The sequence below is a fragment of the Homalodisca vitripennis genome, chromosome 3, assembly GCF_021130785.1.
Source record: "Homalodisca vitripennis isolate AUS2020 chromosome 3, UT_GWSS_2.1, whole genome shotgun sequence".
Classification (NCBI taxonomy): Eukaryota; Metazoa; Arthropoda; class Insecta; order Hemiptera; family Cicadellidae; genus Homalodisca; species Homalodisca vitripennis.
Window position 1 is genome coordinate 163,323,613 of NC_060209.1, and position 72,089 is coordinate 163,395,701.

At 32.4% G+C, this 72,089-nt stretch overlaps 2 protein-coding genes across 2 annotated transcripts; one reads left to right on the top strand and one right to left on the bottom strand.

The window, feature by feature from the left end:
- Positions 1–7,874: 7,874 nt before the first annotated feature.
- On the bottom strand, positions 7,875–32,138 carry LOC124357728 (histone acetyltransferase Tip60). Its single transcript, XM_046809737.1, has 9 exons — positions 32,080–32,138; positions 31,626–31,694; positions 29,601–29,710; positions 28,795–28,947; positions 24,531–24,734; positions 19,437–19,520; positions 11,283–11,607; positions 9,998–10,160; positions 7,875–9,420 (listed from the first exon to the last, which is right to left on the bottom strand). Exons 1-9 carry the CDS (start codon positions 32,099–32,101, stop codon positions 9,204–9,206), a joined length of 1,347 nt encoding a protein of 448 aa, XP_046665693.1. The 5' UTR covers positions 32,102–32,138; the 3' UTR covers positions 7,875–9,203.
- Positions 32,139–41,183: 9,045 nt separating this feature from the next.
- LOC124358435 lies at positions 41,184–51,606 on the top strand. The gene is made up of 5 exons (XM_046810731.1): positions 41,184–41,328; positions 43,636–43,763; positions 45,878–46,058; positions 46,787–46,871; positions 50,196–51,606. Exons 1-5 carry the CDS (start codon positions 41,184–41,186, stop codon positions 50,290–50,292), a joined length of 636 nt encoding a protein of 211 aa, XP_046666687.1. The 3' UTR covers positions 50,293–51,606.
- Positions 51,607–72,089: the final 20,483 nt, after the last annotated feature.

Below are 72,089 nucleotides of genomic sequence, written 5' to 3' on the forward strand. Positions count from 1 at the left end.
TTGAAGACAACTAATTTTGTTAACACGGTAATCTACAGTAAACATCATCTAACTGCGGTGAACACCTGTATTGGTTTGGCACTGTTTGCAAAGTTTACATACCAAAATTCTATTTCTTTCTAAACAAGTAAATTAACATTAAATCTTTTAGTTTGCAAACATTAATGAATCAATTTTACAATTAATATTATGTATCTAAGAGCATTTCCATCCTTTGTTCTTACAATAAGAAAAACAAACACCAGTTAACTAAGATGCAATGAAACATCTCAATACACTATGAAGCAGGTAATTTTTTTGGAACTAAACTACCTTTAACACCACCACAGCTAGTGCTGTTCTTGATATGGGACCAAAACGAGTATGAAACATTAGTATTATTGCTATGTGTTTGGTGACCACTATTGCTGAATAAATGACAGATTTTTGCTTATAGTAATTTATTATAAATAAGGTTTTATTTTATTAAAAACTTATTATTTGAAAATATTTACTTTTCAGTTGAGAATTCCAGTTGTAAATTTAGAAAATTCTTGATATAGCATCCTTAACGTTGAAAAGCATATTGCAATAAATTTAAAATTACTCAAAAATTTGTGATAATAATCTACACCACAAACCCTTTACTATATCAATACTCCTACCAACTGCCAATGTTTGCCTATGCACCTGTTTTATTTACAGCTGTTTCATTTACAACTGTTATGTACAACTGAACATTTCAAACATAATTATATGTAATTACATATAATTATTTTCATTTACATTTCACAGACAATAATACGTTGTTTTGATTATGTTCCAGGATTTTAAAAAGTTTAGAAATGCTTGTTAAGGTATTTTAGACTTATATCAGCTCCTAATAGAAACAAAATACATTAACTAATTCCATTAATTAATATCTTTTAACACCAAAACTAAATGACTAAAAATGTATACGTCATAAGAAACTATTATTAGATTACTCCAGAAAGATATTTACAATAACCAAACATAAAATTGCTAAAGTAAATCAAACCAACTACAATAACTAGAATATTTGTTCTTCCAATTAAAAAAAAATCAAAACACTGCAATATGTAAAAGCCACTTTTTCTTAAATGTCTATGTTGCACGAATACATGTTGTTGCTATCATGCTTGATGTTTTATGGCAGATGCAAATTACGGGGATCACTCTTTTGTGACATTTAGGCTTTCTTACACAATCCTGACTCCCATTGAGGGCTTGAATGGTACTTGTTTAGCTAGGTGGACAATATTGGTTACAGATACATTTTGTATTCCACTTTTGACTGCGATTCACAGGGTTTACCACCAGCTCTTAGATCTGTACTGAGGCAATCATAGTTTGGTTGGCAGAGAGAAATTCTGGAGTAGAAATATTCACCAATAATAAATCAAAGGCAAAGTCACACTTACATGAATGTAATGCTTTTTTTCCCCATAAAGGTAGAAATTACTTAGAAGAGAAAATTAATTAAAACCAGAGCCAGAGTGGAGTGTGCTCTGTTTTCCAAACCAAGAATGTGGGTTACTAACCTTTGCTGAACTGGCAGCACATGTTGCAATTTTCATTTTCTTTGGTTTGACATAACTATGTTAAAAGTCTTTTCTACAGCCCTAACTATTAAATTCTCTTTCTTCTTTTATTTATGAATTTAATACAATTTATTCAAAAAAGAATTAAAGATACAATCAGAAAGGTAATTATTAAATATCAAAATTCAATGGGATTCTATGGGATTTAACTGAGCATTATCGAAGCCTATTACTCAGGGAGATATCTCAAGATCAAACAGAGCTATAGACTTGAAATTTGAATGAAACCATTAACTATGAATAGGCAAGATCTAGTTAGATTATGAGACATGTCCTGTCATGGGAATTGGTTGATTATTAGCAACACTTAGGGGGATATATTGAGAACAAATTGAGTTATGGGATTGAAGTTTGGATGGAACTTCATTTATACATAGGCAAGATCGATGCCCCTTTGGTGGATTTGGATAGTACTTTAGTACTTCTTGGCTGTAGTTAAATCAAGCCAGCTTTGCAGACAATGGGCAGATTTTCCATATCCCTCTGGAGCTTCCTCTACAGTCAGTGGACCTAGGGTCCAGGTGCTGTACGGCCACGACCGGACGTGGCAGCAGAGTGGTTTAGTGGGTAAGAATCCCACATACCTGGGACGCCAGTACCTTTTGAAGGTTCCCTCTGCTTAACAAAAAAAAAAGAAAAAAAGAGGATGTTGTTGAGATAACTCTCATAGCTTCAAAGCTCAGTGAAGCCTGTTACACATACATGATCTGTACTAGGGTACTGGGGTGGTTTAATATAGGCTTTCAAAGGAGTAAATAAATCTGTGACACTTGCAGCCCATCAAAAGTTGCATCATTACTGATCAATAACTTATTCACCGGAACACTGGAGGTTGGGATGAAATTTCAGTATTAACACTAACCCTGTTACATTGAGTAGAAGAAAGCAGGATGCAATTTATACAGTACAATGTTCAGTACACAATGTTATGTCTTATTGTCTCCAAGGTATCAAATAACATTTTGTCAAAAAAATACATAAAAGATCTATTACATAAAAAATTTAATGTAATTATGGTAGAACAATTTTTATAATTTTACAGAAAGGATTAAATGGCTATTTATATTTACAATGGTTTATATAGGGTAAATCATTATGGTATAAAAGATTTATTATGATTGATGTTAAAATAGATTAAAATAATTATATTAAATAATTTGCCTATCGTATTTATCTTAAATATTTTTTGAAAAGTATAATAAAAATATATATTTAGAAAAAGAACAACAAACAATAGTACTATAAAAATTTTAAATAGTCACATTTTCTAGTAATAAATATGAGATATTTCATTGCAACTTCGTTAAAATAACTAAACTGATCAAACACTATATAGCAACATACATAATCAATTTAAAACTAAACATACAGTGTATACTTAACATAAAATTAATACTACTGGCACAATGTGCACCAATGACACTAAAGTACTAAATTAGTTAATTATGCTAAACATAATTTACTTTGTAATTACCAACGATACATACAATATTTACAAGTAGTATCAATGATTGAACAGAAGCTGGAAATTCTAAGTGTTATTTACAAAATAAATATACAATTCCACTGTTAACTAAAGGCTTTGGAATGGACATGAAATGTAAATATACAACCTAATGATGAGAACTGGAAGTTCACAAATAGATGATTTATGAGGAACGTTCCAAAACACATGATACATAACATCAAAGCAATGGGATACCAAGTTCTGAAGTGGGAGGATTTATTACTAATTTAAAGCTTTAATTACTTTCTAAAATTGTACTGAAATTATAATAATTTACTTCTGTAAATTTAAAATTGGTGAGGTGATTACTGCTTGTTTTCAAGGAATCTCCAGACAAACTAAATTTATCAACAATACTGTAACCTGTGGTTTTGAATTCAAAATATGATCTGTTGTGCTATCCATGCAGTACATAATTTTTGTAATTTATATCAATATAATAAAGGATTTAACTTTAATTCTAAAATTATTAGTTGTCTGCTACAAACAATTTTGTTGTATAAAGGTATATAATGTATATATGTCACTTTGAATCCAATGTGAAAAGAAAATACAACCTATTTCAATAAAAAAAACTACTCTTGAAAACTCAAAATGTTCTATAACAAGTATGGAATTTAATTATTTTCAATTGTAAAAGAAAAACTATAAAATATAAAAAATTATCAGGCCAAGTGTGTACTTATTCCTGTTGAATGAAGTGGAGTGGTCGGCCGCGTCTGGTGGCGTCACAGTATCAGCACTCTGGCCTGTATTATAGCCTGGCCTTTGGTGTGATTCACAATTTCAGTTTTAAGTTTTTTAAGAATTTTAACTATTTGTCCCCATCAGATCGGTAAACTGCCTTTACCTGACCCAGTTTTATTACTTTATGAACAAACCTTGTACATCGTAGCAAAAGTTATTTCAGAAATAGTTCAGATAGTATAAACATATATTTATGCCAAACTATGAAAATTTTTTAAAACAAACTTCCAATTTCAAATTATAATTTGTTATATAACATCAAATGTATAAAGAAAAAATGCAATACATGACCCAACATGTACATTATTAAAACATTGTAATCTGATTTTAGATATATATAGTTTTAAAATACTTAAGAAATATATTTATAAATATTTCATATAAATTATTGGAAATTAATCTTGTTTTAGTGTTATAAATATTGGTTGTTATACTAATTACGAGGACTATTCCAAAAGTGACCGCTATTTGCTTGCAGCGCTGGTATAGTTGAGATAACACTCTCTCTCACACACTGTCGTGCATTTAACCGTGGCAGTTAGAAAGTCATACAAGCACTCTTTCATTTTCTACAGCTTTATTTCCCCCCCCCCCCCTTAGGGCGGCCTACTGACATGCACTTAAGCCTCAAGGGCTTTTTGCGCACCCCGGAAACACACCATGAGGCCCACCAGTCTACAACTTCAGCAGTTCTACAAACCGCCGAAAACAACCTATCAGGTCCTCCTGGGAAAATTCACCACCCCTGTCCAAACTACCAAAGATCTACAGCTTTGCAAAATGTGTTTCGCAGTTTAGCGCATGCAAACTGTGAAGTGCGTGTTGTAGTTAGGTTTTCTACAGCAAAGCAATATTCAGTAGCAGCTATTCATAAGGAACTTTGTGCTGTTTATGGGCCAATCGTTATGAGAAAAAGAAGTTTGTTAAAAAATGGATGAACAAACATCCATGATGAAGAAAAGAGTAGCAGGCTATCAGTGCTATTGATGAACTTGTTCACACGATTAGCAAAACAGTTCCAGAATATTAACGTTTCACAATCTCCAAGCTTTAGAATAGTTTCCAAAAATTTCAAGGACTAGAAAGGTGGCAAGAGAGAGGTTAGGTTTCCATAAGTACTGTGAAAGTCACAAAACACAGCAAATTGTGTCTGCTTTGTAATTGCTTACAAATTACAAAATGTTACATTATATAAATGAGGGCAAGTCATTCCTTCATAGGATCATGACTGATGATGAAACATGGATTAAGTATGTGAATCCTGAAACTAAAGAGCAATCATCAGAACTTTGAGACCTTACGTCTTCCCCTAGAAAACCAACATGTCAAGCAAGACTTTTCTGGCAGAATGCTCATGGGAACAGTGTTTAGGGTTGCAAAAGGGATGTTATTTGTAGAATTTATAGAATATGAACAACCACCAATCCATAACCACAATGGATTACTGACTTCCAGTGTAATTTTTCTGTACAACAATGCTCGGCCTCATTCTTCTCAGCAAACTACAGACTTTCTGCAAGAATTTAAATGGGAAATTTTTGTCTATCCACCCTACAGAAGAGACTTAGGTCTGATGATTATCATCTCTTTATGGACATAAAGTAGTGGCTTGGCACTCAGCATTTTGATGATGAACTCAAAGACACTGCCACTGGTTGGCTAATAGTGTTGGTGGCAGAATTTTTTAAACATTTTTTTCCGCGGAATTCCTAAGTTAGTCAAAAGATAGAGGTGTGTTAAAAAAGTCATTAGCAGTGCTGATGAGAGCCGACATCGCCATTCTTGTTAGTATCATCCCACTGTAGTCTGTGCTAGTGTGATGTGTGATTGTGAACCTTGTAGTTGTGATCTGTGCTCGGGACTTGCATCCTGTGCAGTGACAACGCCTGGACTGGACTCCAAGCAGCTTTTTTGAACCCTTTTCTTTCCCTTCTTTACTTCTTTCTGTTCGTTATTTTTGTACGTATTAGTACCTCCCTCACCTAACAAAGAGGATAGATTCCAATCCTCGAAACGTTGTGTTATACCTTTTATAATCTATAACAATGGCAAATGTCCGAAATCCTGTTATCCTTTCAAACCTTCCACCGTCAATAACAAACTTTAAACAAAGAAGTGCTAAGATCAGACGTGTTTTATGAACTTAGGTATTTAAGCACATCAACTACCAATACAAACGTGAAAAAAGTAGAAGAAATGGTTATGAACTACCGCCATATTACAATCAGCAAAGTCGCTGATCATGTGGGCATATCAACTAGCTCATACCGTTAAAATTTTTTAATGTTTTGGGTATGAAACATGTGACAACACAATTTGTTCCAAAATTGCTGAATTTTGAACAAAAACAGCCACGAATGGAAGTTGTTCAGGAGTCACTAAATGAAGTCAAAGATGATGCAGAATTACTATCACAGAATAAAACAGGTGATAAGACATGGGTTTACGGGGATATTATGTAGAAACAGGCTCAATCATTCCAGTAGAAGCATTCTGGAACGCCAATACCTAAAAAGGCTTGACAAGTGCAGTCAAACGTGCTCACTGTGTTCTTTAATTTTAATGGCATAGTGCATCATGAATTCTTGCCATAAGGTCAAACGATCAATAAGGAGTACTACCTGCAAGTTTAATGCCGCTTGCATGGAGCAATCTGAAAAAATGACGGATTTGTGGAAAAAACAACTCATAGCACTTGCACCATGACAATGAACTTGCTCACACTTCATTGGTTGTTGGTGAAGTTTTGGCCAAAAGCAGTACTGTAACGATGCCCCAGCCTCCATATTCTCAGACACGGCTCCACGTGACCTTTATTTCCAAAAATAAAAAGAATCTTAAAGGGCCTTCGTTTTACAAGCACAGATGACATTAAAAGTGCATTGCTGAAAGAGCTAAAGGCTATCCCAAGATCAAATTTGAGAAGTGTTTCGAAGACTGGAAGAAGCGCTGGCTCAAGTGCATAATATCTAATGGAGGCTATTTTGAAGATGACAACATTAATGTAGACAAATAAATTAAAATTCCTGTTACTTTTTGAACATGCCTCGTATGATAAGGGCTTTAATATTAATAGTAATTATGTAGAAAAATAGATAAAATATTTATTTTTACAAATACGTAACCAAATAGCGATTACTTTTGGAATAGTCCTTGTATTACGTAAGTGTTATAAACAATCAATCCTGGAAACTAGCGTAGAGGAAACTAAAAATTAAAATAAAACCAAACAAACCCCAGTGTTCATGATAACCATGATTCTTTCTCCTTGCAATAACTTGAATTTGATACCACTTGAATAGACAAAAAAATGTTATTGCATCACATATGTGACGTTGACACTTAAACAACGGCCTAGTAGCCACTTCAAGGATTAATCAATGAAGTGTACTTGAGCCATTGAATTTTGAGTTATTTTTATTCAAATAACTGTTAACTATATCTGTAAACTTCAGATTTTTGTGCTTTAGTCAAAAATCAGGGAACTATTAATACCTTAACATTTTCTTTAACTTCTTTGATTGGGATTTTTATGACTAAAATTGAACGTTGCTTCATGAAATGGGTAGGTTACCTCATGTATTTTGACTAGCAAAACAGGAGTGAATATACGTTAGCACTAAAGCTGATACTGACTAAAAGAGTACAAAAATAATATTATATATTATGTGCTTGTTTTTATTATGAGTTGATCATATCATCAGTTTATATCTGGTAATTAGAAATGATCGATCATTATTTTAATTAAATATTATTAACTGTATTGGTACTGTTTGTTATTGTACCAATTATTTACTGAAGGGTGAAACAATAAAAATATATTATCAAAAGTTTTCTCTTGCTTCTGCTCAGTTATATCAGTATTGTGATAAATAATGTATGAAAAAATGTATACATGTTAAATAAATTATAAATGGTAAATAATAATGATCTCAATTCAATATAATAGTCTATATTGATAGTTTTCTTGATAAGACGCCAATCATCAAATAAATAGGTCAAGAATAAAAATTACCAAATGTATGTACTGTTTTGGTTATATTAAATCAATGTGTTGCAATACATGTTGTACCAAAAATGCATACAAATATAGAAGTATTGATTAAACTTAATATAAAAACTATACTGATTATGAGTTCCTGGGTATGATACAAAAAAATATTTTTAATACGTCAATATAAACAAAAATATATTATTATGTATTGTTTTGATTATATAAAATCAATATGTTGCAACACATGTTTTACCAAACAATTCTTACAAAAATACTATTATGCATATTGTTCAAACTCAATACCATAAGCTGTATTGATTCATGATATGATACCAATTACTAACATGTCAATAATAACAAAAAAACTATTTTACCTTGTGATTATTATGTTAAACCATTGTGTTGCGATACATACTGCATCAAACAAATTAATATCCAATATTTAAATAAAACGTTTTAAAACTTAATATATCTAGTCTATGTATTAATAGAAACTTGCTTTATATAATGATCATCATATTGATTCCATCAAACCACTCCATATTGCACATTACTTGCATACATAGTTGGCTGTAACTGGCTACAAGAGGCTCTGCAGTAACTAATATTCACTTTCACTTACAGATTAAGGAGTATATTCGCTAATTTTGTGTGTGATTTTTGTTTTAACTGTCTTGATTAACCTATAGGCTCAGATAATTGTACCTTGGTAATCCTAGAGAGCCTAATGTAATTAGAAAATATCTCTCCCAAATAATTAAAATCAAGATACATAATAAAAAAACTCAATGAAGAATAGAAAATAAAATAATATAAATAAATTACAATACAGCCCATAAAATATGGACTTACTTGACTAAAAATAAATCTAAATGACAATCATTTAAAAACTGCAAAACAGTTAAGAAAATAGAGCTTAATATGCTAGTACACCTACAACATTTTTTTACATATATGGGAATATCCAAAATAATGTATAAAAATAATTTACAAAACAATAGAGGGGGATCACCAGCTAGTGAAATTTAAAAATAGAAAAGAAAGAGTTTTGAACACTTTTCCATTTCTCATATTGACAAAAAAAATTGAATGAATACTACAAAAGTCTTGTAACTTAAATAATAACTACTCATTGACTACATCTACATGGTAATGCACAAAACTCTTCCTTCTTAATTAATTAACTGTGATTTTACAACTAGATTTAAGCTGATTAAAATTGCAGCACATAATTAACTACATAGAATATCACAGTACGGTGAACAGTTGTACACACAAATATTGTACAATTATACGTTTGTACAGCTGTAATATATTGTACCAGATGGACGATGCTAGAGATCCCCACTTCCCGTCACCACCCTGCACGCTTGGACCAGTCTTTAGGCGTCCAGTGTAAACACTTAGGGTCTATCCTGATCTTGCGTTTGGCCATTGCAGCCATGTGCTGAGTCACTGTTTCCCGGTTTATCGTTATTATGTACTGACCCTTGTAATAGTTTATGAGATTCAACTTCTGCAGTGTTGCTATCACATCTTCTTTCTTAATACTTGTCATCTCACAAATTTCACTAAAACAAACACAACACAATGGGTTTACAATAGTGAAAATTCTTATTTCCAGAGAATTTGTATGGAAAATGAAAAAGAATCTGAGATTATTTCAATGCACAAATAATACCCATAGAACAAAATATCTATTTTGTTGAGTTTGGAATATGAGACGCGTTCTCTCACACATGTAGCACATGCATTGCTTCCCAGCATTTCTAGTTAACTGCCAATATGGTTGTAAAAAGTCCTGATGAAGCCTGCTCAGTCTATTATCTATGTATTATCATGGACAATTTATTATGTCTTGGTCCATTACTCATGGCACATTGTTTATTGGATTTCACACTTCATTTATTCATCATAATGAAAATGGAGCAATTTTACAGGAATTGAGAATTACTTTTGGGATGAATTGTATGGTAATAGATTACAAGGTTATTCAAAAAGTGATGGAGAAATGGATCATACGAAATGGACAAATTTGCTTGGATTTAGATACAGCAAATCCCTTTAAGTTATATAACACTTGATGTGTTCTTCCATTCGGTATCAGTATTAACATGTTTGTATGAGTGACTGTTGTAATGAACTTACTTGATCGTGATCTGCGGTTTCTCGTTGTCTCCTGTGGGCTTGGTGGTTATCAGTATGTCTAAGATGGTTTGTGCCCAATAGCTTCTGTACGACAACAGTCCGAGATCTGACAGTGGTTTTTCGGGGGATCCAGTTTTACCTTCAAACTTTGACAGCTCATAGCCTTAAAAAAGAAAAGAAAAATTAATTCCAATAATTTAAAGATCACGTTCAATAACTGATTTTAGCACTTTGCACTCATGAGGCTACAAAGTGTGGACTATACCGCTCTCTTCTTAGCTCAGGTGAAATTAAAGGTAGTTGTCCTCTTAGCTAAACAGGCCACATCTAGAGGCCTGGTGGATTCTGTCCCCCATTAGGTGAATGCGTGACTATTTACGTCACTTCAACTTGTATTGAAATGGCAGTATTTGTTTAAGGCCCTTTAAATGACTGGGATTTAAATGCAATTTCCAAATGTTTACAAAGTGTATTACCTTTGAGCTTTTATAAACTTTGTAACAATGGATCTTTTGTGACAAATACTGTTATGTAGTTTTCCATGAATTGTTCAATAATATGTTGATCAACATGCATACTACGTGTGCCCAGCTTTCAAAAAAGACTTGTTTACTTTTATAACTTTTAATCAGCAATAAAATTGTTTTGAGAGCAGGTAAAAAATTCATTTAAAAAAAGCAAAAACCACTGTTACTTCTGGTTCTTAAACCCTCATACACACTTCCTCTCTACCAGAGTGGATTAGCAATAAATCCACAAACATTGGATTTAACATTGTTCTGAATGGATCTTATCCTGTTCATAAACATTACACTGAACTAATAGCTCTTCCATGACACTTCATTACCTCATTGCAAAGCAACCAAAACCAAGATTTCCCATTTATTGAACATTTCTAAAATAATATCCTATCATTATCATCAACATTTTCATAATTATTACACTAAGTTTTTAAATTGAGTACGCCGATAAGCATTCAGTCCCAATTACTTTTGTGGAAACATTGGTTTATCATGAACTATACAAAAAGTGTACAGTCAGTACCTTGATTTAGTAGGATCGCTGGTCTGGAAAACAAATAACAATATACTTTTTCAAACAAACCATAAGAGCTAAATATTACCTAAGTAGGCTTACCATGGACCACAAATTCTTTCTTACACCTGTTTATCTAGTACTTTTGTATATATTATGAATATTGGTTTTTTTATATAATTAATTGTACCTCATAACTAACTTAACTGATATATTGTCTATCTCATCTCACTAATGATAAAGTACTCACTAAATTCTATGAGAAGTTTTCCATATCCTTTCCGCTGGTAGGGAGGCATAGTGAGAATGCAGGCAACATTATAATCATCATTAGACTCCTTCTCCTTGGAAAAATAACCGACGATGTGGAAGCCTCTGTCATCGAGATCTGTCATCACGTAAAACAGGAACGGGTCTGTGTCATAGTACAATGTCTTGTGGTCGAGAAAAAGTTTTGCCAACAAACACAAGTTCTGTGCATACACTTTGTTTTTTCTTCCGTCAATCTCAAAAAATGATATGGTCCCGTTCCTGTATATCTCATTACCTGGCGGATGTCTTAAGTTGCACTTGACCTAAAAATAACATTTATGTATAAACATATTTAACAATATAATATCAGAGACTACTGTAATATGTACATAAAACAGTGTTCCTAAACACAACTAAATCTTTTTTTAAACCACATGACTGTATTCTCCAATTACAAAAAACTTATTCTCCTTTCAATAAAAGATATATATATATATATATATATATATATATATATATAGTGGAATCTCAATATCGAAACTCAAGATAAAATACAAAACTTCGGTATATTGAGAATTTTGATATAATGAGGATCGATATATCATGGTTGTTTGGGGCAGATTTCTGTAATTAATGGTTTACAATTGTTATTCTATTATTCATTATATTAAAGTAAAATCAACAGACTTCGATATAAAGGGATCCACAACAAGTACGGTAACAATCTAGGCTTGATTATGAATACTTTATCGGGACATGTGTAGTAAGAAATTATAACAAGTATTTTATATAAATTTAAATTTATAAATTATAATAAACCATGCAGTATAAATGGGAACATAAAGTAATAACTGAAAAATTTATATGAATACAATGTTTGCCATCGTACTTTTACATGTTATATTGTCACAGTTGAAAAGCTAATGTGCAAGGTTCACTGAACTAACTTAAACTAACTTCAATCACTGTAACATCCAAATCAAACTGAGGGTGGAGTGGTGATTCACCACTGGCGACAACAGATAACAAGGAGTGCCCGGTGTTCAACATGAAAAATAGGGTACTGTACTTCAGTTTGTTGGACTAACAATGAAACTTCGATAGACGTTTACAGTATACAAAATTAGGGGTGAAAACTCAATATATTTAGGAAATTTACATTAAATCTTGAAATATTACATTAAAACGAATGACAAAATATCGGTTTATTGAGGTTCTATATACCATGGCTCCACTTTATACAGGGTGAGTCTGACCACCCGTGCAGTATTTACAGCTGTCTTAATAACTGACTTCCAAACTTTTTCTATCTCTTTTCTCCATAATTTGGCCTCTCCAAATCCGTTAAAATTATTTTAAATTTTGAAAAATGCCCCTAAAGGGCCCAATTTGAGGGGTAGGGGTGCTTTTTGGGAAATTTTCAAATGTAAACATGGGTCGTGTGATACATCAATTTAAATTACGTGTATTACCTACTATCAGTTTGTGATTACTAAAACATGATAAGTCTAATCTTAATGAAACTATACATAATACTTAACCGAGAATGTGTATTGTTTAAGGGTTGTGACATTACTGACAAGCATTACTTAAATTCACTGTCATATCATAAATTTACTTCAAATATTTTAAGTTTTAAATATATTTTTTAAACAATATAGGTACTACATACAGTAAAAAGTATTTTGAAACAGTACAGAAAACATATAAAAATTCACAAAATATTCTTTTATAAGTACGAGTAAAATTATTTAGAGTATTGGTCATGGCTGTAATATACTTTTGAAAACACATAAATGGTTGCAAATGTTGACTATAGCTAGCTGCAGTTCACCTTCCGCTTAGTGCAGCTTCTGAAATCTGATACTGTTACATGGCTTCCTGGAATCTACATGGCTTCCTGGAATCTAGAAGCCACCAATTTTTGTTGGACCTCCAGATGGACGTGGGCTCTAGATTCCAGGAGTTTAGTCTGTGATAGTGTCAGATCAGATCAGATGCTGCATTTAGCAGAAGGTGAATGTAGGTATAGTTAACATTCACATTGAATAGGAACCCTTCCCACCATAGCTATGTTACATAAATGGTTGTTTTTAAAACTTGTGCCATTACAGTTTATGTGCCAGATTGAGAATTATCTTAAAATGAATGTTACAAATTAATGAAAAGTTTACTATGTTCAAGAATTTCATTTTGGCAATGACACTTGTACAGTATAATGTACCTTATCAAATTTGTGTGTGTGATTTTTTTAGTTCTTAATCTCCTGAGTGTTTTTAGGAGAGTTCTGATGTTTGCAATGAAAACATATTTCTCTCTAATACAGTCACGTATAGCCTATGGTGTTGCTGTCTATGGAACTACTACTAAAACAAACCTAGATAAAATTTTAATATTGCAAAGAAAGCAATTCGTATTATGCTCAAACTTAGTCGGATGACTCTGTGAGGGATGCTTTTGTTGAACATGGCACCGTGATCAATTATCGCTTGCATATTTATCAAACTATATTAGATTTCAGGACAATCCAAGAGTCAACTACAGCAGTAAACACAAATCATCATCATTACAACACTCAAAATTGTTTGCTGGTTATAACAAACGAACCTAATTTGGAATTTTATTAGAAATCAACCTATATTGGATAATTGGATAGTACTTTTTATTAAAATTACTAAATATTATCAAAAAAGAAGATATGTAAATATTTGTTTAAATAATCTAAACAAATATCTCACAAGTCACCCTTTTTATAACACATGAAGTTTTATATACACAGTTAAATTAGCAACAAGAGACAGAGAAAATCATCATTTAGTACAGAAACAACACATGTGCATTCACTTGTGTCGTTTCTGCACGGAACGAAATATTCTGATCCAAATTTAACAGGAAAAGCATCATAGCACATGTGTCATTTCTGCACGGAATTGTGCCCCTACTCAAATAGAACAAGAAAATATAAAAAAGTGAAATTTAAAAAAAATGTCACGTGTTGTTTTTGAAATGACCGATTCAGTTACAAATTGCTGTTTGGAACATAATTGAATTGCCCAATGCTTTTCTGTGGCACACCAGAAATAACCTTAGTTGGCCCTATAAATATTTGTCACTAAATGTTTTATTAAAGATTAAAATTATATAGTTTGATGTGTATGTTTTTGTTTTTGAACAATTTTCTTTAAACATTCTAAGTATTTGAATTTTTTTTCGACGATAATCTATAAGGTTGATCGCACTTAGATTCATAAATTTCAATATTAGTTGCAATAATATGCACTATTTACCCAGTGTTATATTCTAGATTCCCTCAAAATTTATAACAGCACAAAATATAAATAAGCGTTTTATTACACAAATTTAAATTGCTTACAGGAACAATAATTTAGAGGTCATAAAATCTTCGCCAATGTCTTCATTTTCATACAAGTATTGGTGGGTATAGTGTTGGTGTGTGTGTCTCGAAGTTAGGGGTAGTGTTGAGGGGGAGTGTCCTACCCCCCCATGTCTACGCCGCCCCGACCATCGCGACGTAGTGTAGCGGTCATCCATCTGTTTTTCCATTCAATACCGCTCCCAGTATGGTTATACCAACACGCTGCCCCACATTCCAATAGTAAACTCAAAGATAGATTGGCTGCAGATGATTCCAAAGAGAATCGTCAGGATGCGAGAAGTGAAGATCGTCCCAGGAAACTCTCCGGACGCTTTTCTTTTAGGACGCGGGAGTTAGACTGGAGAACCTCGGGCGGGAGTTTTTTTCCCGAAGTTAGCTTTCAAGTAGAAGAAAGCGTGAAAATCTCCCTTAGACTCTCTGGGCGCCTGTCCTGTTGGAGTTCACAAAGGTGGATGTGGAGGACTCCTCTGCTGACTCAGGAGTTCAAAGAAGGAGCTCTTTCGAAGCCTTTTCGGAACCTTTCGGAAGTTGAAACCTCTTGTTGTCTACTCTGCTGGGCTCTTCAAGAAAGTCCTGGTGGTTGGAACTTTGGTTGATTTCCTCTTTTCTTCCTGAAGACGAAGCTGTCTCTAGCAAGAGTGGACGACTGCTGCGGAGTTTTCTCTCCTTCTTCGTTAGAACTCTCTTTCAACTGGGTGGATAAACTCCTCTTAGTGTACCTCCTGAACTTGCTTTTGACCCCTCTTTAGACCTTTCAACTAGATTGAACCGCGATTTGTTTAAAGTACAAGAGCTCTTAAAACACGTGCAGCAAGCTCAAGCCTTTAAAATAAAAGACACCTAGTTACCACGGAAATAATTAATAATACAGAATTTTAAATTTATTTGGTATCCATGAAAACAAGCAAATATCATTGTTTAGAATGAATTGATATTTTATTTAAATTTGTTACAGAAAGAAAATTATATTAGTCAATGTTTATGCCTCCCAAAACTATTTAGATCCAATAACTCAATAATATTAGTGGCCATTATGGTATTATGTGCATACATGAATCATTGATCTTTAAAAGATAAACATGGAAACTACTAAAAAAATATTGGGCCACATTGGAAAATTAAAACGTTGAATTTTGGTCTGATTTCATAACAAATTCTGTTTATTTAACACTCCAGTGGTTGCGCCCCACAACGTGACATGAGTGGTCGCGCGGGGTAATTTATTACCCCAAATAAAATTTGACATATAATGATAGTTTTAAAAATTTTTTAGGCAGACCAAGATGATATATTTGTTTCATGTATATCGACAATTGCTGTTAACACCGAATTATAGCATCCAACTTGAGTGATTTTTTCGATATATTGATTTTACTTGCTGTTGTAGTAAGCTGTTCTTAGATAATGTTTATGTATCAAATTGACTGGAGCACACAAGTAACAAGTAATTTTGCTTAAGACTACTATGTTTATACTCATATATATATATATATATATATATATATATATATATATATATATATGTATGTATGTATATATAAAGCTATATATATATATAGCTTTCTAAAACTGCAACATATGACAAACATTTAAATACACATATAGTGAAGTCAAGGTGACCGCATAAACCAATACATGTGCTAATTGAGTTTTTAGCCCGAAATAAAACTGCATAACTTACACAATTTATTAACTTTATTAAACATTGTAAACGAATTTGCACTTTTAACATTATTTAGGGGTTGGTCTCAATAAAAATCTTGACATAGTGTCAAACTACAAACAGTTTTTAGAAAAAAAATTAAAGAGCTGTTTTGGTATGGTTAAAATTTAATATCAATAAATTGAGTATTTTGAAATACAAACAAATAAATGCAATATTAAAAGCTGAAAACTTATTTTACTATCAATAAATCTGTTATGTACATTGTTCATTGAAAACATTGATCGCAAACATTCTTGAGATGATTTTGGCGCACACGACGATGGCACTTGTCACAACTCTTTCTTGTTTTTTTTATCAGATGCTCTTGGGCACATCACACATCTGCCACTAGTTGCTGGTCCTCTCTCTGCCAGTACTGGAGGTCCCTCTGAATCTTCTATTCCCAAAAAGAGTTTACATCTGTCCTTGAGTTGTTTCGGTATCGCGTCAAGATTCATTCGGCGATGAACAGCTGGTTTCATCAACTCCAACGCCAAAGTTGACAAATATTCTCTTCGGACTACATTTTGGTTGTTGTTATTTTCCCGGAAAATGTTTATTGCATTTACACCCCTGACATTCAGCAGATGAAAAAACAAACAGAGTCAATGGCCATCTTCTAGAGTTTCGGCTAGTGTCATATTGGTGGCACATCTTATCAAGTATATCAACTCCAAATTTAGTATTGTTATAATCAGTTATTATCATAGGCTTCCTCTTCTCGTAGGTGTTAGGATCAATTTCACCGATTTGATGCACTGTGGACAAAGCAATGACAGCTTTACTTTTTTTTGGCACATAAGAGACCAAAGTTGCCTTTTCATAGTAGCCAAACAAGCTACTATATACTTCCCTGTCTTTGTCAGCTAAGAAAATTTCTGGAACTTCTCGTTTGTTACCCCTTACGGTACCTATGACAGTAAGTTGTTTTTTTTTTTCAAGAAGGTCAAGAGCCAATGGTAAAGAAATAAACCAGTTGTCGGCTGTTATGTTTCTCTTTGTGCCAGACAATGGTTCAACCAGGCGCATTACTACGTCATAAGGCTTGTTACTTTTTTTCATTGGCCCGACAGGCTGGTCACCTACGTAAACTTCTAGGTTACTTGTATAGAAATTTGAAGAAGATACAAGTGCAAAAATCTTCAAACCATATTTTGCAGCTTTCGATGGAATATATTGGCGGAATGAACAGTTTCCACGAAACGCCACTAATTGTTCATCGATTGTCAGGTAGTCCGATGGTTTGAAAGCATTTTTAGAGTTCTTTACAAACATTTCAAACACTTCCCTAAACGCTGCTAGCTTATCAAGGGACTGGCGCTGTTCTCTAGTGCGCACATCATCGAAACGCAAACAGCGCATCAAAAACCTAAACCTGTGTTCACTCATTGTAACGTATACAGCTTCAACACCCGTACCGTTTTTCATATTGAACATTTCTATTGAGTTTCTCTTACTTGATTTTATAACTCCTGCCATTAAAACTATACCTAAGAAGGCTCTAATTTCACACACATCAGTGGGTTTTGCATCCTGTATTCGTCCAAATTTTGCGATGATTTTCTCAATGTATATATTGGTGTATGTAACTATCTTGTCTATAATTTCTTGATCGAAAATGCATTCAAGGGACTGTATGTGTGTTTTCGCGTTTTTTGCTCTACCTGTAGGACCAGGCCGGTGAAAATGAGGTATTATATTGTGGGATTGAGTGTGATATGTACTAGCCATATGTGGCTCTACGTACCACCTAGTTTCTCTATCTTTACCAATATAAAACTCACGATTGTCCAAAAGGCCTGCTTCCACAACTCCTCCATTTTCCTGCTCCATATCTTCAGCAAACAAGTTATTTCGAACACCGTCATCACCACTGAATTCATGTTCTAAATCACTTCCTTCATTGTCTTCGTCTGATCTTTGAATATTTGTTTCAATATTGTCTTCTTCAGCTTCGTCAGGGTCTTCTATGACCAAAACACTCTCACCATCACTTTCCGTTTCTTCTAACCACAAACGTAACTGTTCTCCGTCACTTTCGGTCATCAGTTACAAGTTAGAATATAAACAAAATACTACTTGAGTTATTCACACTCACTTGAAAAAATCAGTATCGCGAGTGGTCGCGCGGGGTAACTATTTACTCCAGCCCGCGCGGACATCTAGTAAAACATTAATAAAGACAGAACCGCACTACAACAGGAGTTGAAATTACACTGACAGATTGTTGAGGAGTAGGGGGTAAGGTACTGAGCCACCCAAGGTCAACAGTGATGCCAACTGACAAGGGCGATAAAAACAAACTCGCTGGGGTAATAGATTACCCCGCGCGACCACTGGAGTGTTAATCACAAAAACCTGTTTGTTCAAATAAAAATAATTTGTTACATTTTGTAAACAGACATACGTAATTCAGTTTTTCGGCTGCCATTTTGAAACAGTAAGAGATAGGAAAAAAAGTTAAATACAAAAAATGTTTGTTTTAAAAAGACCTTTTATTTGATATAAAATTTATTATATGTTGCTATTTAAGAATTTTGAGTGTTATGATTTTTTTGTATTCTTAAATTTTGAATATTTTTGAAATTTAGAAAATCCAGTGAAAAATGCCCGTACCACATATTTCATTGAAAAATAGGTCAATAGCAAGTTAGAAAAAAAATCAGGAGCTGTTCTGTATTGTAGGTAGGGTAACACGGTACTTTATTTTAAAGTCCTATTTCAAAACATTTTGGTATACCCTGTACATAAGGCTAAAGATAATTAACTTTTTTTTGCACCAAAATGTTCTGTGTAATTAGAGCTTCAAATTGATGTATCACACGACCTATGTTTACATTTGAAAATTCCCCAAAAAGTACCTCTGCCCCTCAAATTTGGCCCTTTAGGGGCATTTTTCAAAATTGAAAATAATTTTAATGGATTCGGAGAGGCCAAATTATGGAGAAAAGATATAGAAAAAGTGTGGAAGTCAGTTATTAAGACAGCTTTAAATACTGCACGGGTGGTCAGACTCACCCTGTATAACTAATTAATAATTCTAAACTTACCAAATGCCTTTCTAAACACTTCCGACTTTTCCGATACTTCAGGCAGAATTCACAAATATAAATACAGGGAAGATTGGTTAGTTCCTGCAACACAAAATAAATGTTAACAAACAATAAACTTTAGTAAGATTTGAATTTCAACTTGTACGACTTTTGACTAATAGTAGATCCTAAAATTATTTGAATGTACATTTTTCAACACGGTGCACATTTTCTTTAGACATAAGAATGATAGCTAAATTTTAATTTTAACTTAACACTTCATGCAGAAAATATACAAGGAATATTAATTTCTTGAGACAGAGATGGAATGTAAATATACCCTTACATATATTACAGATCTTGTACGTGGGAAATTTCTCAGAATTATGTAAGAAAATGTTATAAAATAAAAAATAAGTTAAAGGATTACAAAACATAATAAATAGACCTATTTTTATCTTAACCCTTAGCGAGCCACAAATAAATAACCAAAACTACTCCTAAGAGCCCATACACCTTAACCCTCCGAGCGTCGGTGCCGACTTGTTTTAAGTCGACGGCACCTTTCTCTAAACGTCGCCGTCTTATTTTAAGTCGACGGGCACTTGCCGATCAAATTAATTTGCACCCGCGCTATTATTGGCGTAATATTGTTCTAAATTACATATAACGAAAGCCCGTGAGTTGTTTTTTACATTTAGTGGTCTTTGTATACCTCTTGGTCTGTACCAGATGCTAGTGTACGTGGTTATACCAGCTGTTATTTCGGGCGGGACGCGGCTCGCGTGATTCTTCAGTGTGTTGTTGTTTTGCACACAGATGAGTGATTGAGCATTTTGCGAATAGTATTTTGTGTTGTGAATAGTTTTCTCTTTATTTGTGTGAGTTTAGTGTACTAACTGTAAACAATGGGTGACCCGTGCAGATCAAGTGACATTAGAGAAATCTTATCATTGACCGATGTAAGTGAATTTGATAATTCTGAAGTTGAGGCAGTCCCTACTACATCCATAGACGAAAATAACCTAGACGATGATCAAATATCCCTAGGAGATGTATCGGAAGGTAATTCAGATATAGATAATGACCTATGTGACTATTCATCTGGCTCAGATGACGATTATGAGCCAAATGCATCAGATTTGGATTCTAGTAATGAGGAGAAGCGAAAGGCCTAGGTCCGGCTCTAGCCCAGCTGGGAACGAATCCGACAATGATTATCGTCCTGAGATCCCAGTTCATCCTGCACCTCCTGGGCCAGTGTGGGTTCGAGTATACCCAGGTTCTGAAAACCCAGTCGATCTGCCATCAAAATTTCGTGTGAGGAATCCGGGGATCAAAAACTGTCCTCCAAGAAATAGTTCACCTTTGGCATACTTCTCTTTATTTTTTACCCAAGCAATTCTGGTTTTTGCCTATGTAATGAAAACTAATTTGTATGCTTCAAAAAAATTGGATGAAAAAGAACTGGAGGTAAAATGAAACCAACATCTAGATGCAAGCGATGGGTTGATGTTTCAATAGCTGAGATGAAGCGGTTCATTGCCATAGTTATTAATATGGGAATGATCCGGGGAAACAAAATGTAAAAGATTATTGGGCAACCCTTAGCAACCAATACATTCCCTGGTTTGGACAGACAATGTCTTACAATCGTTTTTGTCTCATTTGTCATTTCTCCATCTGACTTCGGCAAACACTCTAAAAAAGGGAGAACCAGGGTACGACCCCTGGGTCCAAGGTTCGAGAGTTCATGGACTCAATTAATCATGCCTTCAAAACATATTTTGTTCCTATCAAAACCTATCGATAGATGAAAGTATGATAGGTATGAAAAATCGATCGGTATTCATACAGTACATGCCAAAATAAAAGACACGCCAGATTTGGGATTTAAAAATTTGAAATATGTGACAGTGAGACTGGATATATCTTGCACACGGCATTATATAGTGGTAAAGACTTTCTCCAAGACGGCAATGATCCATTTACTCAGAAAGTTATAATGGAATTAATGACACAAACAAGGCTTCTAAACAAATTTTACCACCTCTTCACAGACAATTTTTATACAAAGCTTCCACTCGCTGAATCCTTGTTTGAGAAGGACACTTACCTTACTGGAACTGTGAAATAAGAGGACCAAAGATTTGTCAAAGAGTGTCTTGTCAACTAAATTAGGTGAACAACAGAGTGTTTATTTTAGAAGAGGGCCTGTGTTAGCAGTAGGGTACAAACAAAAAATAACCCGAAAAAACCAGTATACCTTTTGTCAAAAGCTTGTCATGCCCAAGATCTACGAGTTCAAAGCAAAAAAAAAGTCACCATGAGGCTGTAAAGCCATACATGATACAGCAATATAATTTATACATGGGTGGAGTGGACATGAAAGATAATCCAATCTATCACATATCATGCTCGCGGACCACCACTCGCTATTGGAAAAAAATTTTTTATAATCTCCTTGACATGGCAATTTTCGACTCCTTCATCTTATATTCAAAAAAAATACAGACAAGCCTATGCCCGAAGAAAATTTGTGATGGTTCTAATTGATGAACTCACAAGAACAGCACCAGAAGAAGTAGCCCCTCAGCCTGCTCCAACATCAGTAGAACATGCACTGGCACACCTACCAGGGGACAATCAAAGGGTATGTCCTGTTTGTAAAAAACGCAGCTATTGGTGGTGTGAAGCATGCAATTGTGGGGTTCATCCCAAGTGCTTCAGCAAAATGAAGCACTTCAGAAGGTCCCTTACAGGGATAAAAAGGCAGCACCCAGATGGACAAGACGACAATGAATAAAACTGTGAACAGTTTTTTTTGTATATAATGTAAATAATAAGTGTTTTTTTCGTGTGTGTGTGTGTGTGTGTGTGTGTGTTATAGTTTTGTGTTGTAAAAAACTCGTTTCTTCATCTAATCTACAAACTACTTCAAAAAAGGTAAATAACAAAAGCATTTAACTGCATGAAAATAATTTTTTATTGTTGTGCTACTTAGCAAACACCAAATAGGCAAAAATTCAAATTTGTGCATATCCATGTAAGTTTGTATAACATTATGAATATATTCACAGAACCCTATAACCCTGTATATTTATGTGTTCATGACTAAATTTGGTATAATTTGCCTATTATGAAATTGTTCTAGACGGTAATATAACAATAACATGTGGATACTTTTATTATATTATAAAAATATTTTCTAAAATATTTTTTTCCCTTTCATAGGCTGTTGCAAAAAAAAAATTTTTTTTTAATTTTAATTTTTATATAATCATATTCTGTAAGTCTTTACGAGAAAAAATGATGTATAATAATACTCTATATTTAAACCATTTCTTAAGATTTTTTATGAATTATGCAAAAAAAGACTGCAAAACCTATATAAAAAAGGTGGACGTTTAGGGAAATATGATGGACGCTCGGAGGGTTAAAAAAATAAAAAAATTCCCACTTACCAAAACCAATTTTTTTTATAAGTAACAGTTTCTATATAACATAAGAGGTAAAAAAACAACAAAATATTTTTTTTCGCTCTTTATTGTTAATTTACAGCCAAAAAATGGTAAAATCATAATTTCACTAAAAAAATATAATTTTGACATTCTATGCGTTCATATAAAAAATTAACAATAATTGAACACAATTATTGTAATATTTTACAAAAAACAAGCATATAGTAATTATTTAGAGAAAATATAATGAATATTTATATATACAAATTAAATAAAAGCAATGAAACTAAAAAAAAACTTGACAATAAAGCCCTACATCACGATAATAATACATAAACTACACTGTACATTGATTAAAAATATTGATTAATATCAAAATTAAAAAGAGAAATACGCGGATCGAAAATGGAAGGGCGAATAAACATCTAACCTCACGGAAGGCTACAGGCAGACTGAGCGCGCGTCAGTATACGTCGTTGGCTCTGCGGGAGCCTATGATCATCCGGCCGCCGCCCGCTATTTTGTCGCTCGGACAAGAGCCGTGACCTTCAAAATAGACGCGAACGGTTGTCCCTTGTTTAAATAAATCTTGTTTAACAGTTTTTACTAAGTTTGTTACCCAGAAATACTTTTAAATAATATATATAAAGAAAAAAATTGATTTTGCGTCAGTGGACGTCGTTGGCTTTTAGCGCTAGTTTAGGCATGATGTCTAGTAACGTCATTGGCTCGGAAAGGGTTAAGAATAAAATACAATAGGGATATGTATTATATAAAGAAAATATTAATATGAAACTTCTAAAAAATTACGGAACATGAAGATTACAGAATTTGTATCAAGATTTGCATATGTTTCAAATTTGGAAAACAAGTCTGGAGACCTGTGAAATGATTCAGTAAGCCTCCAGGAGGAAGCCTGTCCCTGACTACCTTAAATTTGTGGTTCAAAAGTGTTCAAACTGGCTGTGAAAGTTGACTGAATCTGGTTGAAAGTGATTTGCAATCTAGTCGGCTTTCATCAACATGAACCACCAAAGACATTAAACGTGTGCGGTTAGCAATTACTTAAGAGTGTGCGAGTTGAACCAAGATTTGGTCATACCAAAAACCATGACAGCACTAATTCTGCCTAAGGATATGGCTTGCCCCAAAATTGCTTACTAAGATCAAATTAAAAATCAAACTAGTCCAAATATGGCAGTGTTTCTGAAATTGAAATCCCCACTCAAAGTAATCAGATTTCAAACAGTTGATAAAGTCAAACTGAATTTCATGGTGGAGCTAACGATTATCCCGAAGGCAGACTTTGCAACTTCATTCTTTAAATGGGAGGATCGTTAGAACAAATTCATTATGTCCATTGGAGAATACTTTGAAGGAGATTAAAGTTTGGTTGTGATAGGTAGGCTTGTTTTCAGTAACATCAAAATATCAAATACTTTCTGGACAGCCCTTGTATTATTATAAATTTAAAAATATTAAGAGCTTGAAAAGTGCAAATATTTGACACCACTATGGTGACAAAGGAAATAGCAGTATGACATGCACATGACACCACTTGGAAATATTGTACGTTATATTTGTGAGGGCATAAAGCATGCACCTGGGTTTAAGATTCATAAAACTACAAAATAAATTAAAATATAAATACCTGAGGGTAAGGAGAAAAATACCAAGGTCGTATTCTATGCATTCCTATTTCTATCATCTCTATGTTCTTCATCCTCGTGACTTCATCATCATTGTGTGAGACCATAGACCCTGTGATCCGGGGAGCGTGCGCAGGTGCGGGGGCAGGAGAGGCTGATGGAACTTCAGGTGGAGGACCTGTGTCCGTTACAACTACAGTTTTTGGCTGAAATAACAAACATTCATAAATTGAACAATAATAACTCATCAAACAATAAACATTTATGAATTTAACTAACATAATATACTGTTTATTAGATCAGAGATTGCATGGTAAGCAGACACATGAACTTAAAGGCAATGGAATGTCAAGTGGTCTGCTGTAGCTAATGTAGCAGATTATTAAACCAGTCCCTTGACAAGTTATGCCAGTAATGAGGAATTGTGTAGCCAAATTGAGTTTTCTGTTTCTCCTTGAAATTAAGGTAATATTTCCAGTATTTTTTCTGAAGAGGGTACAGTAACCTTTCTTCTGACTTTGTAGAACAGTGATTGGTCACCACCAGTCTTGAATGAAACTCTTACAATCTTCAAGCCTATTTAGCAATGTAACTTATTTCTGGAGAGATCCTAAACCCGAATCCTAAAATAGCTCTTGGTTTTTCTACATTTCTTTGTTATCATTAATTGTATTCTATAGTTCAAACTTTTTTTTTTGCAAACTGATAGTTGTCGAGCTGTGACCCTTCAAGATACTTTATATCAAGTCCACACCTAAACCAGTTCCCATAGCAAATTATTTTTGTAGAAAGCTAGTAATCAAATTTGTTCAGGGAATTCTGGCTTTTCCGAGTCATACTTATTTTATTTCCAATGGAAACCAAGAATGTTTCTGGTCTAAAATTATTTTTAGATATTTAACATTCTTCAAATAATTTTAACTAATGATTATAACCGTAATTACATTTATTAGCTGAGCTATAGCTCATAGGCGGAGCCTATCACTTGTAGGACTGAACAAATTTCATTTCTGTCTGTCTGGACAATATCTAATAAATGAATGGATCAATAGACTTGAAATTTTGAATGAAGCTTTATTTATATACTAGAAACAATGAATTTGATGATGGTGCATGTCACTCCATGGAATTTGGTTGAGCGTTAACGAATATCTTCATACTGGTCTTATGGGTAACCATGAAGGCAAAGAGAAAAAGTAAAATAAATAAATTTGTAACAAACTGAATCCAATTGTTTTAGATTTCAACGTGTGACTTTTATTAATTTAATGAACAAAATTAATCCGAAATTAAAAATTGGAATGCATTATATTGCAAGATATCTCGATAAAGATTTCATCTCTTGATATAAATTTTGTGTGAAACTTCATTTCTACGGGCACAATAGTGTTTTCTATGATGATGCATGTCCGACTATGGAATCTGACTAGGCATCATAGAAGGATATGACTTATTACACTGACACAGTTTCTCTTTTGCCTGCCGGAGAGGATGTAAACATTTCTTCATTAATCTATCATCATTAGTCTTTCTATCAGTCCACAGGATATCTTGAGAATGAAATGAGCCATAGATTTGAAAGTTTACATGTAACCTCAGCGAAGCTTGTTACAAAAGTGGTTGGCATACTCCTATTTTGTATTACTATCAATGAACATCCTGTGTATATCCCTGTGTCCATATGGCTACAATAGGTTATAACTGCGTATAATATTAAACCCAATCCCAATTTAAGGAACATAAATGTGATTATATCATATGGCAAGATCTCACAAGAAAAATTTCATCTGTGGACTTGAAATTTTGCATGAAACTCCATTTCTACATAGACAAGAATAAGTTTTATGGTGCTACATGTCTAACCATAGAATTTGACTGATCATCATCATAATCTAACACTCAGTAAACTGACACACTTTTTCTTTTGTTAGTTGGGGAATGTATAAATTTCTTTTCCATATAAATGTACGTCATGCTATGTATAAATAATAAAATAAGCTGTCAACTTAAAAATTTTCATTGAACCTTACTTTTACGTGACATATGGTGTGGTGAACCACTACCTTGTCATAGTATATAGCCCAGGTTTAAGCTGAAATGAAAATTCTCATAGCAAAAATGCTACAAGCTCTTCAGACTTTTTAGTAAAAATGTTTTTCTTGTAACACTTAGTAATGGTATTGGTATTCCGCAAAAATTTCAATAATACTTATCAAAAAATAGTCTGCAGTTCTATAATATTTTAGCCTCCAGAACCAATATTTACATCCATAAATATACTGTTGTTAAAATATTTAAATCTTCAATAATTAAACGATTTTTTGTTACGAGATTTTATGAAAAGCAGTGCAGATAGAAAATAAAATTTGTAATTTAATGTAAAAATATATATAAAATAAAGTCTTTTCTCAGTTTAAAGTACAAAATCAAATTAAAGTGGTATGGTTATTTTTATAAAACAAGTAACTTTTAACATCAGTGTATCTTTAAAAAACTAAATAGGCCCTGCCAACATCATTCAAACTGTAGCCTTCTTTGTTTTGTAAACACCAATGTTTAATCCTCATTGAAATTGACCTTTCTATTAGCGCCTTAAAACAGATATCATTAACAAATTGCTTAGATTGGTTATGCTTAACCTTTTACAAATGTCTGACATTTCAATCTGACCATAACATAACCTCAAATCTAAAGTACTAGTTACAGACGCCAAGACAAGACGTTTAGAAATGTCAGCCATGGTGCTGTAGTATCAGTATCAGAACCGCTGTTATAGCAACAAGCATGAGCATTCGTTGGATACTACTCTCGTATCCATAAAAACCGTAAAAAGTACAGGCAGTTAAATCAAACTGTAGCTTGTTTATTTCTCGATCTAGAAATAAATTAAAGTGTTTAAAAACATTAAATTTAGGTTTCATGTTGGTAAAAAATGAAAAATGGTAACTGTTTTGGCGCTTTTCAACCAGACTACAATTTTGAACATTCATAAGCAGGAAAACTTGTAACCCTATTAAGACCAAAGTTTTAAACGAGATATGTACAATAGTACTAACTTAGAGATTGTAATTTAGAATTTTTTAATTACATGGATAAAAGTTGTTGTCGAACCAGCTGTTTGTAAACCATTTTAACTGCTATTCTCAGCCGAATCCGGTTAAAAAAAAAAAAAAAAAAAAAAAAAAAATCAGCATTGGTCACATTATTGAGCTTATATCCATTATTTTTGTTTAAAGGCAATTCATTTTTTAAACATAAATTAAAACTATAGTTTTTTACATCACTTTAACTTAAATAAACAGATTTTGTTCATTTTCTGTGGCTGGTGCCTGCTCGGAATGTGTGAACCTTGAGGCCGTTGAAAACGACGTTGCAACGATCGTGCGTTGTCCACTCACGCCCTCGTGCGTGGTTGGCTCCTGCCTATGTGTGCAGGAGGAAGCCATAGTAAACTATATAATTATTGTTTTAATATATTGGATCATTTACAATCAGCTTTTTCATACAAGCTCTGGGCCTCCAATGGCAGGTTTAACAGCGAATAATTTAACTTTCCAAATTGCAGATTAGTAATTAAGCGCAAAAACCAGTACCTTCTTTAATTGTTACAGACAAAGAACTTGGTTATTGTTTATAAATAATTTGCTTTATACATCTGGACGCAGAAATAAAGAAGCTTAAGCTTAATGTAACTCCCATAATTTTAGCTCTATTAGTTAGTTTGTGGTTAACGTTCAAACTCGGGTATCTATTCTCTTTGATCCGAGAGTAGGCATACGTTTTCCAACCAGACTGTTTATATTTATATATATATATATATGAAATTAAATGTGATGAGAAAATATATGATCTTAGTATCATTAAAAAACAATATTTCGCTGTAAACTGATTTTCAAAATTTTATATACTTTTTACAGTTAGTTGTTCTTTCTCGCTTTCGTCGCAAATTTGAGAGAGCTTTTCTCAACAACGTCGCATTTTCTCGGTTCGTTTCGCAAAATGCGAAAAATTATTAAACCCTGATATAGCCAAGTATAATAAGTCTTTTGAGGATGACATGGCTATTTGCAGGCCAACTGATTAATTAAACTTTTTAACATTATAAATCTATTAGGTATGGGTAAATTCTTAAACAAGATCAGCATACAATCATCAAATAATCAATACGATGTTGTAGGCTTATAAATAACACAGGACTTTTTCTGTATTGAGGAAACAAAATTAATTTTAATGTCTTCATATATTATAAATAAGATGGAAAAATACCTCAACAGGTTCTACAACAGGTGGAGGTACTTTTCGTTTGCGTGCCATCCGCTTGTGTAGTGCCGCAGCAAGCACTGCACTGCCGTTGACCAGTTCAGGACCGACGGGTGACGAAGGGCGAGATGTAGTAGCAGCCGCCGTATTTACAGTAACCTTTAAAATGCAATAGTTGAAAGCATCTCTTTTATTGTGAGAGTATGTTTACAATTCCTATGAGGAATGAAACATTCACAATTATTCTTCACCAAAGAAAACTTTCATGTCTGTGTTAGTTATTCTGTTTAACTGAGAAGTTTGTGAGTTTAAATGGAATATGTTTAACTTACTAAATTTTAAGTGGACCTCTCAACTACACATATTTTTATGAATATTCTTTGAAAATGTTAGTAAATCTAATTAAACTGTACTTGGCATAGCTACATGAAAGTATAGTACTCAAAGAGAACACTTACAATAAACATGGACCATCTTAAAATTCGTTCAAAGTTGATTTTGAGATCCCATATAACAAATTAAAGGATTTTTGACAAAGAATAAGATATATTATATGATCTAACATTATTAAGACGTGGAAGAAACCTTTACTTTTGCAGATACTAAATTTGTTATTTTGAAGAAATTGAATTAAAGATTCGGTAAAGCAAATTAATGTATATTATTTTGTTTAATCCCTTCTAAGATTTTTGAATAAAAAAAAATTATGAGTAAATCCTATTTTAATATACACCAAATAATTGTAACAAACAGATCAATGAAATTTTTGTCATAAAAAAAATTGGAAATACAAGATACAAAAAAGTACTTACCTTTTTAGGGGTGCTAACTCCCGTACTGGACTGACCGTCCTTGCGAGGGTACTGTACCTTCCTTGTGTCTAATCGGTCCTCCTCCACCCACTCATCTAACCTCTTGTTATCTGGAACATGTCAGTCTACAATCAGTCTCTAACAGCTGATGAGTAAGAAACCAAATTTTGGACTAGTTTAGAATACTAATAGACATTTAATAGCAAACGCTGTATATCACTTTGTTTGGTGTCTGTCTACAAATGTCCTACTTTTGAAAAATTATTGACAGCTCAGATATAAAGATTTCACAAACTTTAATGAAATTTAATTTAAATTATTTCTGAAAATCTTTGCTTACAAACTAGATATAAAATTTCCTTCAAATTTTTCTTTAAATCAAAATCTTAAACAAAATTTTAATATACATTAAAGTAGTGAAAAATTAATGATCGTAAAAAGTTAAGTAGTAGAAGTCATTGCATGGAGGATGTCTTAAATATGCAACAAACAAAACAGTATGTGTCAAGCAAGATAACAATGGATTGTATGGTAATATTTTCCATATTTTTTTTTACAAAGGGGGAATGCATTTGCGCACTGAGTGTGGGACTCCCTTGCGGACTACCCACTAAACCCCCTACGGCCATGGAGGGTCCAGGCCAGAACCCTTTTGACATCTTGCCTGATCCGTGTGTCTTATGTCCCATCCAAGACAACACTACTTGTTTTGGAAGCTAGGGGTCAGCCAGGCATCTTTCTTCACGCTTCTGATGAAGGATTGCATGTACATGAGTGGTGACTGCATTCTGTGCATCCTCACTCTGCAGCATCAGCTCCACAATGGTGTCTGCCGAAACATTGCCAACTGTGGTGGTGAGCGTTCGCCTGGCCTCGGTGAAGCGCCTGCAAGCGGAGAAGGTGTGATGAACATAATCATCCTCCTCCGGGCAGTAAGCACACCGAGGCGACCTGACTTTTCCCATCCTGTGGAGGTACTTCCGAAAGTAACCGTGCCCCGTCAGGAACTGACACAGGTAGAAATCTATCTCACCGTGGCCACGATCTATCCAAGGTTGAAGCTCTCGAGTTAGACGGAAAGTCCAGTGACCGTCCGATCCTTCCGTCCACCTCCGCTGCCAAACCTACAGTCTCCACCCTGGCAGCAGCCAAGGCATCCCCTATACCCCCCTCGGCAGCCTCCCGAAAGACGGTCTGTCTCTCGATGGCCAGCAGATCAATAGGAATCAACCCAGCCACGACCACCACGGCCGAACTGGAAACGGTGGTTTGCAGCAGGCGCAGGCGACCCTAAGTACTGCTCTTCTTTGTACAGATAACAGCCTTTGACTATATCGCTTTATCCTCATGACACCCGCCCAAACCTCTGCGCCATACAGAAGGGTTGAGTTTACAGCAGACATGAGGAGGCGTCTCTTACTTGACCTAGGGCCTCCTACGTTAGCCATCAGCCTGCCAAGAGACAAAACCACCTTAGAGGCTTTGTCACACACCGCCTGGATGTGCTCCCAATACCAAAGACGGCAGTCGAGTAACACACCCAGGTACTTTGCTGCAGTGTTGTGGAGAGATATCTCCAGTGGCTTCGATGGACAACTGCAATCTGGGTTTCAGCAACCTTTCATAGAGCTTCCCCGCGGTGTCAAGCATAAAAAGTGGCCTGTATGTTGACGGGAGTTCGGGTCACCTTTGCCTTTGCTGATCAGCGCCAACCTAGCAACCTTTTAGCGTGACGGGAACACACCCGCTACCAAACATGCATTAAACATATTCAGCAGCAAGAGCGGATAACTCGCCGCCACGAATATTTTCCATTTGGTTACGTGAGATATAAAGTTAGTCTTTTAATCAATATGATTAAATTAATGATTGTAAAATTTTGTTTGTCACGAAAAAACCAAAATAATAATTTTCTTCCAGTGTACATTAGCCTACAAATATTCCTCTAACATTTTATTTCAGTGTGCAAAGATAAACTTATTACTCTCTTACACTTATTCATAATATGATATTAATATTACTTACAATCTACATAGTGGACGTAATAAAAATTTTGTCCTTGAACTTCTTTTACACTGATGATTTCGGCTAAGGCTGAAACAAAAAACATTTTATATTAACATTGTACTATTTTTAAAACTTTCTTTACTACCTTTACTAATTTTTTGATAGTTTTAAAGGTATCTAAAACATTATTCTTACAAAATAGTAGTTGAATTATAAAAGTTTTTGTTGAAAACGCTCCAGAAAAGCCTTTCTTCTTTGTAACTATTGAGAACTTCATGAATACAGAATGATTTTTAAATCCTCTATTGATCCAGGTATCTTTATTAGTGAGAAACAACTATGTGTTTTAACCCAGTTTCTAATGACATCAAATTGACAATTCATTTTTAGAATTTAGGTCACAAGCTACATTAAACAATTAAGAAAAGAAAACATAATTAAGAGAAAATTATTATTTTAATACTGTACTCACGCCAATCGTCTCCACTCCTCATTTTTACGGGCAGCCGACATCCTTCCACGAGAGAGAACACTGAAACAGTAATTGTATACCATTAGATGATGTATGTTGGTGTAAGATGTAAATGTACAATTAGTAAGGAATGTATATATAAACAATTAAGTAATAAGTAAGCAATAAAGTAATTAATATTTCCTTTCATAAATACAGTTATTAAATTCAGATATAAAGAAATATTTGTAAAGATTACGGTATTATTTGAAAATTACAAAAAAGAAATGTCAACTACAATCTTGGTTAAAAAGATTTAGCCATTAACCTAATGACTGTCTTTTGCCACACTGAAGCTTTGTTGGAGGCACTAGAGATTTCCTATACGAGAAGACCATACAAAGGTGGATGTGAAATAGTCCAAAGTAGGTTATTAGCAATACTTCAAAATTAATGTAGTGCTTTATTTTACATAAGAGGATTTCATTCTAGACATTTTTGTTACATATACTATATTTTCAACATGAGCCCTCCAACTGAGTTTACCACCAAGTATCATTCCCTAAAGCTAGGCTTTATATAAGTATCATCAAAATACATATTGTTACCATATTTAAAAATTATGTTTTCAGTCTTAACATAATTTATAATAAGGCTGGTGGCAAAATATCATTCTTTACCTAGTTAAAAGCATTGCTTAAGTGTAAGTTAAGTTGTATCTTCTGCATAGAGGATAGACATAGCTATGCAACGTTAAGGTTAAAATTCTTAATAAAGACCAACAAAAAACAGACCAAGTACAGACCCTGCGGAACATCTGTCACCATTTTCTGATAATGTGACAAAATATTGAATACAGTAACTAATGGTATTATATCCATTAAGTAACTTTGAATCAAATCAAATTCTCTATTTCTCACACCATAGAACTGCATTTTCACCACACTATAGAACTGCATTTTCACCACACTATAGAACCTAATTGTCTATAGCCTAAATTATCTAAAACTAACTAACGGCATGATTAAATTATTCAATTTTATAGCTAAATAAAAAACCAGACTAATCTAATCTAACTTACTTGTATTGTTTCAAGTTTGTTTCTCTGATAAGTGCATATTTTAAATAGCCTATCGTATGAAAGTTCTTAGTTTGTAAGAAGAAAGTACAAACAAGAATTTAGTCCAATTCGCTTTAAATAAACTATCAAGTAATCTAACAGTAGCATAAACTGGAGCCATATGCAAGTATATTCCTGAGCAATAGTTAAAACCGATAATGCTCATGACATTATGCTCGCAGTATTAAAGAATAATTATAGAAAAGACATCAGCATTCTTCCTAACTAAGATTCTGGATAAACATTTGCTTCAAAATGTATAAGTTAATGGTTAAAAAGACAACAGAAAATAAACATTAAACCGCTCAATTAATTGCTGCACTCTTCCAAATGTACCACTACGATGAAAAAATAAAAACAATGGCATAATCTAATTAAAAGTATACTTAAAATGCTCATTGAGAAAAAGAAAATCCATATTTAAAAAAAACTATTTACTATTTTAGGCCTATAGCATAAATTTGTATGTACAATTCATAATGCATTTTTTTTTATTTTGAAACCTTTTAGTTTGATAATGTGGCAAGTACTTTGTAACCAGCTAGAAAAGTGTTGCCATTTAAACATTTACTTCCAATTCTTATGCAAGTTGACTCTACAAAAACATGTTCTAATATTAGATGTAGCGCTGTTTGATAACCAACAATGTTAAAATATAGTGATATAGATCAGGTAAAGATATAGATACTGTGTTCGAAGTCTGGCCTATTCATTTGTTAAATTAAATATGTATGTTAAAGTTATGTTATTACTGGCTGACTGTTGCAAATTAACTTGAGGGGCTGGGGAAATTTCATTACACTGTAATTTGTTATTATAGTTCATATTATATCTTGAGAAAAAACTGATGCAGGCTTCAAATTCTGAATGAAGTTTCATTTCTATATCGACAATATCGAGTTCAATGATAGTTAATGATGATGCAAATAACTCCATTGGGTTTGGCTGAGCGTTACTGAACATTCTTCATTGGTTTTACAGGTAATGAGAAAATCGCAGGATAAATAAATTTGAAACAAATTGAATACAATCGTATGACATTTGAAAATGTAACGACATGTTAACACATGTAGCCTCATTTTTTGTAAGATATCTCAAAAAAGATTTTATCTGAAGACTAAATTTTGCATGAAATTTCTATCGTCAATGACGGTGCGTGTTTATCTAAGGGATTTGGCTGAGGATCACTGAAGCTTGTCACTCAGTAGGCAGGGACAATTTTGTTTCATACGTCAGAGAATGTAAAAATTTCTTTTCTGTATGATTGTCTGTTTTTATGTTTGTCCTTACATCTCAGGTATGAAATGAGAATATTAGAAATTTTGCATGCAACTTCAATAAAGCCTGTTATGCGACATGTCTTATGGCATACTCCTACCTCGTATCCTTCAGATTTACCTCTGTTTTTAACATACGATTTCATGTTACAAAGATGCAAACTATAGCCATTGAAATTATATAAAACTGTTGAATATACAATAAACACAACACAAATTCTCTAGGGGTTGACAGTGTACTTGTTTCGATAATCATGATAATAAATCCTGTCTGACCACAGAAGATCGTATATGCCAAGTATGTATACGGCAAATGAATGTTATATGGTGCAGTGCTACTAAATGATATAACGCATCATAAAATTAATCTGCAATTTAGCTCAGGACATATATGCAAACCACTAAGATTCAACAAATTAACAATCCGTATATTTTATTTTAGCATAGGCTATTTTAAGTTATTAACCTAGTATTAAAACTATTGATTATTTTGAATACAGTAAGTTTGTACCTTCAAATTAGAATTAAAATTTACTCGTACTCATAAGATATAACTGTTTTAAACTGAATTGTCACACCCAAATGTAATTATCTCAAATATTGAATGATAAAAGTTAATGCAACGTTTAGACTTTCTATCTGGGATCAATTTAATTTGTCCATTTTAGAGAATATCATGACTCTTCTATTCACTAAACAAAAGAGCTCTGTCTATACTGTAATTATTATAAACAGTGGTGTATTTATTTATTTTCATTGCTTATCACACATTACTCTAGATAGGCTGAGTAATTATTTATTTAACTATGTTACCACATTGATTTCTTATTGATAGGCCTAATTTATAAATATATTCATTTTTTACGGTACATAGGCTAATATCTTAATAGTGTTATGTCGATTTTATTACTTTCTGAAATCTATGGAATAATTAAATGGATAAGTATTCAAACATAACACACATTTTACTGCCGCTAATAAAAATAAACTTCATGACAGTGTCAAAAACGTAAAAAGATAAAAATATAAAACAAAAATATTTACTTTATTTGATAAGTACATAAACTGAATAATCAATTAGCAATAGTGTAAGATATGTTAAATGTTATAAGTATCATGATTACATCTTGTTTAATATCTGAATGTTTAACTACAAAATAATGATTGAGTTAAGTTAGGCCTATGCATTTTTAAACAAAATATTGATTTTACTAGGACAAACTATCTAAAAGCTATGACAGCTAACAATACTAGAAAAATTTTAATATTTAAAAAAACTTGACACAAAAATAAATTATTTATTAAATAAATATGCTTATGTATACACGAGAACATTAAGTTGCAGGCCTATATCCCGTTAAAAATATGTTTATAATACAACTACACCCACTGTTATCACTTTGGTCTACATGTTTTTATTTTAGGTTAATATTGTTTTAAACTATGAATTCTATAGACATGTTTATTAATGTTGAACATAATGCAATAGATCATTATACTGTCAAAACAATTAGATAAATAAAATTAATTTTATATAATATAAAATATTCCATTATTCAAAGCCTATGTAAATAAACAAATCATGTTATCAATAACAAGATTTACTGAATATGCTATTTATTAAATATGTTTAAAAATATTACAAAAAAGAATAATACTGTTAGTAAAAACAAGAATGAGGACGATAAGATCAGTACTCATCAAGAAAACAAAACCAATATAAGGCTATGGTAAACAAACAACAATAGGCATTTACATGTTGTTGTTTATAGGTTAGGTTAACATAAATGTATATCAAAGGGAACAAAAATGACAATATTTGTAATATTTGAACACAATATAAAATAAATAAAACTAAATCACTATAAATCCTAACATAATATGCGTTTTGGAAATTATCAAATTCAATTCCCAGGTTTGAAGCCCATGTACCGTGTAGAGTGGGCTGCATGTTGTGTGTATTTCAACTTGGTCGTGAGTTTGTTATTGACAGAAATATAAGAAGTTTGAACATTATATTAAGTTCGTATATCATAAAAACATGTACATTTATGTTTAAAAATACCTTTTTAATTGTTTAATTTCAATATAAGAGAAATAAGTATTTGTTGTTAAAGGTTATGTTAGGTTAAACACCGAAAACTTAATTCCATACACACTTGTAAGTAGGCATAGCTCTTTGATGCGGACACTTTTAAATAAAATTAGATGTTATAAATTGCATGTTTTAAGTCAGAAAATTTTATTTTAGGCTTAACTTACCAAAGAATCGCATATTGTATCTCTACCCTCCAAGTCGTCTGTCATACTTTTACTACAACTTAGGTTAGAATTCAAAAGCAGCTGTATTTCTCGCTAAATGGCGGCATGCTTCGTCAAAGCCACTTCAATTTGTAAAAAATATTAGTGTTGTTTAGTATAATAAATCAAATTCTATTAATTTTGCGTAATCTCTACGCCATTTAAAAAATGCAAGGTAAAATAAGAGCAATTTGGAATAATTATATACAGATATATATGTGTGTTAACCATAATATATGTATTTTCATATATATTTATCACATATATATTATAATTTTTCATGTTCCCTTAAAATTATTAGTCCCTTATCGTAACCAGAACACTATACACAGTTGGAGTTCGACATGGATTATAAACATATTGGATAATTATTCAATAACAAACTCAATTCTTGTTTCCATTTAACCAATGTGCAGGCTGCAAGATTACAAAATTATTCACGACTATACGAAAAGTATTGTATGAAACTTGGCTTCAATGTCAAGCCTTCTGGTCCGGTACGACCTCGAAGTACTGAAACACTAACCTTTAAAGAACTATACTGAATAGTAGGCCTACTCGAAGTAAAATTGTTCAAGATCAGAAACTTAATGCATTTAACAGGGACGCTACTTAAAAGATTTGAAATATTGCATAGTGTCTAGTTATGGTGCTACTTAGTGAGTGAGTTTGAAATATTTGGGCTACCCATAACTGAAATACAACCTGGCTATTGCAGAGGACACCGTGACTGAAAAGATCTGTTTTTTAAAAATAAATTATATTTAAGAATTGGAAATTGATAATTTAAAATTATAAACGTACCTAAAGGTGTGTATACGAAATATATATATATATACACGGGTGTAACTGAAATACACCGACAAACTTCAGGAGTTTGTTCCTGAGGTCAAAACGAACCAAAAAGTTCCTATAAATGTATGTCCTAAAATGCATCGTTTTCCGTCTGTCCGACCTGTTTTGTGTTTATTACAATTAAATTTTTTTTTCTAAACAACCATTAAAGGTACAAAGTTAAACTTTTCAACATATGCTAATCTAGTAAAGATTGTCAATTTAAAAAAAATTGAAAAATTTTTACTCAACAAAATTCAAAATGGCGGCTAGTTAAAAATCTTTGATGGTGTGAATTTCTCAAAAACTACTTCCTGTATAAAAAATTTACTAGAATATAAAAAAAAATATAAATTTATTTATAAAACGAAACGGTACCTCATTTTTTTTTAAATCGCTCAAGAAATAAAAATGTTATGGCATTTTTCTTAACCTAGTAACATATCACATTTACAAGTTTTTTTCTTGTTTCAAAAAACTACAGTAGCCTACAATTGTTTAGAACATTTAACAAAAATATCTCACATTAAACAGAAATATCTCACATTAAAACAAAAGAGTTTTTAAGCTGTCATTATTAAGAAATACGGAATAACTTAAACAGAGCAACATTTATTTCAAAATATTAGGGATCACTTTACAACAAATGTTCAATATGCCTTCCATTTGATGCGATGCATGCATTAACACGTCTGGTCATTGATTACCGAGTTCTTTCAAGTATTCCTGGTGTATTCCTTACAGTGTTACAGGCTGCAGTGATACGCTGTAAAAGGTCATCCCTGGGTATTAACTGGTCTTTCATAAACTAGAGTTTTCAAATGGCCCCAAAGGAAGAAATCGATTGGATTTAGATCTGGCGACCGAGGCGGCCATGATACAGGTCCCCCTTCTGCCTATCCATCTTTCCCCATAAGTTTGGTCCAGAAATTGCCTGACATCTAGTCTGAAATGCGCGGGAGCTCCATCATGCATGAACCAACAGTGCTCTCTCACACCCAAGGGAACATCATCTAAAATTTCAGGCAATTCGTGTTGTAAGAAATGTCTGTAGTTTTCACCATTTAGTATGTCAGGTAATACAAAAGGACCTAATAAACAGTCTCCAATGATGCCTGCCCAAACATTTATTTTAAACTGCTGTTGATGTCTCCCCTTCATGAATGGCTTGTGGGTTTTCATCAGCCCATTGATGCATATTGTGGTAGTTGGTTATTCCATCTCGATTAAAACAAGCTTCATCTGTATACACAACTAATGATGTAAAACCAGGGTTGTTAGCTTGCTGATAAAACCATTGGGCAAAACTGTAAAAGTAATGGAAAAGTCAGCTGGACCAAGGGCTTGTACACGCTGATAATGGTAACGGATATAACATCTGCTCATGTAGAAACTCGCCATACTGTCATGTGGTCTACGTTGAGTATTGCTCCTAACTGCCTAGTACTTACGCCTGGATCTTCCTCTACTCGCTGTAAGATGTTTTCTTCCAAATCAGGAGTTCTACACTGTCTCTGTACACCTCGGTCTGCAGTAGAAGGTAACAAAGTGCTAGTCTCATGAAGTCGGTTGAAAACAGCAGCAAATGTTGAATGAGTAGGTTGTTGTCGATTTGGAAATGATTCGTAATACAGGCGGGATGCTAGGCGACTATTACCGTTAGCTTTTCCATACATAAATATAATGTCAGCTTGATGGCTAAATGGGTAACCTGCCATCTTCAATAGAATAAGAGCACTATCGACTAATAATATTTCTACAAGTGAAAGTAAACAGATCATATCTTGTCCAAAAATAAACAAGGAAATGACTTACTTATCTGAATTCATTGTTGTTCTAATCAGCTGTGTCTCAACATGAAAACATATTCAGCTGTTTAAAACCATGAAAGTTGAGTCATGTAGATTGCTTGTTTACAATGTCGTTTTTATAATTTAATACTAATTATCATGTTTAAATTTTTTTAACCCAAAATATTGTTTTTTTTATTTTATACTGCCTAAATACTTACATTAACTTTTGAAACAAGAAAAAAAAACTTGGTAAATGTGATATGTTACTAGGTTAAGAAAAATTGCCATAACTTTTTTATTTCTGGGAGCGATTTCAAAAAATGAGAGGTACCGTTCGTTATTTATAAATAAATTTATATTTTTTTTTATATTCTAGTAAATTTTTTATACAGGAAGTAGTTTTTTTGAGAAATTCACCATCTCAAAGATTTTAACTAGCCGCCATTTTTGAATTTTGTTGAGTAAAAATTTTCAATTTTTTTAAAAACTGACAATCTTTACTAGATTAGCATATGTTGAAAAGTTTAACTTTGTACCTTTAATGAATGTTTAGAAAAAAAATTTAATGTAATAAACACAAACAGACGGACAGACGGAAAAACAATGCATTTTAGGACATACATTTATAGGAACTTTTTGGTTCGTTTTGACCTTCAGGAACAACCTCCTGAAGTTTGTCGGTGTATTTCAGTTACACCCTGTATATATATATATATATATATATATATATATATATATATATATATATATATATATAGATACACACACACACACACACACACCCCCCCCCCCCCCCACCCCCCCCCCCCCCCACCCCCCCCCCCCCCCACCCCCCCCCCCCCCCACCCCCCCCCCCCCCCACCCCCCCCCCCCCCCACCCCCACGATTTTTTCGGCACGGTGTAGTGTTACATTGCCAAAATGGATTATTAGCAAATGGATTATGAAAATATAATTTCATGTTAAAACTATTCACAACATTGTTTCAGCAACGGCGAACATCATTTACTCTTTAAAAACGATTCAGCTTCTTCCTCGCACATTGGCAAATCCCAAATCAAAATAACATCACCCATTGTACTATCTACAAATCACAAGAACAAGTGTATAGTACAAAAACATACATAACAACGAGTTAGGTTATGTATGATAAACCGAGACATGAATCAAGTACAATCAGTGTTTACATCATACAAGAGTACTGCAGTTACGCCGGTTAATGACCTTTGACTTGACTTTCGAAGCAGATAACAATTCCTATAACGTGATAATTGTGTACAGATGATAAACAAATTGTTTCACAGTATATATTTTATAACTGTTCACCCAAAGTTGTTAAATCCCGTTTATTATTGGTGGCCTCTGTTTAATCAGAAAGTAGCGTTATTTTAGTAAACAGTTAATCTGGAATTTTTTATCAGTCAAAAGATTTCACTTATTTTATTATAACCCAAGGGTTAACTTTTTTGGCTTCCATAATTATATTTGGAATTATATTTGTTATATTTGGGTTTTAAATCTAAGACTTTGACTGGATTTTAACAGCACATTTTAAGTCCTTGTTCCTGAACAATGACACGTTATATACAGCAGTATATTTTTATACATAATTTGTAAACATTAGTTAAACACTGGAAAGAGTCCTTAGATTGAATTCAGTTTATTTACTATTTTAAATAGTTCACTGAAAGAATATATTTGAACTTAAGTAAAGATTGTATAGTTGCTAAATTAAATCTTAAACTAAAAATTTGTAGTAGTTAAGATTGCTTGTAGTTACCAAATCTGTATGTTCCTCAGAATGGAAGTTTCTCCAGCTCCTCTCCGTCCTCACACAACAGTTCCTACGAAACCAGCACTAGTAGGATATCAACTGGTGGGAGACAGCCAGTTCTGCAGATTCGGTCAGCAGTTGTTAGGACTTCGGAGGGTATCCATGCCAAATTGTGCGTTTACATTTGTTCATACATATCTAGAAATTAAGCTAAAATAATTTGTGATAAGAGCAATTAGATAATATTTACAGCAAAACAGTGTTTTTACCACAATTTTGGCAATAAATATAAAAGGTATTATTTATTCTAGTATGAACATAGTGTTCCCAAAGCCACTGGTTAACCCTTGAACTGGAAGTTAATATTCCCTTCAGTGGCAGGCCCTCTTTGAGTTATTTGTACCCTTTTCATTTAATTATTATTAATAAAATATATTTATTATAAACCAACATCTGATGTACCTATTTTTTAACAGAAACATTATAATTAATTAATGAATTGATAGTGAATTAGAATCCACTTTATGATTTTTTTTTTATTAAACTTATTTTTAGAAAATATGCATGCACCTGACAAAAATGGATTTCACTATATATATATATATACATACAGGATGTAACAAACAGGTCGGGCTGTCTATGCATTTTGAGATGTTATGTGATTCTAAGCTAAAAGTCAAGAATAACTTTTTTTCAAATTCCACTTCGTTTAGCCACTATTTTTATTAACAAATTATTATCTCTAAAACTAGCAAAGCTAAAGAAACCAAATTTGGCACACAGATTTGGTAGGTAAGAGAAAAAAAAAAAATAATTGTATTATTTTCTTTAATATTAACAAAATGGTGACTGTTGAAAATTTTAAAAGTCAAATAAGAAAAAACCATTTTAGTTTTAAAAAATTTACTAGACACCAACTATTTGAAGAGTTTTATTGCAATTCCAACGGTACTAGTTTCAACAGAATCTGTCAAGGCATAAGCGAGCACAACCACTTAAAAGGTACACTTGCACAAACCAGAAGCAGCAAACATTTTGTCTTCTGATAGGCATCAGTTAATATTAAAGGAAATAACACAACTATTTTTTTTATGTTTCTCTTATCTATTCAAACCTCTGTGCCAAATTTGGTTTCTTTAGCTGGAACTAGTTTTAGAGATTATACTTCTTTTATAAAAAATAAAAAAATGGCATCTAGCGACTAAACCAGACATTTCTCAACCTACGTTTATATGATACTAGCAGTATCCCGCGGCTTCGCACACAATTTCCTGTTGAAAAACAGTACACTATATTCACATACTCTTTTTCTATCACATTCTAAACATTCCTGAGATTTATAGTCGTTCCTTTGTAAGCCTCTTGGGCGCATTATGAAGTATGTACCATATTTCCTGCCTCTATCTTTCGTGGTTTTTGCTAGGTGTTGATAAGTTATTCAGTACAGTTAATTTATATGGATGAATCTCGATAAACTAATTAGGTTATAAAGGATGAAATTCGGTCTGTTAAAATTAATTTTCTGTCTAAGATATATCCAGTATTATTGTGGAGTTTGCCTTGTGCTCCGATCAAGAAAACGTATCAACAAAATCCAATTCCGATCATAAAGAGTCTTCTTTTCGGTTCTCTTCATTTACCTTCGATCTAACCAAATCAGATTACCTTATGTGCGCACTCACGGCTTTGTATAATTAGGTGGTTTTTTATAACAGCGTTTAATAGTATTTTTATTGTATTAGATAGTTTATCGATCATTGGTGCAATCTAAATTTAAAATTAGGCAATAACTTCTTCTATGCAATCGGCATTACACTACTGATCAAGAATTTTACAATAATACTTTTCTAAATTTTAAATGTAAACAGATGTTTCTGCCTCTTCGATTAACTTCAGCTGGAATTGTTAATAGCTGTTAAGTATCAGTTCACTTTGTATTATGTGTCGTAGTGCAGTCTGCCGGATCCAATGTAAAACACTCCAAAATCAACAACTACTTACAAATGAAATCTTAATTAAAAAAAACATTTTACAGTGGACCAAATTGTGAATCTAAACATTCTTGAACTCCATTGAAAACACACACAAAATTTCATCAAAATCGGTCCAGTCGTTTAGGAAGAGTTCAGTCACATACACACGAACACAAGAAATATATATATAAAGATTTTTTGTTTAAATGATGCAGTATCACCTCAGATGTTTGTGACATCTTTATGTGAACACTGCATATATATAATTTTCATAACTTTAAACATATCACTATACTAAAGGGTTAAGATCCATGTAGAGATCAAGTGATAGAAAAATTTAGTTTAATGTAATCAGCTATATTATACTCACACAGCTGAATAAAGTGTTAGTGCTTAAAGTCATAGTAAAAAGTTATCACTATAAATTATCTTGTGTATACATGTAATGTTTAGATTATGTACTCTATAATAGTCACTTAAAACTAATGATTTTTGTTTTGTTTTAGCACCTGGGCGGATAGGAATCTGTGTCAGTGGTCAGACCATAACTGATCTACACAAGAGAGTGAAAGAAAGATTTTACCCAATTTCCGACAAAATCATACTTATGATTGGAACAAATGACTTTTTGAGGGTAAGATTTTTATTATTTTTTTTAGAAGACGCTTGATTAAAGAACTAAAAATGATACAGTTTCAAACATTTTAGCCAAAGCAGTAAATTAACCATTTCTCGTTCACAGTATGTCCACCATGCTCATACGTATTAGTACCTTCCCATGACACTTGATAAACACAAGTAAAGTTTCCAAATAACTATGGTTATAACCTTTAAAACATCTTTGATATGAATCTCCACAAACTCCATATTTGACCTCCTTCTTATTCATGGAGTTTTCCACAAAATATATGGGGAGTTAATTAAATGCAATATTATACTTTATAACAGTAATTGTTGCACAAACAATGAAATCCAATGTTTCCTCATTCAAGATTGTTAGTGATAAAAAGGCTTTACCTTTTTTTCCGGAGACAGATATAGCATTGCGTATAGTAAGAGTTTTACATTTTACTAATAAAAGTAGTAAACCTTGAATATCAGAAAAAATACACATAAATTACAAGGGTTGTTCTCAGAAATTGTTGTTTAGAAAATAATACATCACTTTGATAGTTTTTTATTGTGTACATTTCAAAGAACAAATCTTAAACTATTTTTACACAGTTAACATTTACATCTAAGTATGTTATTCAATACCTATAGAATAAAATTCTGCCACCTATGCACATAACCGATTGCAGTAGTTTCTGCAGCAATCAGAAGTGACCCTGGTCTGTTGATTTGCTTTTTTTGTTCAGTATTGATATAAAAACCCTCATGTTTCATTGCCAGTGATTGTAAATAAGAAATTTGTCACCTTGTTCATGATCCCGAATAAGAAGCTTTAGAGTTGGCCTCATCCCTTTTGTTTTGAGTTCATCAGTCAAGAGTTTGGATACGCCCTTCAGATACAAAATTTATAGTATCCAAGTTTCTCAGTTACAAATTCATACACTAGTTTTGTTTCTATATCTGGAACATCCGAATAAATATCTGTGATTATGAACCTTCAATTTTTCTAACAACCCATTGAGGAAGCAATTAACCTAGCCCCTCTAGGACTGAATATTTGAATTAATTTAAGCAAAAATGCATTTGTGTACTAAAATATAAATGGAACTAATATGGATACAGATAAATTAGTCAATTTTTCAGGACATTTTAGTCTATTTGGTTGCTTTACAATAGTGTTTGTTATTTCTCCAAATAATTTTTTATTTAATATTTTTTAGTATTATTTCCCAATTTTTTCCCAATTTTTTTGTAACAATAACATATAATAAGTAAACAGGAGTAATATGTAACATTAACATATTTTAATGTTATAAGTAAAAAATTTATAACTTTAAGGTTAGTAATATTTAAGATCGTGAACTGTATGAAATGTTCTGTTTAAAATTATACTATGGTACATATTTTCTTTGTAATACAGTATTTAAACAATTTACAAATTAATTCTTCAAATCTTATAAAATCGGCTGAATCGAGTAAGCTTATAGTCAACTGCTGACTGATTAAAACAAAAATTCTTATCTACTTTTTGTGGCATTAAATTAGCTAATAATCATTGTTCCATAATTAATAACCTCCCAAAAACGTAATATTGCAAAAATCTTGTTGAACTCTTGTCAATAATTGTGTTGAAAAATAAAGTACACATAGTGCAATGTTACCAGTCATGTTTACATCAGTTTAATTTTATTGTTGAGAAATGTTATGGTTATTAAGGCTAATAAATAAATCATTATTACTCTTGTGGTATTTATGTATGGCCGAATTCCATAATTTTTTGTTCTTAAAATTATGTACACCACTAGTGTTTGATTTAGTTTAGATTCATGAGGATCATTTATCTGAAATATTCTGAAAGTGTATTTGTTACATAGATCAAGTAAACAAATTAATGCTATATCGGTAGTAATTTAAATAAATAAAACATTATATTGTAATGACTGGAATTAATATTATCTTCCAGTTAATTGCTTAACAGTAAATGCAACTACTTTCAAGTATTTATGCCATATTAGCTGTTTGCAAGGTTTTAGGCTTAGGTTTTAAATTTGTTTTACGTTTTTATATTCTGTGGTCTATTTTATCCTCTCATGTTTACAGATATATTGAAGCATAATATGTAAACTATGATTTCAGAACTTAGATGTATCGATCATGTGCAAGGAACTGTCCGCACTCATCGAAACACTACAGGAGACCGTATCAAACATTGTTCTGTTGACTTTGCCTCCGATACCTAAACTGGAGAAAAGACACAGCTCTCGCCACTTTGCTCTCTTAGAGAAATACAACAGCTACATCCGTGGCCTGGAGAATGGTAAGACATTATTATTGCATTACTTTTTTACGTAGAACACATAAACATTTACAATTAAAATATATTTTAAACAATTTAGCCTAATGGTGGCATAGTGATAAAATCTCTTTGAATATTTCTATAAGTGATACACTGTATATTTCTGGAATGTAAATTTTCAGTTTTATCACTGTATTATCAATGATGACTAATTTAAAGTTTGTCCTTCTTTGCTATTTTAGGATAGGTATACAAGTAAAACTGTGTCATGTATTTTAAAAAAAACCTCCAAAAATGTTGAAGAATATTGAGAGGTTTTTGTACGTAATGAGGGTGAAGTAGTTTGCTGTATTGAATATAAATAAAATGATTTATAAATATTTACTTTCACCCACTGCTCTGCTTGCAATTCTGTATACAGCAGGGATGCAATTATCCAAAATTGGTAGGGCCAAGCCAATTTCAGATAATCTACATTTCAGATAAGGCTGACCACCATTAAAAACTTGCCTACAGTTAGTATTGATGTTAAAAACTGAGCAGCGGCATCATACACAAGTATGTATGATACCCCAGATGGCTAGGGTAGAGTCTGCTATTTATAGCCTTGGAATGTAATCAAGTTAATCTCTGTGCTTCGAATAACCGCATTCCTTATAATCGTGGTGTACTTGTATGTGGCTATTTAGCACTGTTTACTTCATGTTAGTACTATGTTCTGTAGTTATATCGCTTCTGTTTGCTTCCAGGAGACAATGTAAGGATAGCCGATGTTAGCCCGCTATACATGAGCTCTCTCCCATACCAGAAATGCCGCATGCATCTGTTTGAACTGTAAGTATTTTTGTATTGATGTGCAAAACTATTTTTGTTTTGTATAACTTAACATTTAGATTTGTACACTGATCAGAGAAACTAGAAAACAAGGAAAACGTTTTACTTATAAAAAGTGGAAAACTTTAAGAATTCTTGAAAATTCTCTAAACAATATAACCAATACATAGAGAAGCCAACAGTTCCAATTGTAAAATTAAAAAAATAAAGAAAATGTTGATTTTTATTTGCCGAAACCAACTTGAAACTGAACATTTTGTTAAATAACTTATTGAATCTGACCTTAAAGAACCCAGTTCTAGATGTTAATTTACAACAGATATGAGATGACCATATTGTATATGAATAAATTAGGCTATCTAAACTGCATTTCAACCTGTTGCAGATCGAGTTATTTTTGAACATGTTTCCGGGGGGGGGGGAAAAGATTATGTATGTAATGTATGTTGCAACACAGCAGGCAAACTGTGGTACTCAAAGTTTTAAGCTTTCAGAATTATATAGTGATTTCTAAAGTTTTATGTTAACCCTTTGAGAACCAACATTTTAAGTGGATGTCATAGAGCTATTACAATCCCCTCATCACTAAATTTCGAGAAAATTTGTTTGCATAATCTCCGTTCATGACCCCCCAAAATCCAAAAATGTGTGTGTGTATGTATGCACATGTGCGTGTGTACTTATGTATGTGGTCAGTATATCAGTTATGCAGTATAGAACAAAAAAAATGTTCAAGTCATTTAGAATAATTTTTGTTATTGCATGGCTTTTTATATCTCGTAAGATTTTGAGATAGCGGGTGTACAAAGTTTTAAGTAGTATACGAGGTCCAATCAAAAAGTATCCTACCTTTTGGTGCAACGTAAAACTGAAGTTACCTGAAAAAAGCTGGCGTTAATTTTCTTCAAAATAGCACCCTGAGAAGCAACACAACGATTCCAGCGACGTTTCCACTTCTGGAAGCAGTCTTGAAAATCACTTTTCGGCATCGCCATGAGATCAGCCGTAGTTTTTTTCATAATTGCTTCTCGACTTTCAAATCTGGTGCCTTTCAATGGTTTTTTGAGGTGGGGGAAGAGCCAAAAATCGCATGGAGCCATATCTGGAGAGTACGGAGGCTGAGGAACTTGCGGAGTGCCGTGTTTCGCCAAAAAAGTTTGAATGAGCTGGCGCATTGTCGTGGTGTAGCCGCCAATTTTGAGACGCCCACAAGTCAGGTCTTTTGCAGCGAATCGCATCTCGGAGACGACGTTGGACACTTAAATAGTACTGTGCATTCACAGTTTGACCCTCAGGGGCATATTCATGGTGCACAACTCCACGGTGGTCGAAAAAAACAGTAAGCATCACTTTGACATTGCTTCGAACTTGCCTTGCTTTTTTTGGCCGAGGATCCTGGGGAGACTGCCATTGTGATGACTGAAATTTGGTCTCAGAGTCATATCCATAGACCCAACTTTCGTCTCCAGTTATTATCGATGTCAAAAAGTCCGCATCATCCGCACAACATTGCAGCATGTCCTCGGCAACATCCAATCGCCGTTGCTTCTGCTTGTCTGTCAGCAATTTTGGCACAAATTTTGCGGCTACCCGGCGCAATCCCAAGTCATCCGTTAAAATTGCTTCAGCTGATCCGAAACTGACACCTAACTCAGTACTTACTTCCTCCACAGTCATTCGACGATTTTCACAGATCAAAACTTTTGCTTTCTCGATAATTTCCGGAGTTCGACTTGTTTTTTTTTCGGCCTGAACGCGCGTCACTTTCTGCTGAGGTTCGACCACTTTTGAAACAGTTATACCACTCTTTAATCGGCGTAACACTCATTGCCTCATTTTCGAATGCTAGCTGAATTTTCCGAATGGTCTCACTTTGTTTTTCTCCGAGTTTCACGCAAAATTTAATGCAATAACGTTGTTCCACTTTTTCCGTCATCTTCACAGTTAGAGAAAACCGATACGCGCACTTGACTTATCAGTACATACTGACCCGTCTCCAGCGAACCAGTCGGGGGATCAAGATAAGACTTTGTACCTTTCCTTATCATAGTAGGAACTATTGTCGCAACAAATCTTATCTCATTATTGGCAGCAGAAGCTGTGATACACGACGAGGTCGGATACTTTTTGATTGGACCTCGTACAACATTATGAGAATAACTGTGAACACGGTAACTGCCATAGTTTCTTAATAGATGCTGACTATACTTTGTATAGAGGCAATATTTGTATACTGTATAGGTTTGATGAGTTCGTTAGCCAGTCTTAACCAGTAAAACGTTTCAAGATGGTAATCATTCGCCTTTGTGCAACATTTATTTTTACTTATTTAGTCTTGCTTATGTTTTGATAACTGTTAAGGTTTCAAGATGATGTTTATTTAAATAGAAGTATACAATAATTGAACCATTCTAAGTGAATTTGATTACAAACATCATAATTTCAGATGAATTTTAAATCAAGATCACATTTTTACAAAGAAAGTTATATGGTCATAGCAATTTTGTCTTGTAAGGTTTTAAGATTATGGAGTTTCTAAATGTGTTAAAATGTTACGATCATGTTAATATTGAGAGTGATTGTCCGATCAGTTTTGTGCAAATTAAACATCTAAACTAATAATGCATAATGCAGTTTGACATATAGAGATGACGTACACATGTTAAATCTACCATTCTTCAGACTTAGCCGGAAGGAATATTTGAGTTATTTTTCGAAATTATAAAAAATATTTATTGTCTCTTGAAAAGATATGTGCTACAAATACCACTACCAAAATAGGTATTTTTCAGACAGTTATATTTTTTAATGCTTGGAAATAAACATACTTCATGGGACTCTAGTTTGTAAATTTATATATATATATATATATATATATATATATGTGTGTTATTATTATAAGTTTATATATAATATATATTATTTCTTAATTTTTATGTAAATTTAAAAAAAATATATTTTAAGCATTTTTAGGGTGGAAACAACAGATAATTTAAATGTTGGAAACCAATTCATTTTGAACATTAATATTAAGTTTTATGAAGTTGCATTGTGAAATAAAAAAGTTATGATAATAACTGAACAGTAAAGACTGTTACGCGACACATGGTGTGGCATACTCCTACCTTGTATTATAATTATTAGTTGCTGAATACGTATTCTTGTAGTAACATTTATAAAAGAGTCAATCCAGTAAAAATGTGTGATTGAATCAGCTTGATTACCCTGCAATTATCTGCAGCAGAAAAGACTCGATCTGCAAAATGAAATCGTATGAAATAACTGATACAATGACCTTGCATACTAATGTGTTCTAATTTGCAGATTTTTCTCGGGCCCAGCAAGAAGACCGGACTTGATACACCTGAATCGGCAAGGTCTTGAACTAATACGTAAATATATCCTTGACAACTTTTTATGAAATCAGATTAGAGTTTAGTCTGTATCAAATTAGATTTGATATAACTGAACACTTAATATTGGAATAACAACATAGCAAGTCTATGTTACTGTTTTATGTTGATAAATAAAACAGCAAGTAAAATATATTACTAATTCGTCATTGGAAAGAGGGTCAATCATATTGTTAGTTTTGACTGGTAATTTTATTTTAGATGATCTATTTCAAATATTAATTGTTGAATTGTGTTTTGAAGAGTTCTGTTTCATATACTTTTATTGCTATAGAGTGAATTTAATTTTTTACTACTTTTAATGAATGACAAAAGAGATTTAGGCTCATTAGAAAGACTGCAATTTTTTTCAAAGTGAGTTATATCCAAGTTATAGGATTTATTTTTGTTGTCATCAAGTGTTTAAATTTAGAATGAGTAGATGACTGGTAGTTTGTATTCTGTGATATTAACTATTATTTGCATGTTGTAAATTGCAACTGATTTTTTCCCACATTCGCCAAATACGTATTTTCAACTTCAAAGGGTGAATTATTGTAAAACAACCAATATATTGTGGACTAACATCATGTTGCAATGAATGAAAAAAAATGAGTAAATTTGTTTAAGTTCTATCATTTTTGACGATGTGCAGTTGGATAAGCTTCTTACCTTTTTATAGTTAGTTAAATTGTTTAAAGTACCTATTTTATTCTGTTATTGCCATTAGTTTTTTAAAATTAATTATAAAGATACTCAAATGTTAATCGACCTAGTCTAACTTGTGTTTATCACAGGTTCATATTTACAGAATGTTTATCATTCTAATTATTGATAGAAAATGTGAATTCTTAGTATTTAAGATCATTGATATTTCTGTATATGTGTTTAGTTTTGTTAAATTCATAAATGTGTTGTAATGACAGCTCATTAGATTTCAATATTGTTCAATCTACTATTTGTTTAATTTTTTGTACGAGTACAAAGAAATATTTTGTTTGCAAAAAGTCACATCCACACTTGATGCAAACTGATAGTTTCTTTTGCTGTAAAATATACTTTGGAATTGATTGTTACGGTAATAGTATTGTTTAGCAAGTTTCATTGCTCAGTAAAACATTTTAGAACTTCTTGAAAGATAGTAAAGTAACGCTGTTTGTTTGCAATAAGTCACATCCACACTTAATGCAAGCAGGTAGGTTATCTACTTTTAGTTCTATTTCTAAGTTGAGTTATAAATTATTTTTGTTATTAATTGCTGGTCTAAAATGTGTAAAACTGTATTTTGAGCTTTCCAACTTGTACTAATGTAATATAATAAATAAAACATAATTTTTAAAGTTTCTCATTTCATATTTAAAACCTGACAAGTGTTGGAGTTTAGTGTGATTCCAGTTTTTATTATAATTTTTATTTTTTTAAACCTTCTGTATTATAATATTATTAAAACATACATTCTACATTAAAAGATTACCAAAACATTACGTTGTGGATGGATTGTTTTTCAGTATGAGAACACATCCTCCAAGTGTTTCTGGTACTCTGGAGCATTGAACAGTAGTTATGTTTTTGCTGTTTTCTTATTAATTTCTATAAATATGCTTTCTACTTAATATTAATAATAATACACCAAATTATTGATGGCTTTTTATTTTATTGCAATCAGGTTAAATTTTAAAATTGATGAAACATTTGATTTTTATTATCAATATTAAAATTAAATATAATGGTTTTACCTGTTTACAAAATTTGAAGTATTACTGAAAACTGTGTCATACTCTTTTTCATTATGTGTGGACTTTTCAGTGGAGGATACCCCTTGGCATGATTTTACAATTGTAATTTTACATAATTTTACAATGCATGTATAATTTTTTTAAATGATATATATAAATATAAATTAAAGGTATTATCTGTAAAATGTATTTTTTTATAATATAGATAAAAATTAGTCGTATTATGAATTTATTGTTTATACTTGTATTACCACTTCAAATGTTTAAGGTAAATACCAAATATTTTGTAATTATAGTTATATTTTAGTTAAGCTAGTTTACCAACAATATGGTTTTCTGTAAATATGTCTCATCTCTAAATCGTGTTCGTTTTATTTGCATGAAAAGCAGCATTAAAGAGCATGACATTAGAATTTTTTTTAAATAAGTTGTTTTTATTCATTTTCCTTATCCTTCCTATCATTATCATGCACTCGCTCTGTAAATAAAACAAAAGTCAATGTATGTGCAATATTTTGGCTTTTCTAGTAAGCAAGGGTTCTGATATTGGCAACTTACACCTTTTCTCCCATAACAGCAATCACAATTTTTATTAAATATTCAAATTGCTAATTTTATTTTTTTAATAAAATACCACAAATTAGATTTTTTCAAAATTCTTGTTTATAAGGTAAAGGTGAGTTTTAATTTGTGGAATTAACACTATAAAAGCTTGAGATGATATCAAAAGTTGAATTTTGATTATTTAGACGTACTAACACCTCCAGAGACATTTCACTCTGTAAATATGTATGATTTGTAACACAAGATGTTTTTTTAAGTCAAGATGTTCGTCTAAAAATTAATAGGTTAAGTTTAATGTATGAAATGAAACAGTATTTGAAGAAATCTTTTATTCAATTTGAAATAATGAAAAAAAGTTTCTTTCCTCTTTATTTCAAGGAAGAAATGCAATGTATTCATCCTAGTTTAGAACAGTAAGTTACAAAACTAATACAGTCTCAATTATTGAGACTCTATTATAAATATTGTAAGGATAATTGAACATTAAGCATTTTTGGGAAATTTAGTGTAGAGAAATAGAACTGTTTGATCTGAATTGAAACAATGTCATCACTTAGTTATTGATAAGCACTTTGGTCTATGGCAATCCATTCTACAAGGTACGTCTTTTCTGCTTCTTTGTATTCAGGGAAAAGCAATGTTCTGTTAGGCAAACAGTTTCCTTTATTAGTCCAGTCAATTACCATTTTTCCGTATATTTATCCCACATAACACAGATTTTCATAAAAATTTTGATTTAGGTTCTACCTGTCCTCCATTTCAAAGTCAATCAAGTTCTTTAAAACGTTGTTATTTTTATTTTTTATAAAAGTTCCTAGCATCAAAACTAAGGGAGCTATGAAGAGAGTAATGTTGATTCCTATTTTTTCATTAGAAAAAAAAGAGTGAAAATCTCACCCTCTCTTCCACCTCACTTGTAGAAAACTTAATGTTCTTATAATACGTTCTGAGTATTTGACCAGTTTAAAGTACTTATTTTTGAAAAAAATTGAGCTTGAAGTGAGAAAATCATTCTTGTCATTTAGCGAAAAATCACCCTTTCATCAAAATAACTGAAAAGCTATATGATATTAATGATAAACCTACAATTTTGAACTCTAAAATTGTTGTGTATTCTGGTGTTTTATTTTTTTGTAGGGTACAAATTGAGTAAGGAATGACCATTTAAAGTTTGTGTTTGTTTGCACAAAGTACCTTTTTTAGTCCTTTTAGCATGAACCTTTTTAAAAATAAGATCTGAAAAATTATTATATGAGCTTATAACTGTAAAAAAACATATAAAATGCTTTTTTGATGCGCTTGATTAAAAACTAAGCAAGTTATAGGGAAAAAACCAAAATCACATTTTTGTATAAATAAGTATTATATTGACGTGAATACACATAGTGGCTATATTTTAGGCTTAGTTCAATTGTCACTTATATACAGGGTATCCAACAAGCAACCTGACAAACTTCTCAGATGGTTTCCTCTCATCAGAATAATGAAAAAGTTCATATAAATATGGGTCCGGAAACGGTTTGTTAGCAAACTACGGCTAGCAAGGGATTTTTTTTTTGTAAAAAAGGGTGCGGTTCAACGTGTGGTTGATGGAAGGTAGGTTTATTCTGCAATTCAGCATGTATAACATGTAATGGAGATAACTGCTACAACAAGGTACCAATTATGGACCAAGAGGAAGACAAAGATGAGATGGAAAAAAATAGAGTTGAAGAAGAAGACGAGAATGTGGAGGAATATTAATTATTCATATTTATACAAATAAAATTATTTGTATGTAGATTTTGTAATAATAAAAGTTGTAAAGAAAATGATTTAATGCATTTAAAATAATATTATTTGAATCAATCACATATCCAAATCTAGAATTAAAAATATTTATAATAGGGTTGGATTTCACCCTTAAAAAATCAAAAGCAACCCTAGGCACAGAGTTAACTTTAAAGTAGAGAGAGTAAGTTGAACCTAAATCTAAATTTTGATAAAATTGGGTTTCCCAGTTAATTAATAACAATTTTTATATATATTTTTTAAGTTAATTATCATAAGGGTGGTTTTTAGAGCTCGAAACTGTCTAATATATCAGAAATTGTCTATCAATGTTAATTTAGCGTATTTTCAATTGATTGCACGCTCAAAACTAGTATTTGATTTTTTTTCAAATGAGGGTAGTTTTCTCCTGTAATAAATAAAAATTAACTCCTATCACATGGTCAACTTTGACGTAGGGGGTGAGTATAACCTAAATCCAAATTTTCATGCAAACTGATACTGTTTAATCAGTTAAATAACTGCTTAATAACATGTTTTTTATTATTTTTCAATAATTTCTGTCATAAGGAGTAGCTGTTAAGGACCAAAACTGGTTAATGAATCATAAATTATATTAAAAATGTTCAATTGACACTCATTTAACTGATACAAATATGATTTAAATTGATTACATGCTCCAATATCAGCATAGGGTAAATTTTGAAATAGAGGGTAAGTAAAACCTAAATCCAAATTTTCATATAAATCGGTGCTGTATGGGATAAATACACTTTTTGTGATTCAATGTTTATTGAAATTAAAATCGGCTATTGTCATTTATACAAATTTAATTAATATATATATAATTTCAATAAACATTAAATCACAAAAATTACTTGCTCCGCCATGACTCGAACCCGGATCTCTCACTTGCCGGGTGAATATGCTACACACACACACATACATATATATATATATATATATATATATATATATATATATATACACAAGGTGTTTGAAAAGTCTGGGTACGGCTTAATATTTTACAAACCATAGCAGATAACATCTATAAACTTTGCACAGTGTCATATGGCTATGTAAACTATTTTTCCTTGCTATTACCATGATATGCCAACCATGGGGGGCCGGCCCACAGAGGAAAACATAGAAATCTTAAATTAAAGCATGGGTAGAGTGATATCTCATTTGAAAGAGCTCACTTAGTAGAGTTGAATGCCACAAACCGCATCTCAAAAGGTTTATCCAGTCAGAAATGGCGGGTTGTTTTAGGTACACATTGTGAAGTACATTATGCGCTGCCATTTCTGTCTGGATCATCGTATTCTGATGCGGTAGGCAGCTTTTCACTTTACTAACCAATGGTTTCACTGATTATTATTTATAAAAAATAACAAAAAAATTTAAGTCAAAAATTAAGTGGTAAGTTAACTACTTCACCAACAAAGAACAATGGTAGAACTTAATTAATTCATGAACATAAAGACGACGAATTCATTTTAGTTTGATTTATTATGTTATAAATTTATGACATAATTTGGTAATTAAAAAAAGTCAGTGAAAACACATCGGTTAGTAGATTGAAACGCCGCCTACCGCATCAGAATATGACGATCCAGTCAAAAATGACAGCGCATAATGTACTTCACAATGTGTACCTAAAACAACCCGCCATTTCTGATTGGATAAACCTTTTGAGATGTAGTTTGCGGCATTCAACTCTACTAAGTGAGCTCTTTCAAATGAGGTATCACTCGACCCATGGTTGGCATGTCATGGTAATAGCAAGGAAAAATAGTTTACATAGCCATATGACACTGTGCAAAGTTTATAGATGTTATCTGCTATGGTTTTTAAAATATTAAGCCGTACCCAGACTTTTCAAACACTTTGTATATACATGTACTCGCTAGGGGCTACAGCACCAGAATCCAGTATTTGTTAAATTCGGGGATAAGCAGAATTCGGGGACAGGTTAAGTTAGATCATTAGATTTGGGATCTGGGGGTTTAAAGTAGATCTATTGTATTGAATTTTCCGGATTTGACCAAAGTTTTAACCTTAAGGGCATTTGGTGGTTTAACCTTTGGAGATACGAGAAAAAGTGACCGGTCCTTTCTAATCGAAAATTGAATTTTATCTTCCGATTCTGACCTCAGATTTGAGCGACAACTTCCGGTTTTCTCAGTATGGAGCTTGGGAGGAAAGACTGTACTGGTCAGCCCTTTTGAATTTTTAGAGTAACTTCCATGAAGAAATTGCTGCCTTTCACGTGATTTCTAGTGATTGCACGGACTAATCTAGAATTGTGCAATATTTCAAGTCTCTAGCATACCAGGAAGTGGATTCGACTCTGTGTACTGTGTAAATCTGCCCACCAGGGCGTTATGAGACAATCTGTTTTATTACCTGAAGAGTACTTAATCTAAGTCAGTAACCTATATCAGATTCTTAAGTTCAGCAGGGGGTAATTTACTCAGGAGTTCATCTGGTCATAATAGGAAATTCCCAGGATGTTATCGGGAGTTAAAAGATAACGTGGTTATTTTCTGGGGGATATTTATCAACCAGATAGGTCATATAGCAAAACATATACAAGTCATTCATTTACGTTGTAGTAGAAGCTCAATCACGAACTCCACAAGGTGTAGTTTCTGTGAAAATAAGCATAAGTCACTCTGTCCTCTACTACTTTGCTAACGCTCAACCAGTTCCCATGGGAGAATAAAGCCCGTAATTGAATTATATCTCGTTAACGTAAAATGCAAAAATTTCATGTTCATAGCTTTATTCATCCTAGAAAATATCGTACTGCAGTAGACTGCTGACCCTTAGCCAAATCACATGGAGGTACGTATACCTCATCTGAACGAAATGATTTCTGCGTAGTAACAATGAATCGTGCAAAATTTCAAGTTCACAGCTCATTTCGCTCTTGAGATATCCTACGAAATACATATAGACAGACAAACATTTACCACCAGATGGGTTACATCGACATATCAGAAGTTATACAAATCACCCTTTACTGAGCAATATAAGCTCATTCCGGAACAGGATCGAATTGCACAAACTGTAGTTGCATAAACATTTAAAACTCCTAAAACATTTTGCCATTAAGAGTCTTTTTCAGGCGTATGAAAGGATATACAATAAAAAGCTATTTGACCTTTTTTGTAGATCTCATCATTGTCTATTTACAACAGGTTTTAAATTTTATTGGACTAACGATTTGGCTGCAATCAACTCCAGGTCATTGAGTGTTTCCAGCACTTCTAGAAGTGGGTTAAAATTTTGTATATCCTATCAGTGAGTTACAAATGCGGCTGTATATGTAAAGGGATATACACACATATTCTTGAATGGGAAATAAGGCAAATCAACTATGGAACAAAAAATATTCAGACTGGAGTAGTTACAATTGCCATAAATATACACTTTTTGTCAGATTTACTTGATTGTGACTACAAGACAAATCCAACATTGCTATCAGAAATATAATTCACTCGAACCAGAAGTGCTCGTACATGTGCAAAGTTTACAAAGCTGCGGGTTACTGCTAGTGTTTAGTAAAGAAATTTTAAATAGATTAAAAATCAGTAATTCAAAATGAGCGAAGTAACGTCAGTATAAATGTATGAAGTCAATGTTGTACTGTAAGTACATGAATAAAGTCAATTAAAACCCTTGACATCTCACTAAGGTTAGTAACACTTACCAGTTAAAATAATAACTTCAACAACATAAGCCAGTAAAAATCAGTAACACATCATTTAGTGTTTCTAATTTTTTGTATCACTAAACAATGGCAAATGTCCATAAAAATCCTGCTTCCTTCACAATCCTTCCATCATCAAAAACAAACTTCAAACTGTGTTACTTTTTTATACGGGCATTAAATTTAAGTAAATCTTGTATTTTTCGTATAGTATATATTTTTTTATCTACATTAATAGAATGAAAAAATTGATCACAGTTGTCTGTTTTCCAAACTTCTATTCTTCCTCTCACTCTCTGAGAGGCTATCATCTGAGTCTTAGATGAGGTTTATTATAAACGACAATCAGGTCATGAACCAACTGCTTATTGTTTTCATCCCTTAACCACTCAACATGACACTATTACCCCCACTGTCACCTGATTGATATTGATAGCTTCTTTGATAAACTTCTCCAGGTCTAGCATCTTAAATGTGTTGTTGGGAATGGCCATATATCCTTTAACCTGAGCCCAGATGAGCTCTATAGGTTTATATTGGGCGTTGTAGAGGGATCAACGTGTGATTTCATGTCCCATTTCACATCCTAATATATCTATTTCATATTCTTCTGGGGCATTTCTAATTGCATCCTTCTTGAAGTAAGAAGTTCAGCTCTTACTTCATCGTCTCTAAACAGAGCTTTATGTTGTTTCAGCCAGTCTTGTACATCAGCTTTCTTCCAGGTTGAACTTGGAGTTTTCTGAGTAAGAGCTGAATGATAACTTGCCTTGTTCATTACAATGACAAAACCCTCTTGAAGTAATTCCAGAAAAGTTTTGTCTGATTTCTTAAATAAAGCACTGTTCAGTTCTGAGTGGTAGACTTGGTTTAGTTTGGTATTTTCTGAATGAAATATTAATTTAATTCCAGATAGAACCTGGTTTTCACTGAACGAACATGCTGCACATTTAACTTGCCTCCTTTTCCGACCATTACTTTGTGCCTTCCCTTGGCTGTTGAATCATGCCAAGCTGTTCTTCTGGAGTAATTCTGATTTATGCAAGTTTCATCTAAATAAAATATAGGTTTTTTTTAAAAGTTCATTTTTAAATGTCCACATTTTTCTCAAAAAGTCGGTACGAGCACAGGTAATGTTACTTCTTTCTAACAGGAATTTCCCTCCATCGTTACACTTCTTATACCTCAATCCTAAGTGCTTACATATTCTGAAAACAGATTTTGTTGAACCTTTACAGTTTATTTTTTCTGTAGATCAACTTTTTTTCAGTTGGAAACTCTCCTGGCTCATTAAAAAATCAACATTAAAGCTATCTAATCAAGTAGGATTCTTGATTGTTTTTCGTGGTGTACTAAATTTAGGTGAAATTCCACCCCATCCAACAGATTCCTTTTTTGATATTCTGGACTGTACTCTGTGACACACCACAAGCTTCAGCAGTAGATATGATGTTTATCATTTTGGGATTCTTACACGATTTGTCAAAATATTTGTAAACATTCACTATAATGATTTTGATTTGCTGATTCAGATTGTTTTCCAAAGTTGTTTACCTCTTGGTGGAGTCTGTGGGTATCTTTTCTTAATACTCACACTATCAACATCACACTCTTTACTTATTTCCGAATCCTTTACCTTCACAATTTAAATTAACATGTGTTAACACTATGACACAGAACAAGAACAAAAAATAAAATAAAAACGTGCAGAATAATCAAACACTGAAAAACAAAATGGATGTAAACAACCAGAACAAGGAGAGGTGTCGTCGCGTCAGTCCATACTGAGAATCAGCTGATATGACAATGTGGCAACAGCATGGTGAGGGAGGAAGTAGGGTGCAGTAATTGCCCAAACGGCCAGGCTTGCAATGATGTGTACTATAGTATCGGTGCAAATTTGCCACTCTGAAAATATTTCTACTACCTCTAACAAGAGCAATGGTTACAGACAACAATTCTGGCAATCAGAGTAACTGGTATAATATCTTGAGTATATGGCTGTTTAAACACAATCATTACATACATATATATATGAAAAATGTCACAAATACCTAGCTTTGATATCATCTGATATAATTTTTATACGAATCATAATTTTACTGACAATTTTTAAAATATGAATAACACGTATAAAAGCAGAAAGTATTAATAACTGTATTTGTTTATTCAATATGTTCAGATTACTGAGAAAACAACAATGAATCCGGGAATGCCAATGGCCGAGCAATGTAAAACATCATACTTTGGATTTCACAGAGAGATAGCACAGGTTCAAATCCTTTTATCAGTACCATTTACCTTGTACTGTATCAACTCTCCTCTTTATTATGTTTGATTAGGTTCTTACACAGACCAGTGGTCTATAAGGCCGGATAAGGACAGGCAGTATAAGGCTTTAAAGGGGATCAGCCTCTACTTATTTTAAAAACTCAGAAAAATGCTAAAATGTATTGAATAAGTTGATAAATTAAATTAAATAGGCTGTCTAATAAATATGTGTTGCTTAGCCATGTATGTTAAATGATACTGTAAACTGAAAATCACTCAAAACAGTCATTCTTCTTTCTCTGACCTGTTCTTTTATACAGATTATTAAGGATGAGGATCTGGTGTACTTGTAATGAAAACAATATTTTTCATCTGCCCACGTCGAATAGGTGTTGCAAGCTTGCAACTCCACTGTGTGTTTGACACTGAGTTTGGTTCTTTTTCTCCATTATTGGTTCCTTCATCACTGCTCTCTGCTTCTACTAGCAGATGTTGCATAATCTCTGCATCAATAAAATGTTGCCTGAATCTGCTGCTTCTTTATTTAGCCAATCATTAACATGTTCCTGCATAATACAGGTATCTGTCTATTCGTGAACAGTTTGAGGAACTTTAAAAATTCCTTGTTCGATAGAAGCATGGCAAATGTTCATCTGTCAATCTCTTGGAAGGCTAGTTTTATCCAAGAACTTTCAATGTTCCCCTTCGAAGTCTCACCCCAAGATTGTACTACATTTAAAACTGCATCTTTGAATGTCAAATGTTTTATGACAGTTTGTTATACCACATCTCATGATATCACACTGTACAGTAAAGTTCTTTTGTATCTCATTTTCATCCCAAGATTGTGTTCTAGTCCACTGGCAAACCAAGTGCAGTTTAATTTGGAAATACAGATTACAGGTACAAATACAGAGCATAAATTTTCATCACTTATAAGTTCTTCTGCTAACCACAACAAATGTTCAAGTGTCAAATCACCTTCTGTGATAGGTTTACAGACATAAGATTATTTTATATTCCAAAAACAAAATCATTGTGGAACCAGTCCAAAAATATTTTCCTGTTCGTTCACACCCTTTTCTGGCTAAAATATTTTATAGGAAGGAAAAAATTAACGGTTCAGGAATTTTACTGTTGCCTATCACTGACAATCGTAATTTATGGGTTTCAATGACATTTGATTAAGGAAAAAATGTTGTCTGTTCTTTGCTAATTTTTTTACCTCCAGCTTTTTTCTTCCTTATTTTCATCATTTAGAACTTTTCTAGTAAAACTCTACACATGTATTTTAGTTGTATATCTAGCCACTACTGGCACGAAAGTCATCATTGCTCATAATTCCCTTCTACAAAATTTAGCCTTCTCTACAATAATGCCATCACTTAGTAGTTGTTTTTAGCTATCTACTGTACTATGTTTGTATATGGTTGTTCCACATCTACATATTCAGCCTGACTAAAAGTTCTCTGCTTTCCTGGGCCACATTCCATAGGATAATAGTGACAGATTTATCTTATCCCTTTCAGTTTTTATGCCAAACACTTGAATTTCCAACGCTACTCTGAAGCTAGTTTTGTTCAACTGTCATTGCTGTTCAGTTATTTAATAATAATCTTATACTTCTCTTCTGAAGTTAGGGTCACATGTTTCTTCTTATTTACGTAACATCACAAAGACACTCTTATTTCAGTATATATAATAATTCACTTCACAAACAACTAATATAATGCCTGCTTAACTGACTGCTACACATCTAAAGTTGCGAGACCTCACCCAGTAACTCAGACAGGCTTTCAGGTTGTGATATGACAATATAAAAATACGGATTAGAAGCAACAGAGGTTGAAATCACTGATAACAGAATACTGTACACAGAAACTCTAACCAAATATTACATATAAATATCATTAATCATGGTTTTATTGCACAGAAACAAAAATTACAGTTTCTGCAATGACTCCACCATAAGTGTGCACTCAACATCCAGGACATAAAAAAGTACTATTTTGAAACTATTTTCACGTTACTCAATCTTATTGGTCCAGCAAGGCATAGTATAAGCAGACTCCTTGATTGGCCGTTTATTACATCAGATGCATAAAAATTATTCTATTACTTGAAGATGCCAATTAAAACGATTTTAGTATGAATCTAGACATGAAGGCTCAACAAAAATTTTAATTCTTATGTTTTCAAAAGTGGTGAGCACATTGGACCAAGGCAGTGAAGTTCTCAGCAAGGGCTTATCTAAGGAGTGTTATAGGAACTAGAAAGTGAAATAGGTTACCAAAAATATTAGTTTAATGATTAAATTAATTGATAACATTGCAGTCAAACAGTTGATAACAATTTATCAACCGTCTGCTGGTTAAAACATCAGTGTCTAGTTGCTAGGGTTTAAAGAGTTCTTAATATACTTTAGAGTGGTGGCATTGTAATAAATTTGAGAGACTGGTCATAGGTCAATCTATCTATAAGGTATAACGTTTTGATAGTGAAAATTTAAAGTATTATTTTTTTACTGAATAAGAACTTGAATAAATTCCTTTAATTATTGGTTTATATTGTATTATTATCCGTCTATACAGGGTGAGGCAGACAATTTGTTCGCAATGGATAGTGGCTGAACCGATAAAAATCTACCTTCTTTGTTTTAACAAAAAGCCCCATATTTCGACACCAAAAAATTCAGCAAAATAATATTTTCCACCTAAAAATACTCAAAAATGGCATTTCTCAGGTGTTGAGGTCAGTTTTGAAGGATTTTCAAATGTAAAGGTAGATTGAGATGAACTAAGACTGTTTTCCATCAATAAATAGAGGAGAGGTCTTAAAAGCCGTAGAAAACTTCGGTTCCAGGGCAGAACTCTATTTGGAAAACAACGGATTACAGTTTGAACATGAGCTGTAAATAAGGTTAATTGAATTAAATAATTGTTAGACCGAATGTTCTAGATAATTGTAAGAATAATAATTACTTAAATTACGTTATCTAATGAAGAAAAAGTTTTAAAAAAGGTAAAAAAAAAACTTTAAAAATTATTCAATAAGAATATGCAGCAAATAAAGGAGTTCAAAACACTATAAAGCAACAAAAGTCATGAAAATATGAATTTTTGACAAATTTCAAAAATCAAATCAAATAAACCAAGAAGAAACCAAACTTTGAATACAAAAATGTACTTTTTAAGAGAGCTATTGATAGATATAATGAAAGTCATAACTTGCTACATCAGTTTTTATATGTTTTAAATATCCTAAACTGGAACTATTTAAACAAAATTGGAACTGTGCTGAAAATTGACAACTTTGTAACTGTGTTTAGAAAAAGTACTTCTTGGATAAAAATTTTGATTTGCTAAAGTTTGAACGAGGTAATAGCAAAAAAAATTATAAAACCATACTATTTCAACATTGTTGAAGTATTTCAAAATGAAGTATTTTAAAGGCTAGAACTTCCTTTACATTTGAAGATCTTTCAAAAATAACCCCTACTCCCTAAAAGTGCTATTTTTGGATATTAAAAAATATTTTCCCATATCATTTTGGATCGAAATATAAGGGCTTTTCGTTAAAACAAAGAAGGTAAGTTTCTCGGTTCAGCCACTATTCATCACAGACGGGTGATCTGCCTCACTCTGTATTATATTACTATCTATTTATATTTTTTTGATTATTTGTCATATTTTATTGTAAAATGACTGTACTATTATACAAATAATGCACTTATTTGAAATAAAAAAATCAATGATTAAAAAGTGGTTATGCAAAAATGTATGTTGATAAAGAAAGTGGAGAGAAGGTGGCGGTAATAAATAATGATGTGAAAAAGGGACTAGCCTCTTAAGTATTGGTCATTAATACTTGATCAGAAGACCTTGCTAATACAAGAGAAAATAAAAATTAACAAGTCACATTGGTGTAATCTTGAAATTATGTTTCTTGAAAAAGAAGGAAGTATTAAGTGACTAGAAAGGAAAATCAAGAAAATAAACCTGAGTATATCTGCATGGATAAACAAAAAACAATTAGTCAAAAGGGAGCCTTCCAGCAAATCTATTATCACCAACCAGCAGTATTAAAAAGAAAAAACACGTATTTGAGTACAGAAAAAAGCTCAAGATTTTCCATTTACAGTTATTAAGAAAAGAACAAATAAACCTAATACAAATGTCATACTGAAAAACTAAAATGTAAATTTTGTTTCAAAAAAACCGTATGAGGTTCTGTAGGTGGAGGAGGAGAAAGAAAAAGAAAATAGGACGGATGACCTAATTGGAAAGTCCCTCAAAGAAAACATTCCTCATTTGCACTGACACTCATGGAAGGGACTGCTTGGAATTTTAATCAAATTCAATGTACTTATGAAGCTACCAAGGGCTAGCAGATCTGATATCCAAAGTCCTGGATAACAAACAGGAACTGGAGCCAACCTTGAGAAGCAGCATAGTAGCTGAAATCTTTTTGATGTCAACGAAAAACAGCACTACAGTATTCAAGGACACCACACAATCAACAGAAAACTCCCCTCCCAAGGCACCGACCCACAACCGATAGGCCAACACCTGTCTTGTTCCAGAGCCTTAACTGTACACCATTTAAAGAATACTCAATTAGAAAACAGTTGGAAACCCTACAATTATCATTGGACTGATACCTTTTGATACTTTGACATTAAGTGAACACTGATTATGTACAAAATAATTAACACTATATATCTATACCAACTGGTTAAACCGTAGCCAGTATTTATAGTAGAAGACTACCATTGACCAGAGGTTGAAATAATTTTAATTTATGTAGTACATTAAGTAACATGTAGTTGACTTTTTCTATAGCCATGAGTTTAACAACAGTAAAATTATTGATTCTTGATTTAAGTAAATTATGAATGTTTACTGGTGTTGTTCCATAGTATGTGTGCACAAACTTCTCTTTTTGAAAACCCTGGTTACGCTACTAGTCCTCAGAAGAGTATTTTGAATGAATTTGCTTGTTAGAAAATGTTGATAAGTAAATAAACTTATTCCAGATTTAGATTGGACACTTTCTGGAATAGATATTGTATATCCTTTTAAAATAAACCAATATTAACCTTAAATTGTACACTACACTACAATAAATATAACTGCCCCCAAAAAGTTGATCTTTAAACAATATGACCAATTTATGTTATTTTGTATTTTTTTGTGTTTGATATTTTAATATGTAGTTAAGAACTAATTATTAATATTCACTTTAAGAAAATTAATTGCACATTTCATCTTAACAATACATACACACAGCCTCCTGCTCTTACGGATTGGAACTTCTGCTTTGTCTTTTGAAGATGAGGAACAACTACTTAAGGAAGTTGAAAAAGGTAAATGTAATAATTTTTATAACTTGGTGCTTATTAATTTTCTTGGCAATGTAGAGCTTTAGTAAAGTTTCACAAATACAGCAATCTAGTCTGTGTAGAGGAAATTATTTTCCTTGATGATTTGGACGTTTAGAGCTAATTAAAGTGAAAGGAACTTCATTTTTTTATCTGTCAGCTTTTTGTACTGAGGTAGACTAGAATTACTAGAATTCTGCATAGTTATAGTAATATTTTGCGAGAAGTGGGCTAAAATTGTTATTGCGTACAAATTTTGGATTTAAGAAAATGTATAGGTAACTAACTACATATAATTAATTTTCAGTTATTGTCAGTCAGTTGGAGGGAATCACCATTAAAATTAAAATTACCCAGCCCAGGGCGGGAAGAAGTATTCAGAATCTCCACCCCCCTGTAAGATCTACCAAACCCTCTGGGCTCACGGGCCATTGGCGATTGCCAGACCATAGAACAGTATATCAAAGATTTGAGTTTTAAGGATGTCAAACGATAATCTCATATCCAGTTATTACATATCTAAAGGGGAATTGAGGGGTATATTAACCACTTTGTATACTAATATTATCTATTCCAGATAGAGGGTGTTGTGAAAATGGAGGTAAAAACTTGAAGAAAATGGCTAAATAGATTTGATTTTTAAAATGTTGTTCTCCTATTAAATCCATGTTAAATTATGTTGTGATTAACAAACATGTACTAACTAGTACATTCACATTCCCTGATGTTATGGTAGCCCTCTCTCAGAACTCCAAAGTTTCAGTTGTAGTAAAAATATCTAAATTTAATACATTAAAGATATATTTTAAAAAAAGCAGAATTATCCCAGAATCGCATTAAAATATAATTTCATTTCTAGGATAGTTGTATTAACAATTTATAACAAATAGAAAAAGGGCCACAGTCGAATTATTAAATGTCTTGAGTCTAATTAACAACTTACCTGATATTAATTTCTTCTAAGTTTCCAAACTTATCCATCCATTGGTGAATTGATCAAAATTACTTTAAGTGTTTAAGGATTGGGTCAATGTAATTAATGCAAATCTGCCATTTGTAAATCAATAGCATAGTTTTTATTTGAAACTTAAAATTAAAAATCTATGAAATACTGAAAAGTTTGATTCAACGCTGAAGTTAATAGTATTGTTAATAATATTGAACTGTATTACCAGAAAATGTTATTAATTTTTTCCAATCAGTTGTGCAGGTGAGAAAACTTTCCTCCTAACTAAATAATAAAATCCAGTGGTTAAATGTACTGGCGTCACAAACTTTTTTTAAATGTTTAGATCAATTTTATAATGACGCAAATATATTTTAGTGTGGAAATGATGTGATCTATTCAGACAGTGTGGAACTTCTTGTGTGCCTTTAGTCCTGTATTCTTGCATTAGGCTTGTTTTAAGTCTTATTTTTCGTAAGTTTTGCATGCTTGGGTCTCACACAGAGCTGTTTCTGAAACCTGGATTTTCCAGAGTGTCACTATTGAGTCTATAATCAGTCAGAATGAAATTGGTGTGATTTAACTGAAGGAAGTGAATGGAAGTTTCACCTACAAATAACTAATATGCTAGCATTGTTTAGTAAAACATTTGATTTTCTGTCATGAACCGAACTTCAATACATTAAACCAATGATAAATTACCTGACCTATCAAATTAGTTCTGTTATTGTTTGGCTGATCACTTCACATTCACAGGAGTGATTTTCAGATTGGCCCTCATTTCACTTTCTAATATTAAATTTACCAACTCCAATACAGAAGCAGTTAATTAAAAACCATTCCCTCCTGGGTGAAGGCTCATTCCAAAAGATTCTTTTGTGGATTCAGCTATCAACATGCCACTTACTAAATAGTTATCCAGCTGAAATTGATAGCAAAGCTACCAGTCTGTAGTTGTGACACTGATCTACAAAAAGAGGGTAATGAAGACTGTGAGTTTTATAACATAAGAACAATGTTAAACATTGAATGGTTTTACACTCTTTAGATAAGATAAAATAATAAAGGGTTTAAAGATCTCGAATTCCCAAACTAAGCTCAATCCACACCCCATGTTTTTCTGTTAGGACTTGCTTACTCCTGTACTTTTATATGATTCAATGGTTTCTGTCCAATGCTAAAATAGAATTCATCAATTGGTTGTGAAATTCAAAATAGGGTTCTTATTCTAACCTCAAGGCTCTCACAATCCACAATAATGTGCTCAGCAGTTTCCTTTGGTTGATTACATAGTCTGCTCCTAGGATCTTTAGTAATGAATCCTAAGGTGTGCAAGTGTTTCTTGAATACTTGAACATGTCCAGTAATCCAGTAATAAGAGAAAATGATATATGTCAAAAGGCCATGTTTAGCCTCATGAGCAAGTTCGTGATATGGATGTTAATACTTCTTTCACCCTTACTTTTGGCCACAGAGTTATGAGAAGTATCTCATTTGAAAGAAATAATAAATATACATCCAATTTCTAAATGCTCTTTTGTTTCTTGTAAAGTTTATACTTTAAAATATTGAAGTGTTTTAAGTAAAATTAAAATTTTTCTAAATAACCCATAATAATACACATTCCCACCCTTTACAATTTTGTAAATAGGTAATATCTTACCTATTTACAAAATTGTAAAGGGTGGGAATGTGTATTAATAATATCTTTGTAATGAGAAATTTCCTGTTATTCTAAGATTTAAAAAACATTAAAATGTTTGAGGTTTAACATTGTTCTGATGGGGTTAAAACCTAGATTACCACAAGTACAGCCAGAGTGCTTTCAGATGTGTACATCACCCCCTCCCATCACCTAACATTACTAAAGGATGATATCATTTTTTCAGAGCCAGTCATGAATAACTTTGATATAAAGTTTTTTACAAAATATTGCCATAAACAGAAACATAACATCTTCTCAAGTCTCCCCCTCCTACTAGAAGAGACAGTTTCTCTCTGCCATTGTCAGGACATGTAGGAAAGTGAGGGAACAAATTACACCACACAAGTACAAAATTTAAATTTTTACTAAAAATCACATAAACAAGCATAGACATAGGAAAACGCTCAATCCTATCTGCTTCCTTGCAAGAGAAGGAGATACGTCACTTCAACATTTGTACATAAAAACATTGCACACAGAACATGGAGACTGTGATACACTAGTGATACAGTCAGTAAAACCAATATTTTGTAATCTAAATTTAAAATATAAAACCAAGCTCAAACAAAATAGTGTACTGAACCAACGGAAGTGATAGAGAAAAGTTCGGGGAGTCATGGCTTAAAACATAATGTGCATATCTGGTTATAGCTTTAACAGATGTAGGTTTGTTTTACTCTTGAAAATTACATAATTTAAATTAAATTCATTGAAACTAGCACCAGCTATTTTTTAAATGGATATATTTTTATTAATAATCTAAAAGACCATCTTATTGATGGGTGTAAGGCAGATGGTTTAAAATGTTCATATAAAATTTACATTGTTATATATTTTTTTTATGATTTCTCGATTTATTGGAGAACAGTTGACATAAACTATAAATAATCTATAAAGAGGTATAAGGGCTCAGTTTTCTTTATTCGAAGGGAATATGTGTAGCTTACCTAACCTTCAAACACCACATGTCCCACAATTTTTAATTATTCGTTTCATCACATGGATTGCAGTCATTTATGGATTTGCGGAATAGTTTGATTATTAATTACACTTATTTGAATAATCACTTAATTGTACTTAGTTGAATAACAATAAAAATAGACCTAAATTCCTCTTTAAATACCATGTGTTCCAAAATTGTTAATTACATATTTTACATGGGTTTATACCATTTTTGAAATTTTATAACTGTTTTGACTAATCCGCTAAGTTATGATGTATATTTGTATTTAAAATGAATTTCTGGTTGAACTAAAAGCTTATTACTTATAGCTTATTACATATTACTTTCACCTAAACGATGGAAGTTATTTCTTTTTATACTTAAATGTTTACATGATTTGAAGTCGATTTATTGTTATTTTAAAGTTTGGCTAATCAAATAATGGAATCTTCAAAACTTCTTTCACAAACAAACTTAATTATATACTTCATCTTGTATGTCCTCTATAGAGTTGTAAACTATTTGACCGATCATTATGAAAATTTGTATGTATATGTATTTTTCACGGAGGTTTATATGCTATGCCCATTGATGTAACTCGCCACCAGGCAGCGGTGCAAAATATAAGTTATAATAAAGTATATGTACGTGTAAAATGGTTAAAAACATACACTTTTGACAGATTTTCTTGATCGTGGCAACAAAACAAACTCTACATCGGCATTGAAAATATAATTCACTTGAACCAGAAGTGCTCATATGCGGGCAAAGCTTACGAAAAACGAACAAAGCTGCAGGAAACAGCTAGTAAATAAACACAATTAATAATTAAATATACGTGACTTATAATAAAGCGTTAACCCTTTTACTATGTTTTTATCTAATAAAACTCTTATGAATTAAATTAATTTAAGAATTTTTTTAAATTTAGAAAATCATGTTGTACAATTTAAAATTAACATACTTTTACCATTTTATACATGTACAAAACACATTTTAGTATTTAATTAAATCGTCAGATAAAAAGTGCTTAAATATTATTGGTATTATCCCTGTTTTAGTGGATCTACTAAATAAGACAATTATGTTCCATGTTGGTTCTAGCAGAGACTAATAAGAGAAGTAGACGGCTGATTGATAAGGGAGAAGTGTGCTGGTGGTGTAAGCCAGTTGTCAAGGTGTTGACAGGCCACCCTAGATTGCTCTGTACTATACTGTACCCTCTACTCCACACTTCCTCACTTTCTTTGCCCCCACTCCACCCTCCTCTACACCGCCTTGCTCTTCCCATCCCATCTTCACTCCACAGCTTGTTTATATAACAGATCCGCTAGAGTGAACTATAGTCGCACTGTTCTCGCCAGCCTCAAATTTCAACATACGATTACCAGTCTACTTCTATTACTGGGCTCCAGTAAACTCAACATTAGGTCTATTGATTTGCCCTCCTTATTCCAAAATTCCTTACGATTGCACTTGATCTGAGCTAGTACACTCCTCTTTGGTCCAATGGAATATGATAAGTTAAACATTATTTCTCAATGAAATAATGTTAATTAAATGTTATAGTGTACTGTTATAATAAATGTACCATTTGACATGATTTATAGGCAAAATTATCATATTTCTACTATGGTGATATATATTGCAAAAACCAATAATTTGATTGTTTGATAAATTTTGAAGACTGTATTTGAAGTTTAATCTAGGCCAAACATACCATCAAGCCTAATTTTAGCTAAAAAAATTTCTTTTAAGCGTGAATCTTTATGTATTGATCTAAGTTTCTATTGTAATTGAAGTGGCTCAATGCAGGTAAACCAATAGATTCAGTTTACAAATAATAAATGTAATAACAATTCTCGAAATAATCTAAATTCAAAGTAAACAAGATCGACAAAAGACCTCATTGTTTTATGCTTATTAATTGTATAAACATTTTTATCAACACAACAATTTGGAAATTGAATTTTAAAAAGAAATTAATTTCATTTTAACAACCGTCATTGCCCTTACCGAGTATGTTATAATTTGTTAAAGGTTAAATGAGCTCAAGACTTGAATGTTAATTTTCTTTACTTAATCTTTCATATTGGTAAAATAGATAGTTATGGATATTATTCTTCATACTGGATATTAAAAAATTGAACATTTTAATTGGCTTTACTGACTGAATGTTTACACAAAGCAACAGTATAACTAAAGCAGACACATAACTTAGACTGTACACCCAGACAATCAACAAAAGCTGAGCAATTTAACATTGAAGACAACTAATTTTGTTAACACGGTAATCTACAGTAAACATCATCTAACTGCGGTGAACACCTGTATTGGTTTGGCACTGTTTGCAAAGTTTACATACCAAAATTCTATTTCTTTCTAAACAAGTAAATTAACATTAAATCTTTTAGTTTGCAAACATTAATGAATCAATTTTACAATTAATATTATGTATCTAAGAGCATTTCCATCCTTTGTTCTTACAATAAGAAAAACAAACACCAGTTAACTAAGATGCAATGAAACATCTCAATACACTATGAAGCAGGTAATTTTTTTGGAACTAAACTACCTTTAACACCACCACAGCTAGTGCTGTTCTTGATATGGGACCAAAAACGAGTATGAAACATTAGTATTATTGCTATGTGTTTGGTGACCACTATTGCTGAATAAATGACAGATTTTTGCTTATAGTAATTTATTATAAATAAGGTTTTATTTTATTAAAAACTTATTATTTGAAAATATTTACTTTTCAGTTGAGAATTCCAGTTGTAAATTTAGAAA

Coding starts and splice junctions, on each gene's coding strand:
- LOC124358435 (XM_046810731.1), top strand. CDS start 41,184: ATGGAAGTTTCTCCAGCTCCTCTCCGTCCTCACACAACAGTTCCTACG. Junction 43,764..45,877: donor GAACAAATGACTTTTTGAGG/GTAAGATTTTTA, acceptor CTATGATTTCAG/AACTTAGATGTATCGATCAT. Junction 46,059..46,786: donor CATCCGTGGCCTGGAGAATG/GTAAGACATTAT, acceptor GTTTGCTTCCAG/GAGACAATGTAAGGATAGCC.
- LOC124357728 (XM_046809737.1), bottom strand. CDS start 32,101: ATGAGGAGTGGAGACGATTGGC. Junction 28,948..29,600: donor GAGTTAGCACCCCTAAAAAG/GTAAGTACTTTT, acceptor TGCATTTTAAAG/GTTACTGTAAATACGGCGGC. Junction 24,735..28,794: donor CTGTTGTAGAACCTGTTGAG/GTATTTTTCCAT, acceptor TTGTTATTTCAG/CCAAAAACTGTAGTTGTAAC.